Genomic DNA, 72,089 nt, shown 5'->3' with positions numbered 1-72,089 from the left:
CCCGAAATAAATTTTTCCCGAACGAAAGAAGATCAGGGGGCTTGTGGGCCAAGCCAGTAGAGCTATAGGGAGCCCACAAGCCTTGTAGCCGCCACCAGAGGTGGGCGGCGGCTAGCAGGCTTGTGGCCTCTCTGGCGTCTCCCTCACCTAGCTCCTTCTCCTATGTATTCCCTAAAATACAGAAAAAATCAGGGAATCCACGAAAATACTTTTCCGCCGCCGCAAGCTTCCCTTTCTGTGAGATCTCATCTGGAGACCCTTCCCGGTGCCCTACCGGAGGGGATTTTGGAGTTGGAGGGCTTCTACATCAATATCATCGCCCCTCCAATGACTCGTGAGTAGTTCACTTCAGACCTACGGGTCCGTAGTTAGTAGCTAGATGGCTTCTACTCTCTCTCGGATCTTCAATACAAAGTTCTCAATGATCTTCATGGAGATCTATCCGATGTAATCCTCTTTGGCGGTGTGTTTGTCGAGATCCGATGAATTGTGGATTTGTGATCAGATTATCTATGATATATATTTGAGTCTTTGCTGATTTCTTATATGCATGATTTGATATCCTTGTAAGTCTCTCCGAGTCTTGGGTTTTGTTTGGCCACCTAGATCTATGATTCTTGCAATGGGAGAAGTGCTTGGTTTTGGGTTCTTACCGTGTGGTGACCTTTCCCAGTGACAGTAGGGGCAGCGAGGCACACATCGTGTAGTTGCCATCAAGGGTAACAAGGTGGCTTTGTAGTAGATATGAGACTGTCCATCTACATCATGTCATCTTGCTTAAGGCGGTACTCTGTTCTTTTCGACTTAATACACTAGATGCAAGTTGGATAGTGGTTGACGTGTGGAGTAATAGTAGTAGATGCACAAAGTATCGGTCTACTTGTTTTGGACGTGATGCCTATAGATATAATCATTGCCATAGATGACGTCACGACTTTGCGCGGTTCTATCAATTGCTCGGCAGTAATTTGTTCATCCACCCTACTTGCTTTCATGAGAGAAGCAGCTAGCGAACACTACGGCCCCCGGGTCTATTCACACCTATCGTTTCCACTTTTGCTTTTACTTTGCTTTGTTACTTTGTTGCTTTAAGTTCTCACTTGGCCAACAATCTATAAGGGATTGATAACCCCTTCATAGCATTGGGAGCAAGCTTTTTGTGTTTGTGCAGGCACTTGAGATACTCCTTCACTGGATCGATACCTTGGTTCTCAAACTGAGAGAAGTACTTACCACCACTGCGCTACATCACCCTTTCCGCTTCGAGGGAACACCAACTCAAGGCTCCAAGGCCACAGGGGAAATCCTTTGCATATTTGCCTAGGAAGTCCCTTAAGGCGTAGCCGTAACAGATGGATTCCTGGTGCCATTGCTGAGGAGTATCAAGACAAGAACAGTCTCCCGTCAGCACGTTTATGGCGCCGTTGGAAGGTCTTTTGTTGCAGTAGCAAAAGTATTTCTAGCGCCGTTGCCGGGGAAGGAGAGATCTATCCAAGTAAGTTTCACAAACTCATCTCTTCCATTTACTTTTTTTCTAGTTGCCTCTCGTTTTCCTCACCCCCACTTCAGATTTGCCGTTTCCATTTGCCTTTCTCCTTTGCCTTTTTCTTTTTGCCTTTTTTCCTTTTTGCCGTTTTCCTTCGCCGGTTTTCTTTCTTGCTTGTGTGCTTGTTTGTTTGTTGAAGTCATCATGGCTGAAAACACCAAACTTTGTGACTTCTCGAGTACCAATAATAATGATTTTATTAGTACTCTGATTGCTCCCACCACTAGTGCGGAATCGTATGAAATCAACGCAGCTTTGCTGAATCTTGTTATGAAAGAGCAATTCTCTGGCCTTCCTAGTGAAGATGTTGCATCCCATCTCAATACCTTCATTGAGCTTTGTGATATGCAAAAGAAAAGAGATGTGGATAATGACGTGATTAAGTTGAAACTTTTTTCCTTTCTCGTTGCGAGATCGCGCAAAAACTTGGTTTTCTTCTTCGCCTAAAAATAGTATCGATTCTTGGGATAAGTGCAAAGATGCTTACATATCCAAGTATTTTCCGCCGGCTAAGATTATCTCCTTACGTAACGATATCATGAATTTCAAGCAACTTGATCATGAACACGTTGCACAATCTTGGGAGAGGATGAAGCTTATGATTAGAAATTGTCCCGCTCATGGCTTAAGTTTTGGATGATTATACAAATCTTTAACGCTGGCTTGAATTTCGCTTCTCGCGATATCTTGGACTCCGCCTCAGGTGGAACGTGCATGGAAATCACGTTAGGAGACGCTACAAAACTCCTAGACAATATCATGACCAACTACTCTCAGTGGCACACTGAAAGGTCGCCTGCTAGGAAAAAGGTACATGCTATAGAAGAAATTAACTCGCTTAGTGCTAAGATGGACGAGTTGATGAATTTGGTTGCTAGTAGAAACGCTACTGTAGATCCTAATCACATGCCACTATCTTCCTTGATTGAGTGTAGCAACGCTAGTTTGGACGTGAATTTTGTTGGTAGGAACAATTTTGGCAACAACAATGCTTTTGAGGAAACTATGTTCCTAGGCCTTTTCCTAGTAACTCCTCTAACAATTATGGAAATTCCTACAACAACACTTATGGAAATCACAATAAATTACCCTCTGATTTAGGGAGTAATATCAAAGAGTTCATCAACTCTCAAAAGATTTTCAATGCGTCCATAGAGGAAAAACTACTCAAAATAGACGATTTGGCTAAGAGCGTTGATAGGATGTCTTGTGATATTTATGCTTTGAAAGTTAGATGTGCTCCTCCCAAGGTCAACTTGGATGAAACTTTGAAAGCTATGCGTGTCTCCATGAATGAGAGCAAAGAAAGAACCGTCCAAATTCGCGCTAGGCATGAATGGTTTAAAAGGGTGCGTTCTAGTGATGCAAATCAGGAAGATCTTAAAGTGCTTGGTGTGACTCCTCTTGAATCTTTGTTTTCGTGTGTCAAACCTATTGATGAAGGGGCTAGATATGAATCCACTTTGGTTGAAAAACGCCCCAATGATTCGGAGTCCACCCATCTTGATGATAAAGGTGTGGAGAGTGGAGTAGAAGAAATCAAATTTTTGGGTAGTAATGAAACTCCCACTTTGGATTTCAAGGAATTCAATTATGATAATTGCTCCTTGTTTGAATGCATTTATTTGATGCAATCCATTGCAAACTCTTCACATGCTTATAGCCAAAGCAAAGCCTTTACCGCACATATCGTATATGTTATGATGAAATCTCTTTAAGAGGAGCTCGAACTAGAAGTCTCTATACCTAGAAAACTTCATGATGAGTGGGAACCTACTATCAAAATCAAGATAAAAAACTATGAGTGCAATGCTTTGTGTGATTTGGGTGCTAGTTTTTCCGGTATTCCAAAGTCTTTATGTGATATTATTGGTTTTCATGAGATTGAAGAGTGTTCTCTTAATTTGCATCTTGCGGATTCTACTGTCAAGAAACCCATGGGAAGGACATATGATGTTCTTATTGTTTCAAGTAAGAACTATGTACCTGTGGATTTCATTGTACTTGACATAGATTGCAATCCTTCATGTCCCATTATTCTTGGTAGACCTTTCCTAAGGACTATTGGTGCTATCATCGATATGAAGGAAGGGAATATTAGATTTCAATTTCCTTCAAAGAAGGGCATGGAGCACTTTCCTAGAAATAAAATAAGATTGCCTTATGAATCTATGATGAGGGCTACTTATGGTTTGAGCACCAAAGATGACTATACGTGATTCCATCACCTTTTGCCTAGCTAAGGGCGTTAAACAAAAGCGCTTGTTGAGAGGCAAACCAACGAATCTATCCTTTTTCTTTCTGTTTTGTGTTTTCCACACTTTCATAATTCTGTTATGATTGTGTTTTTTGTGTTTCTTTTTGCGTTTGTGCCAAGCAAAACCATTATGATTAGTCTTGGGGATGATCGTTTGGTCATGCTGGAAAAGACAGAAACTTTCTGCTCACAAAAAAGAATTTTCATTTTCTTTCTATAAGAGCTTTTGAGTTGATTCTTTTTACTCCTGATTTCTACGCAAATTCTTCAGACTGTCGAAATTTTTCAGAATTTTTGATGTACTAGAAGTATACGAAGTATACAGATTTCTACGGACTGGTCTGCTGTTAACAGATTCTGTTTTTGTTGTGTTGGTTGCTTATTTTGATGAAACTATGGATAGTATCGGGGTATATTAGCCATGGAAGATTGAAGATACAGTAACCCAACATCAACATAAGTAGAATTTAAGTTTTCTACAGTACCTAAGGTAGTGGTGGTTTGCTTTCTTATACTAATGTTATCACGAGTTTCTGTTTATGTTTCGTGTTGTGAAGTTTTCAAGTTTTGGGTGAAGTTCTTATGGACAAAGAGATAAAGAGTGGCAAGAGCTCAAGCTTGGGGATGCCCAAGGCACCCCAAGATATTCAAGGATGCCATAAAATCCTAAGCTTGGGGATGCCCCGGGAAGGCATCCCCTCTCTCATCTTGAATCCATCGGTAACGTGACTTGGGGCTATATTTTTATTCACCACATGTTATGTGTTTTTGCTTGGAGTGTCTTGTATCGTAGGAGTCTTTTATTTTTGCTGTGTCACAATCATCCTTGCTGCACACCTAGAGAGAGAGATATGCAGTCACCATGATTTTGTCGAGCTTCACTTATATCCTTTGGTAGACAATTCAGCTCACATGTGCTTCACTTATATCTTTTGAGCTAGATACTTTTGCTCTATGTGCTTCACTTATATCTTTTAGAGCACAGCGGTGCGTGGCTTGGTAGTTGATCTATTATTTGAAAGTAGTCTAAAAAGGGGTAGTTATCCAAAGGGATACGAAAACTTCCACCTTCATGTGCATTGAATAGTTAGAGAAGTTTGGTTCATCTCAATTAGTTTTGAGTTGTGGTTTTGGTAATATTGAAGTTATGCTAGTATGGTGTTGTGGATCTAGAAATACTTGTGTTGAAGTTAGTGATTCCCGTAGCATGCACGTATGGTGAACTGCTATGTGATGAAGCCTAAGCATGATTAGTCTTTTGATTGTCATCCTTTGTGTGGCGGTCGGGATCGCGCGATGGTTTATACCTACCAACCCTTCCCCAAGGAGTATGCGTTGAATGCTTTGTTTCGTTTACTAATAAAATTTTTGCAACAAGTATATGAGTTATTCATGACTAATGTTGAGTCCATGGTTTAGATGCACTTTCACCTTCCACCATCACTATCTTCTTAGTGCCTTGCAACTTTCGCCGGTGCACAAAACCCACCATTAGCCTCTCTCAAAACAGCCACCATACCTACCTACTATGGCTTTTTCAAAGTCATTCCGAGATATATTGCCATACAACTACCACCATGACATGTGCCACCACTTCTACATTGCCATTGCATGATCGTAAGATAGCTAGCATGATGTTTCCATTAATGTCTATGCCATCCTAGATCATTGTTACGGTACACTACTGAAGGCATTCCATATAGAGTGATCGTTGCTCTAAGTTTTGAGTTGAAAGTGTGATGATCATCATTGATGGAGCATTGTCCCATGTGAGGGAATAAAAGAGGCCAAAGATGCCCACCAAAAAAAGAGAGGCCAAAGAGCCCACACAAAAAAATGATGAGAGAAAAAGAGAGAAGGGACAATGCTACCACCTTTCCACACTTGTGCATATTAAGCACCATGATCTTCATGATTGAGAGCCTCTCGTTTTGTTACCACCATATAGCTAGTGGGAAATTTTCATTATATAACTTGGCTTGTATATTCCAATGACAGGCTTCCTCAAAATTGCCTTAGGTCTTCGTGAGCAAGCAAGTTGGATGCACACCCACTAGTTTTCTTTAAGAGCTTTCACATACTCTTAGCTCTAGTGCATCATTTGTATGGCAATCCCTACTCATTCACATTGATATCTATTGATGAGCATGTCCACAGCTCATTGATATGCCTAGTTAATGTGATCATCTTCTCCTTATTTTTCTTGCAACCTCCACCACACTCCACACCACTTATAGTGCTAAAACCATGGATCACGCTCATGTATTGTGTGAGAGTTGAAAAGGTTTGAGAAAGTAACGGTGTGAAACAATTACTTGGCCAATACCGGAGTTGTGCATGATTTAAATTCGTTGTGCAATGATGATAGAGCATAGCCAGACTATACGCTTTTGTAGGTATAACTTTCTTTTGGCCTTGTTATTTTGAAAGTTCATGATTACCTTGCTAGTTTGCTTGAATTATTATTGTTTCCACGTCAATAGCAAACTATTGTTTTGAATCTAATGGATCTGAACATTCACGTCACATAAGAGGAGTTACAAAGGACATCTATGCTAGGTAGCATGAAATCATCAAAAATTCATTCTTTATCACTTCCCTACTCGAGGACGAGCAGGAGTTAAGCTTGGGGATGCTTGATACGTCTCAAACATATCTATAATTTTTGATGGTTTCATGTTGTTATCTTGTCATCTTTGGATGTTTTATGTACCTTCTATATCTTTTTCGGACTAACTTATTAATTCAGTGCCAAGTGCTAGTTCCTGTTTTTTCTGTGTTTTTGGCTCTTTTCAGTTCTGATTTTGGAACGGAGTCCAAACAGAATAAAATCCCCAAAATAAAATTTTCCCGAACGGAAGAATATCAGGGGGCTTGTGGGCCAAGCCAGGAGAGCTGCAGGGAGCCCACAAGCCTTGATTCCGCCACCAGGGGGCAGCTAGCAGGCTTGTGACCTCCCTGGCGCCCCCCTGACCTAGCTCCTTCGCCTATATATTCCCTAAAATACAGAAAAAAAATCAGGGAATCCACGAAAACACTTTTTCGCCGCCGCAAGCTTCCGTTTCCGCGAGATCTCATCTGGAGACCATTCCCGGTGCGTTGCCAGAGGGGACTATGGAGTTGGAGGGATTCTACATCAACATCATCGCCTCTCCAATGACTCGTGAGTAGTTCACTTCAGACCTACGGGTCCGTAGTTAGTAGCTAGATGGGTTCTTCTCTCTCTTGGATCTTCAATACAAAGTTCTCCATGATCTTCATGGAGATCTATCCAATGGAATCCTCTTTGGCGGTGTGTTTGTCGAGATCCGATGAATTGTGGATTTGTGATCAGATTATCTATGATATATATATTTGAGTCCTTGGTAATTTCTTATATGCATGATTTGTTATCCTTATAAGTCTCTCCGAGTCTTGGGTTTTGTTTGGCCAACTAGATCTATGATTCCTGCAATGGGAAAAGTGCTTGGTTTTGGGTTCTTACCGTGTGGTGACCGTTCTTAGTGACAGTAGGGGCATCAAGGCACACATCGTGTAGTTGCCATCAAGGGTAACAAGGTGGGCTTTGTCGTAGATATGAGATTGTCCATGTACATCATGTCATCTTGCTTAAGGCGTTACTCTGTTCTTTTGGACTTAATACACTAGATGCTTGCTGGATAGCGGTCGACGTGTGGAGTAATAGTAGTAGATGCAGAAAGTATCGGTCTACTTGTTTTAGACGTGATGCCTATAGATATAATCATTGCCATTGATAACGTCACGACTTTGCGTGGTTCTATCAATTGCTCGACAGTAATTTGTTCACCCACCGTCTACTTGCTTTCATGAGAGAATCCACTAGTGAACACTACAGCCCTCGGGTCTATTCATACCTATCGTTTCCACTTTTGCTTTTACTTTGCTTTGTTACTTTGTTGCTTTAAGTTCTCACTTGGCGAACAATCTATAAGGGATTGACAACCCCTTCATAGAGTTGGGCGCAAGCTTTTTGTGTTTGTGCACGCACTTGAGATACTCCTTCACTGGATCAATACCTTGGTTCTCAAACTGAGGGAAATACTTACCACCACTACGCTACATCACCCTTTCTACTTCGAGGGAACACCAACGCAAGGCTCCAAGGCCACGGGGGAAATCCTTTGCATATTTTCCTAGGAAGTCCCTTAAGGCGTAGCCGTAGCAGAAGGATTCCTGGTGCCTTTGCTGAGGAGTATCAAGACAAGAACAGTCTCCCGTCAGCACGTTTCTGGCGCCGTTGGAAGGTCTTTTGTTGCAGTAGCAATTAGCATCCACAACGGTGTGAACATTAGGATACATCGTCGTTTCTGTGTGCCTTGGTTATCTCTTACCCGAGCCCTTTATTTATGCACTTTACATTGTGATAGCCATATTGTTTCTTGTTATATATCTTGCTATCACTTAGTTGTTCATCTTGCTTAGCATAATTGATTGGCGCACATAGGTAAGCCTAGTTTTTTTATGTTTTGTGCTTAGCAAAATTAAACGTTAGTTTTATTCCGCATTTTTTCAACCCTAAACCATAATTCTTTTAATGCGCCTATTCACCCCACTCTAGGCGACATCCACGTCCTTTCAATCGTATTTTGGACAAGCACATTCCTCAGGCAGTGCAACACTTCCGAAAATGAAGGCTACTATTGGACGCGGCAAGAGACCAAGTCCTCATCCGTTGAAAGTGGTCTTTCATGTTCCCTCAAAATGTGAAGATGAAGTTGATGATGATGAACTTGTAAAAATCATGAGAAACAAGCAAGAGAGAGTGGCTCAGGCAAAGGGCTCTTGAATTCCTCTTCTCTTGGATCGAAGCACTCTCCTAGATTTCATCGATATGTGGTGCAATGACCCAAACACTCCAATTGATGACTTGAAGATGTAACCTGGCCCAAATCATGTACTCGCTGCCTTCATAGGTGAAGAAAAATGGAAGTATGAAAAGGCCAAAATGGCCAAGAAGGATCAGTACAAGAAGGAATGATTCTTGATGAACAACATTCTAAACCCGACTCGTGTCCAACTTGTGTGTGCTCAAGCTCAAATCAAAAACCTCAGCGATGAGTATGACCGCTATCATGCTGGTTGGTAGGGTGCCAAGGTGAAATTCGTCAACATGGCGAACACGGTCATTAAGGACCACGACATAAGGGTTGCAGCTCCATCGCAACCACAAATTCCTCAGGCCAGATCCTCTGCTCAACCTACCGAACAAATTGCTAGGGTAACTTCCACTATTGCATGCGAAGAACAATCCAGGCCAGCTAAAGAATTTGTTGCGCCTCAAGAAATGGAAACTTTTAGGGAAACTGCATCTGTCCTCCCTGAAGAAACTGCACCACTCTTTGTCCCTCGGGCACAATGTTCAAGGGTGAAGAAAGTCACACTTCCTTCTACATCAGAAGTGAGAAAAACAAAGGCTGTAGAGAAGGAAGCTGCACGGAAAAGAAAAGCATCACCATTTGCAGAATCCTTAGTTGCGAAGAAATTGAGGATTTTGTCATGTTCCTCACTAGAACCAATAGATTCAACTCCTATCTATATTGTTCCATCATATTTAATACTCCCATTTGGAGAATAATATGTCATCCCAAATGAGGAGAATGATGAAAATCACTCTGCTGCTTCCACAAAGCAGATTGATGAAGAATTTGTGGTGGAAGAAAATGCTTCAACCCCTTTGGTATCATCGCCCAGCCTTAGTTTACTGCTGAAGAGGCTAGAGTTGATGAATTGAAGAGGAAGTGGTTATTTCCAATACAACTCATGTAATCGATGATGAATATTGGGAATCTACACACCCAAATTCGCCAATGACCAACCTCTTACTCAAATTCCACAGTTGCCTACCCAAACTGAAGTAATTCTGACAGGGTTTGAAAACCATACCACTCCAATCAAGTCTATTCCTCAAGAAATACCAGCTACATCAGGTGAGGAAATCAATACCCAAATTGTAGATGAAGAACCTATTGCACAAATTCCTAAGTCCGAAGAAACTGCAATTGTGCTAAGAGAGATTGTGGGCCGTTACAAACCAAATCTTCAGCCCAAAACCTTTGTGCCCTTCAAAGGCACAAAGGGGCCCAAATTAAATAAGGAAAATTTCTTTGAGGAACATCATTTCTGTTGGAAATATGGCCTAGAGGCAATAATATAGTAGTTATTATTATATTTCCAGTTCATGATAATTGTCTATTATTCATGCTATAATTGTATTAACCAAAAACTGTAACACATGTGTGAATATATAGATCACAATGTGTCCCTAGTGAGCCTCTAGTTGGCTAGCTCGTTGATCAATAGATGATCATGGTTTATTGATCATGGACATTGGATGTCATTGATAACGGGATCACATCAACGGGGAATGATGTGATGGACAAGACCCAATCCTAAGCATAGCACTAGAATGTGTTGTTCGTCTGCTAAAGCTTTTATAAATGTCAAGTATCATTTTCTTAGACCGTGAGATTGTGCAACTCCCGGATACCGTAGTAGTTCTTTGGGTGTATCAAACGTCACAACGTAACTGGGTGATTATAAAGGTGCACCGGGTATCTCCGAAAGTGTCTGTTGAGTTGTACGAATCGAGACCGCGATTTGTCACTCTGTGTGACGGAGAGGTATCTCTGGGCCCACTCGATAATCCATCATCATATTGAGCTCAGTATGACTAAGGGCTTTGCGACGGGATGATGTGTTACGGAACGAGTAAAGAGACTTGGCAGTAACGAGATTGAACAAGGTATAGGGATGCTGACGATCGAATCTCGGGCAAGTATCATACCGATAGATAAAGGGAATGGCATACGGGATTGATTGAATCCTTGACATCGTGGTTCATCCGATGAGATCATCATGGAACATGTGGGAACCAACATGGATACCCAGACCCTGCTATTGGTTATTGGCCGAAGAGATGTCACGGTCATGTCTCCATATCTCCCGAACCAGTAGGGTCTACACACTTAAGGTTCGATGACACCGGGGTTCTAGGGAAATTGTGTACGTGGTTACCAAAGATTGTCCGGAGTCACGAATGAGATCCCAGACATCACGAGGAGCTCCAGAATGGTCTGGAGGTAAAGATTTATATATAGGAAGTAAGATTTTGGTCACGGGAAGTGTTTTGGGCATCATCGGTAACGTACCGGGACCACCGGAAGGGTTCCGGGGGTCCACAGGGAGGGGCCACCAGCCCCAAGAGGCTTCATGGGTCGAAAGGTGGAAGGAGACCAGCCCAATGTGTGCTGGTGCGCCCTCTGCTCCCAACCCAAGGCGCAAGGAGAGGTGAAGGGCGCAAACCCTAGGCGCAGGAGGGGCCCAAGGCCCACGTAGGGCGCCGCCCTCCTCTCCCTGCGCTGGCCGCCGCCCTCCCTGGCCATCTAGGGCTGCCGCCACCCCTAGGGAGGGAACCCTAGGGGTGCACACCCTCTCTCCCTTCCTCCTATAAATACGCAAGGTAGTGGGGCTGATTGGAGACACGAAAACTCTCTCTCTCAGCGCAGCTCTACCCATCTATCTCCTCGTCCTTCGCATAGCTTAGCGAAGCTTTGCCAGAGTGTCGGTGCACTAAAGACTGGGGTCATTGGTGCCCCTGACTTGTGCACGAGCGCAAAGAAGCTCCTGACGGGAGGGCGTGGCAGAGTTCAAACAAAGACGCACCCCAAGGTATCCAAGGCCGCGACAAGCCTTCCTTGCCGGGAAGGCACCCAAGGCCAGGTCCATTTGATGGACGTGATGAACACACCAGGCACAAGACCCCGGCGAGATTCCCTCGTTGGGAATACAGCTGAAGCCCTCGACAAGCTTCCTTGCCGGGACGAAGACCCAAGGCCCCGGCAAGGAAGCTCTTGTGATCGCAGGGCGGGGAAAGACAACGTCAAGAGCGCCCAACGTCAAGCTGACCCCTTTGCCTATAAAAGGTAGGCCATTAGCTCATTCACAAGGGGTTAGACTCTTTGGAGATTGGCCAAGAAGACGATCACAACGTGGGTAAAAAGGGCTTGTCGGTTGTTGACCGTTAGATCTGCTCTTGTCGTTTTCTGTCCCCGCCCTACGATCACAAGGGTATCACGTCGATCCCCATAGGTGTAAACCTAGCATTGCCGCCACGGAGAACCATGTAGCTCCACCGCCACCACGCCGTCGTGCTGCCGGAGCTCTCTCCCTCATCCTCTCCTTCCTCCTTGTTGTTTCAAGGTGTTGGAAACGTCACCGGGCTGCACGAGTGCTGAACGCGGAGGTGCCGTAGTTCGGCACATAGATCAGAATCCACCGCGATTTGAATCGCTCCAAGTACGACTCCATCAACCGCGTTCTTACTAACGCTTCCGCTTAGCGATCTTCAAAGGTATTAAGATCTTCTACAACCTCTCTCGTTGCTGGTTTCTCCATAGATAGATCCTTGTATGGTGTAGGAAAATTTTGAATTTACTACGATTCCCAACAGTGGTATCAGAGCCAGGTTCTACGTGTAGATTCTATCCACGAGTAGAACACAAAAGTTGTGGGTGCTGATTTGTCAACTTGCTTGTCGTTACTAGTCTTATCCTTTTTCGGCGGTATTGTGGGATGAAGCGGCCCGGACCGACCTTACATGTACGCTTACGTGAGACTGGTTCCACCGGCAGACATGCACTTGGTGCATAAGGTGGCTAGCGGGTGTCTGTCTCTCCCACTTTAGTCGAATTGGATTCGATGAAAAGGGTCCTTATGAAGGGTAAATAACATTGGCATATCAACATTGTGGCTATCACGTAGGTGAGAAACGTTCTTGCTAGAAACCCAAACCATCCACGTAAAACTTGCAACAACATTTAGAGGACGTCTAACTTGTTTTTGCAGGGTATGCTATGTGATGTGATACGGCCAAAAGGATGTGATGTTTACATATGTGATGTATGAGATCGATCATGTTCTTGTAATAGGATTCACGATTTTCATGTCGATGAGTATGACAACCGGCAGGAGCCATAGGAGTTGTCTTAATTTATTGTATGAGATGCAACACCATGTTGATTACTTTACTTTATCGCTAACGGTTAGCTATAGTAGTAGAATTAATAGTTGGCGTGACAACTTCATGGAGACACAATGATGTAGATCGTGGTGTGATGCGAGTGACGATGATGATCATGGTGCACCAAAGATGGTGATCAAAGGAGCAAGATGATATAGGCCATATCATGTCACTATATGATTGCATGTGATGTTTATCTTGTTTTACGTCTTATTGCTTAGAACGGCGGTAGAAAATATAAGATGCCCCCTCAAAAAAATTCGAGATAAGTATTCCCCTAATTGTGCACCGTTGCGAAGGTTCGTTGTCTCGAAGCACCACGTGATGATCGGGTGTGACAGATTCTAATGTTCGCATATAATGGGTGTAAGCCAGTTTACACACGCAAAATACTTAGGTTGACTCGACGAGCCTAGCTTGCATAGACATGGCCTCGAATACGGGAGACCGAAAGGTCGAACATGAGTCGTATGGTTGATGCGATCAGCATGGAGATGCTCACCATTGATGACTAGTCCATCTCACGTGATGATCGGACACGGGCTAGTCGACGTGGATCATGTAACACTTGGATGACTAGAGGGATGTCGATCGAAGTGGGAGTTCATTAGTAATTTGATTAGATGACCTTAATTATCATGAACATAGTCTAAAATTGTCTTTACAAATATTGTAGATCCAATGTCCAACGCAAATATCCCATTCAACTTCAACGCGTTCCTAGAGAAAACCAAGCTGAAAGACGATGGGAGCAACTATGCGGACTGGGCTCGTAACTTAAAGCTCATCCTCATGGCTTCCAAGAAGGCATATGTCATTGATGCACCGCTAGGTGATCCTCCCATTTCCGCGGCAACCCAGGATGTTAGGAACGCCTGGCAGTCGCGAAGTGATGACTACTCTCTCGTTCAGTGCGGCATGCTTTACAGTTTGGAACCGGGGCTACAAAGGCGTTTTGAGCAACACAGAGCATATGAGATGTTCAAGGAGCTGAAACTTGTTTTTCAAGTTCATGCTCGGGTCAAGAGATATGAAGTCTCGGACAAGTTCTTTAGGTGTAAGATGGAGGAGAATAGTTCTGTCAGTGAGCACATACTCAGAATTTCTGGGTTGCACAACCGCTTGACTCAACTGGGAGTTGAACGTCTGGATGATGCGGTCATTGAAAGAATCCTTCAGTCGCTTCCACCTAGCTACAAAGGCTTTGTGATGAATTACAACATGCAATGGATGGAAAATACTATTGTTGAGTTGTATTCAATGCTAAATCTACATAGATAGAAATCAAGAAAGAGCATCAAGTGTTGATGGTCAATAAGACCACCAGTTTCAAGAAGGGCAAGGGTAAGAAAAGCTTCAAGAAAGACGACAAAGTTGTTGCCGTGCCCGGTAAGCCAGTTGCCGGGAAGAAGTCAAAGAAAGGACCTAAGCCTGAGACTGAGTGCTACTACTGCAAGGGAACCGGTCACTCGAAGCGGAATTGCCCCAAGTACTTAGCGGACAAGAAGGCCCGCAACGTCAAAGGTATATGTAATATACTTGTTATTGATGTGTACCTTACCAGCGCTCATAGTAGCTCCTGGGTATTTGATACCGGTGATGTTGCTCAGATTTGCAACTCTAAGCAGGAACAACGAAACAAGCGTAGGCTGGCAAAGGACGAGATGACTATTCGCGTCGGGAATGATTCCAAGGTTGATGTGATCGCCGTCGGCATGCTACCTCTACATCTACCTTCGGCATTAGTTATAAACCTTAATAATTGTTATTTAGTACCACCTTTGAGCATGAACATTGTATCGGGATCTCGCTTGATGAAAGATGGCTACTCATTTAAATATGAGAATAATGGTTGTTCTATTTATATGAGTGGAATGTTTTATGGTCATGCACCGCTGGTTAATGGTTTATTCCTGATGAATCTCGATCGTGATGTTACACATAATCATAGTGTGAGTACCAAAATATGTAAAGTTGATGATGATAGTCCCACATACCTATGGCACTTCCGCCTTGGTCATAACGGCGTAAAGCGCATAAAGAAACTCCATACATATGGACTTTTGGGGTCACTTGATTTTGAATCATTTGACACATGCGAACCGTGCCTCATGGGCAAGATGACTAAGACTCCATTCTCGAGAACAATGGACCGAGCAAATAACTTGTTGGAAATAATACATACCGATGTATGCAGTCCAATGAGCGTTGATGCTCGCAGTGGCTATCGTTATGTTCTCACTCTCACTGATGATTTAAGTAGATATGGGTATGTCTACTTAATGAAACACAAGTCTGAAACGTTTGAAAAGTTCAAGGAATTTCAGAGTGATGTGGAGAATCAACGCGACAAGAAAATAAAGGTTCTACAATCTGATCGTGGAGGAGAATATTTGAGTCCTGAGTTTGGTACACACCTACGGAAATGTGGAATTGTTTCACAACTCACACCGCCTGGCACACCGCAGTGTAACAGTGTGTCTGAACGTCGTAATCGCACTTTATTGGATATGGTGTGATCTATGATGTCTCTTACCGATTTACCGCTATCACTTTGGGGATATGCATTGGAAACTGTCGCATTGACTTTAAATAGAGCACCATCTAAATCCGTTGAGACAACACCGTATGAATTATGGTTTGGCAAGAAAGATAAGCTGTCGTTTCTTAAAGTTTGGGGCTGTAATGCTTATGTGAAGAAACTTCAACCAGAGAAGTTAGTACCCAAAGCGGAAAAATGCGTCTTCATAGGATACCCTAAGGGAACTATTGGGTACACCTTCTATCTTAGATCCGAAGGCAAGATATTTGTTGCTAAGAACGGATCCTTTCTAGAGAAAGAGTTTCTCTCGAAAGAAGTAAGTGGGAGGAAAATAGAACTTGATGAGGTAGTTGTACCTCCTCTCGAACCGGAGAGTAGCACATCGCAAGAAAATGTTTTTGAGGCGCCTGCACCAGCTAGAGATGAAGTTAATGATGATGATCATGACACTTCGGATCAAGTTGCTATTGAACCTCGAAGGTCGACAACGGTACGCTCCGCACGAGAGTGGTATGGCAACCGTGTCATTGAAATCATGTTGTTGGACAACAGTGAACCTTCAAACTATGAAGAAGCGATGGCGGGCCCGGATTCTAACAAATGGCTCGAGGCCATGAAATCGAGATAGGATCCATGTATGAGAACAAAGTATGGACTTGGGTAGACTTGCCCGATGATCGCCGAGCCATAGAAAATAAATGGATCTTCAAGAAGAAGACTGAGGCGGATGGTAATGTGACCATCTATAAGGGTCGACTTGTCGCTAAGGGTTATCGACAAGTTCAAGGGATTGACCACGATGAGACCTTCTTACCCGTAGCGATGCTGAAGTCGGTCCGAATCGTGTTAGCAATTGCCGCATTTTATGATTATGAAATCTCGCAAATGGATGTCAAAACAACATTCCTGAATGGCTAAGTAGAATTGTATATGATACAACGGGAAGGTTTTGTCGATCCTAGTAGTGCTAACAAGGTATGGAAGCTCCAGCGCTCCATCTATGGGTTGGTGCAAGCATATCGGAGTTGGAACATTCGCTTTGATGAGGTGATCAAAGCGTTTGGGTTTGTACAGATTTATGCAGAAGCCTGTATTTACAAGAAACTGAGTAGGAGCTCTATAGCATTTCTTATATTATATGTGGATGCCATATTGTTGAAGGGAAATGATCTAGAACTATTGGAAAGCATCAAGGCCTATTTGAATAAGAGTTTTTCAATGAAGGACCTTGGAGAGGCTGCTTACATATTAGGCATCAAGATCTATAGAGATAGACCGAGAGGCCTCATAGGTCTTTCACAAAGCACATACCTTGGCAAGATATTGAAGAAGTTCAATATGGAGAAGGCTAAGAAGGGGTTCTTGCCTCTATTGTAAGGTGTGAGGTTGAGTGCAACTCAACGACTGACCACGGTGGAAGATAGACAAAAGATGATTACCGTCCCCTATGCTACAACCATAGGCTCTATCATCTATGCCATGCTGTGTACTAGACCTGATGTGAACCATGCCATAAGTTTGGTAGGGAGGTACCAGAGTGATCCACGAGTGGATCATTGGATAGCGGTCAAGAATATCCAAAAGTACGTGAAAAGGACTAAAGATATGTTTCCCGTTTATGGAGGTGCCGAAGAGCTCGTCGTAAAGGGTTACGTGGGTGCTAGCTTCGACACAGATTCGGATGACTCCAAGTCACAAACCGGATACATGTACATTTTGAATAAAGGGGTAGTTAGCTCATGCACTTGCAAGCAAAGCGTCGTGGCGGCATCTACATGTGAAGCGGAGTACATAGCTGCTTCGGAAGTAGCACATGAAGGAGTCTGGAAGAAGCAGTTCATCACCGACCTAGGAGAGATTCCAAGTGCGTCGGGCCCGATAACTCTGTTCTGTGACAACACTGGAGCTATTGCTATTGCAAAGTAGCCCAGGTTTCACAAGAGGACCAAGAACCTTCAGCTCCATTCGTGGATATATCCAGGATGGAGATGTAGATATTTGTAAAGTACATATGGATCTGAATGTCGTAGACCTATTGACTAAACCTCTTCCACGGGGAAAGCATAATCAGCACCAGAACTCTCTGGGTGTTCGATTCATCACAATGTAACTAAATTATTGACTCTAGTGCAACTCGCAGACTGTTGGAAATATGCCCTAGAGGCAATAATAAAGCAGTTATTATTATATTTTCAGTTCATGATAATTGTCTATTATTCATGCCATAATTGTATTAACCAGAAATCATAATACATGTGTGAATATATAGATCACAATGGGTCCCTAGTGAGCCTCTCGTTGGCTAGCTCGTTGATCAATAGATGATCATGGTTTCTTGATCATGGACATTGGATGTCATTGATGACGGGAGCACATATTTGGGGAATGAAGTGATGGACAAGACCCAATCCTAAGCATAGCAGTAGATCGTGTTGTTCATCTGCTAAAGCCTTTCTAAATGTCAAGTATCATTTCCTTAAACCGTGATATTGTGCAACTCCCAGATACCGTACAAGTGCTTTGGGTGTACCAAATGTCACAACATAACTGGGTGATTATAAAGGTGCACTACGGGTATCTCCGAAAGTGTCTGTTGAGTTGTACGAATCGAGGCCGGGATTTGTCACTCCGTGTGACGGAGAGGTATCTCTGGGCCTACTCGGTAATCCATCATCATATTGAGCTTAGTGTGACTAAGGGGATAGCCACGGGATGATGTGTTACAGAACGAGTAAAGAGACTTGGCGATAACGAGATTGAACAAGGTATAGGGATAACGACCATCGAATCTCGGACAAGTATCATACCGATAGACAAAGGGAATTGCATACGGGATTGATTGAATACTTGACATCATCGTTCATCCGATGAGATCATCGTGAAACATGTGGGAACCAACATGGATATCCAGATCCCGCTATTGGTTATTGGCCGAAGAGATGTCACGGTCAGGTCTACATGTCTCCGGAACTCGTAGGGTCTAGACACTTAAGGTTCAATGATGCCAGGATTATAGGGAAATAGTGTACGTGGTTACCGAATATTTTTCGGAGTCCCGGATGAGATCCCAGACATCACGAGGAGCTCCGGAATGGTCCGGAGGTAAGGATTTATATATAGGAAGTGAGATTTTGGTCACTGGAAGTGTTTCGGGCATCACCGATAATGTACCGGGACCACCGGAAGGGTTCCGGGGGTCCACTAGGAGAGGTCACCAGCCCCAAGAGGCTTCACGGGCCAAAAGGTGGAAGGGTACCAGCCCAAAGTGGGCTGGTGCGCGCTCCCCTCTCAGCCCAAGGCGCAAGGACATGTGGAGGGGGCAAACCCTAGGCGCGGGAGGGGCCCAAGGCCCACCTAGGGTGCCGCCCTCCTCTCCCTGCCCTGGCCGCCGCCCTCCCTAGCCATCTAGGGCTGCCACCACCCCTAGGGAGGGAACCCTAGGGGTGCCCACCCTCTCTCCCTTCCTCCTATAAATTCCCAAGGTATTGGGGCTGATTGGAGACACGAAAACTCTCTCTGGCGCAGCCCTACCTCTCTCTCTCCTCATCCTCCGCATAGCTCCAGCACCACCACACCGTCGTGTTGCCGGAGCTCTCTCCCTCAACCTATCCTTCCTCCTAGCTGGTTCAAGGTGTTGGAGACGTCACCGGCTGCACGTGTGTTGAACGCGGAGGTGCCGTAGGTCGACACATAGATTGGAATCCACTGCGATCTGAATCGTTGCGAGTATGACTTCATCAACAGCGTTCATAGTAACGCTTTCGCTTAGCGATCTTCAAAGGTATGAAGATGCACTACAACCTCTCTGATTTCTGGTTCCTCCAGAGATACATCCTTGTATGGCGTAGGAAAATTTTGAATTTACTACGATCCCCAACTATTTCTTCAGTGGTGAAAATCCTATGACTCAGCACGAATAAGGCAAAAAAGTTGTGGACTTGAAATCTGATCAATTTCTATGTCGTTGTTGTTTTTGACAAGAAGAAAGTATTCCAGCACCGTCAAATTCCTCGTGTGGATATGGAGTCCATCTGATGCTTCAATCGAGTGCTAAATGTTCTTCGTGATGCTCAGCTCCTACCTTTATGCGCTGACATATTTGATTGGAATGAAGAGCTCATTCTTCTATTCTATGCAATCTTGCACATCTTTGGTGATGTCGCTCATGTTAATACATTGATACTAGACTGGATGACTAAAGACACACACTACATTGATCTAGCATCTGAATTGCTTCATACTGTCTTGGTGTGCATTCCACCTCAAGGTGCAAGATGCATCTATGAGGAAATGAACTTGCAAATCATCTGATGCAAGTGCTGGTGAAGCCTTTGGCACCAGGCCAAGCTCCAAGAGGTACTTTCCTTGTGAAGGGTTTGGTGTTTGTGCCTAGGACAATATTTCACATATTGACCAAAACCATCGGTCTAGTCAAGGGTCACTACACTGAAGAAGAAGATGTTGTTTGCATAATGAAGAATCTATTGTTCAACATCATTCATGGAATTCCCATAAATTTTCATGCTTTCTTCATGAGGACTTTGGCCAATATTGCTTTATCACCATTTGAGTTGAAGCGTTAGGCTCCCTAGATCAAGAAATTCATCCGAGCAAGGTCCGCAATTCCCTATCAGGCTGATTTCCAGAATCACTTCAGCTTTCCGCCTCCGACATAAATCATCAAAATACATTGTCCTTGCTGGATGGAAAAGGAAAAGTTGTTATTGATGAAAGCATGCATTCTGTGGATGGTCAATTTTGTCAAGCTGCTTCATATTCCACAAATGAGGATATTGTCTTCCAAGACTTTGCAGCAAAGGCCACGGCTCAAAATCCTCAAGATTCTTTTAAGTGTTTGTCGGGACCCCGAGCCTAGGCCATAGGAATATAGCATGTAACAAATCACATCACTTTGCAGTCTCATGCAAGGTTATCCCCACGGCTACCAACTTACCTTGGCCGGGACCGTTTGCCTCTTTTGACTCGCGCATGTGAATATGTCTCTAGTTTTCCAATGTCAAAGAACCCGAGTCAACATAACCTGTTATAAACCCAAGTGGCACATGCATACATAGACAAACATACATAACCCAACAATGTAGGTGTCGGTCAACAATGAGTGTAAATGAGTCTTAGCGAGCTATGTGGACTCCATTACACCGTGTGACATTTCCCCGAAGGGGCAGATACAATAGCAAAGAAGGATACATGCCAGTCAACCAATGTCTCCGAAGCAGTAGAAAGATACCAAGGCTCAGTGAAAACACAAAGGGGCATTTCCATGTAAAGAGTACTACTAAAGTCACACAACTAAGTGTCGAATCCCATACGTATTGCAGCACATCACACGTACGCATGAGATGCACGATATGCATAGATATAACAATGGCATCACAACATAACCATAAAACATCACAACATTTATTTAGATGGATCAGAAGAGCCTTGCATAATATGTTCATACGGGTAGGGGTCTCATGACCCAACACACAAGTCATACAAGCAAGTTTTACCAACCGAGCAAAAGCATAAGGCTGTATGAGTACATAACGTGAAAGCATAAAAGAGGCGCACAACCTGACTATGTACAACCCTCCCAAGGGTTCAGGATCGTAGCTCGGACACCATCTACTCTACCTCATCAATGTGTAGGTAGAACCTACCTGATGGTTCCTGGGTGTCGTTTGCAACACTTATTAAGTAAACATGAGTACAAAAGTACTCAACAAGACTTTAAATCAGATACAACTACTCATGCACATGTATCAACAAGGGGATTTGTGGGGTTTCATGCAGCAAGCCAGCTTTCACTCTTGGCTAACCTGTACTACGACTATGAGTACTTTGGAACAGGTTTGAGAAGTCATACACGAGTCCACTATCTCCACAACAATACCCAACCATGGATCCATTCTTGTCTTCCTACGAGAATGCCATCCATGGTACTCACACTAGTCTTGATAATTTTATGAGTAACAATTGAAGTTATGTATGAACAACATAACTTTCCTAGTATTCCATATCCATGGATGCGTCTATTCAAATAGATCATAACCCTACAGGGGTGTACTTCTTCACACATGTTCTCGCCACTTATCACCATGTGCACCTCATGCACTGCGGCAACCTTCAAGCGGAGGCCCAGCGAGGGAGTCGGCCACGACCATTAACAACTCAAGCACCTAGTCCAGGTTTATTGCTTATTTGAGACTGTCCTACAGGAAGTCCGGCCAAAGTTTCCACTACGGTCTCAAACGATGTGCGGAGGGTTCCCATGCCACTACGTACTACGTCATAGCTCACCCCTAAGGTCGGTGCTATGCACGCCCCCAGCATAAGCTACAAACACTAGAAACTACTTGCGGGTCCTGGACAAAGTACAAGGGGATTAAAAATCCGAGCGGGGTCATATTTCATGGCCCAACATGTGGTAGTAGCTAGTCTTGGATCACATACACAGAACTTAGTTCCTAAGAGCGGTTCCAATGAGACAACCCGCCATGTACTCCTACACAACCTCTTATTAATTCCTTTACCAAATCAGCTTCATCATTTAACTTTTTTCACCAGAACACATTCATCCACTCTAGTTCATCACCCAGATGAATGAGGCCTAACATAACTCTAAGCATAGCAAGCATAGCAAGGTAAGGCACATCATTGCTCAAGCATCTACCAGGTATGCAAGGTTGCTTGGTTTAGCTACTTACTGTGACAATGACATGTCATGCAAATGAATGGGTTCAACTACCTAAACAAGTAGCATTTGAAAAGTCGTATCCTAATGCAATAAATGAGAGAAGGTGCTTTCCTTGATGATCAACAGTGGGAAGCTCTCCTTTGTTCTAACACTCGTAAGTATCGTGTGGAGGAGAGCCTACCGCAATGCAACAAAATAACAATCAATACACGCCAAGTGCAACAATATGATGCATGATCATGACATGTGAATAATATGTTGAATGAGCTAATGCAGCTATCAACAAATTGGTTGAAGGTGGTTTGAATCAAATATTCAAATTCCTCTTCAAATAAGGTATTTTCAACTACCCTTTATTTGATTTGACCAGATGTGTAGGTATAACTTGTTCTATCATACTCCCTCCGTCCGGAAATACTTGTCCTGGAAGTAGATGTATCTAGACTAATTTTAGTTATAGATACATCCATTTTGTACATTTCCAGGACAAGTATTTCCGGACGGAGGGAGTACATGATAATAGCACCAATGGATTCCTTGAATTTTTCTGATAATGTTTCATATATAATTTATTTCCATCTGAGCTACATATTAATTTTTATGATTTTTCAAAGTTTTAAACAATTTCTAGCATTATATTAAATCAGAAATGCTTTCATTGCATCAGCCTTGCGTCAGCATGACCATAGGAGGTCAGCTAGCCGTTGCCAGGTCAAACTGACTAGTGGGGTCCATTGGTCACTGACTTAGGGCTGGCTACGGTAGTGGTAGCTGGGACCCTGCTGTCATTGACATAGAGTCAAATCCCACGTTGGCCCTGGCTTTGACCCAAGCCTAGGCCCACTCTCAGTGTCTATTAGACATTTTGATTAGTGGGTTAGTCTCTAATGATCGTCCATGTCAACCCCCATCGGAGTGTCACCGGCGGTGACCAAAACGACTCTGACGCATCGCCGGAATCACGCTGCAGGCTACTGCCCGACACGCGGAGGCCATCAGGGTGATGCCCGCACTGGGCCGCATCCAACTACGTAGTGAGGTGGGTGCGGGGGCACCAATATCATCGCCGACGTCGAGCCTTGCGGCTGCCGGAGCTCGGGTGACGATCAAATCGACGCCACAGCCAGCGAGGGGAGAAACTAGAGGCACCCACGTGCTCATGGAGTCCTCTTGAGCATGCCTACGTGCTCAGGTTTGAGCTTAGGCAGCCGTGGCTATGGCAGTACCATCGCGAGCAGCGAGGAGCTCTCGGTCTCGATGGAATCAAGAATTATGAAGTGTAATCAGTTGTGGAAAAAGGGGGAATGGGTCCAGGGGCTCACTATGAGGTTGAAAACATCGAAATACTGCTCGGGGAGGCCCTGTAGGCGACGAATCGACGACAATTTGCTTCGGTGGCCGGAGGTTGAAGATGGGATCGGGGCGGCGTTCTGTGGCGTCTTGTCTCAAGCTGCTTGGTGGGAAGGACGAGGGTGATGAGGCGAAGCTCTTGAGGTAGTCAGGGGCGAGGGAGAGTGGTGGAGCTAGTGTAGCGACAGTGAGCCCGTGCTGCGGACATGTTGGCAGAGGGGAGAGGAGAGCGAGGTGGCGAATGGAGAGGTGGACTCGATACAGAGGACAGTTGGGACTTTATCCTGCTCGCCAACGCGATTAGAAGGCAGCCACGTGCGTGGCACCGAGCCACCTCACCGTGTCCCTCTTCTCCTCCACCTTCTGGCACAGGTTGAGGATGACTAGCAGCTGGGCGAGATGGGCCGGCAACAGTGGGCGCCAGGTAAGCCCTCTTTCCTTTTTTTTTGTTCTGTTTTTCTATTTCTGACCTTTGTTTTATTTTTGTTTGGAAACAAATACTTAATTCAAAAACCCTGAAAATAGTTATGGAATGCTGTTGGAATAGTTCTAATCTCCACGAAAATTTTCAGCATTTTTGAGATAACTAAATATTTGTAGTCATTCATTTTGAATATTTCAATGGCTTCTCTCGGTTATGTAAAATGCCCGAAATGTTCTAAAATTATAATTCACCTCATATATGTTGTTGCCAACATTTATGTGACGTGGTGAACATTTTTGAAGGCCATTGTGGATTCATTAAAAATCACCACTACATGGAATTGTTTTAATCAATGAAGTGCTAGAGTTTTGTTAGTCACCATTTCAATTTAACAAAAATTAAACATGATGCAACACACATGCTAGCACAATGCAAGTGAAAAACCAAGGATGTGATAACGCACCCCCACTCAAATGAATCTCGTCCTCAGATTTAGAAGTCGTTGGGACTAGCGCGGGGTACTCTGGTCGGAGACGGTCCTCCCTTTCCCAGGATGCTTCTTTTTCAGAATGATTTGACCATTGAACTTTGAGAAACTTGATGTTTTGATGTTGAGTGGTACGCTCAACTTGATCAAGAATAAGAAACAGGGTATTATTGATATGAAAGGTTATCTTGGAGATCAAGCGTTTAGTTGTCCACTTCATGTATAGGATCTCAGAAGCAACGCGTGAGTTGCGAGACGTGGAAAACATCATGAACCTTCAAAAGGTGCGGAGGAATTTCCAAATTGTAGGCAACCTCTCCTCATTTGGCAAGAATTTGAAAGGGACCAATGTAACAAGGAATCTTGATACCGAATCGATGGGTACCCTTGTGGGGACCCCGAATTACGTGTCGAGATCGCTGAATGCACGTGTACAGTGATCCCAGAGATCAATGCTCACTAAACATACAGAACTGAATAACAAGAGTCTTACGTCCGAAATTAACGTCTGATACAATAAAGGACCATCACGGTCAAGTATTACATACATAGGGCCAAGAAGGCCAATCACACCAACAGAACTACTAGCTGAATACTTGTTAATAAACGGGAACCCATGCCATCAGCCTTAATCAACATGCATTCTAACTGGGAAGCGTCCTAGTTCGCGTGTCCGTCTCCGAGGACGAATTATCCTCCATACTCTGGTTCCTCCATGTGTGGTCAATAAAATAACTAGTGGCAAGCCAATCAGTACATTGAATGTACTCACAAAAACCCCATGATATGGATAATGTAGTTTATACGATAATAAAGTACTATGCATCCTTTGCGGAAAACAAGTTTTGATTGTAAATAAGCATGATCAATTGCTTGTATGGACATGCATCTTAACTAGATGGTATTCACAAGAACATGTCATACATATCAACATATCTGCAAAGGGTTGAGCACCACAGATTCACCCTACATGCCAAGTCACTAGACTTGTCATATCATCTGACTCAGATAATAACTTTATACACACACACATGGTTTATGCGGAAATGACTGGATGAACTCTAAGCAGGATTACCCAACTGTCCTTGACCGTGGACACGGCTATTCGGATAGTTTTACACTCTATAGAAGTTGTACGTTGTACCCACAAGATCCGGGAAACTTCCGTGTCATCCATGACTCACGTCATATAACATGCGCGAGGTAAGTACCCAATCATTTCCTTTCCCTTGATGACACTAGTCAAAGAGTCCACTCGATTGGTACCCATTCCACATGATGTACGTCTTACGAGCACCAACTCTAGACCGTATCATCAATGCGGGGACCAACGGTGTGCCCGGAACACGTAAAAACGACATAGTCGACCTACCTGGTACGGCCCCGTCACGAGAGTGACCATATCACTACCGCCAATAGTAATGCAGGCTCTTTATTAGCACCGACCAAAGTAAATCACAAAGCGCCATCCCATAAAGTGGTATCATGGTCGCACATGTAAGGTTGGGACGGTCCACACATCATAAATCTAATCCATTTCCGAAACCACTCACACAAAACCTGTCCGTACACCACTTCTTTCTCAAGTGGTCATATAGCTCAACACCATCACCCTCGGGCATTAGTGACACCTGATGGGGTTTTCGAAAAACCTTCGATATCACCTCAGTGTTACCATCACCATGCATATGCTCATCCTATGCGTAGCACTACTACTACTTGTCAACATTTTATCTTCGTGACCCTCATAGGTTGTAGGGTCATGCTCAAATTCAAGAGCTCCAAAGGAGCCATCATGAACACCCTACCTAGGGGTTACTAACTATTTCCAGATCATATGCATCGGAATAAAGTATCCAACATGGCATGCATCAAAAATGTTTTCTCAAACATGGTCAACGGGCTGCTTGCCTTGATCAGCTAGGTATCCGGGGACTTCAAGGTCTTCAGGTCCAAGTCCTTCATGAAACATGTTATCTATTATCATAATAATAATAATAATAATAATAAGCACACTCAAAAATAGAGCACAAATTCATATTAAAAATGTTAACCTATTATGAGAAATTCTATTTTTAAAGTCTCATTAACACGAGCTAAAAATACCAAAACTAGGTATTTAATTAATGTTGTGCATAAAAGTCTTCACAAAAATTACGCAACAACACTAATAAATTCTACATATTTTTAGAGAAATTATGGTTAAAAAATATTTGAATTGAATTAAATATTTTATCGTGTAGAAATAATCTAAGACTCCAGAATTAAAAATAAAGAAAAGGGGTTCAGCCCCTGGCCCTGCTCGGGAAGCAGCTGGGCGGTCCAACTGGCCAACCGGCCAGCTAGCCAACCAAACAGCCCAGGCGCGCGTGTCGTCAGGTTTAAACCTGACGTGCGGCCCCCTGCGGTCAGCGATAGAGAGGGGGGGGGGAGAGACTGGCCACCAACAGGTGGTACCCTCCTCTCGGGGTTGTCTTCGACCTCCAGACAAAGAGGAGGAGAGGCACGCCGGTGACGGCTCCGACGTCCTCGTGGCCAAGTGAGCACAAAAATGGGCTTGTGGCGTCTCCGCCTACCTGGTAAGGGTTGAGGGACCGACGGGAAGGACCTGTGTCAATGGCGATGACGAGACCTTGTCGGAGGAGTTCGGGTTGTGGTGGAGAAGGGTGTTCCGAGCGGAGAGAAGCCCGCAGAAGTGGTGGAGGAGGTTCCTGAGCGTGCTTTGGTCACGGGGGAAGTGAGCGGAACTCGAGAGCGAGCCTGTAGCCTGAGAGCTACAGAGCTCTGACGCGGCGGTGCCTTGGTCGATCTCGAGCACCGGGGATCTCCTTGCTCAAGTGGGGGTGCTAGGGGCTCGACTGAAGGTTGGGAGGAGAGGAATGAGGTGCTATAACGACCGGGGGAGCCTATTTATAGGCTGGCGACGGGGCACCAAGCAGGGGAGCGCCGATCTTTTTCGCCACGGCTGCAGGAGAGGGAGAGAGGTCTCAGGGCCGAAACCACGATTTGCATATGTGGTTTAGGACTCTGCGGACGCAACGAGAGGAGCGGGGCAGCTTTGGAGGTTTGCTGCGGGGCCGCGCCGTCCTGACCGAATCGGGCGTGCGCGGGCACGCATCACCAGAGTTAGTGGAGAGGGAAAGAAAGGGGCGGTGAGACTTGCCTGAGTCGGGTCGTTGTCGGGGGCGAGCTGAGACATTGAGGGGAGGTGAGAACCAGCCAGGGCTGGCCTCCGTAGTCTCGGGTGTGCCCTGTAGCGCGTCCAGAGCGCCGTTTTGGCATGACACGGCATGTTGGCACGCTCTTGCACGCTTTGGCCTTGTCTGGCGTTTTTGTGGGGGGGGGGGTGGGTTAGATGCCCCTCGGTTGCTAGGATCCGAGAAGATCAATGCTGGTCAAAGGGAGGTGCTTAAAGAGGCTTTGCCAGCATTGAAACATGAGCTAAATTGGATTTTTTAGCTTACTCACTTTGAACAAATGAAGGGCCACTCGTCTGTAGTTGAGGATTGGTGCTGGCAGTCCGTGCTAGGAGTTTGGCGAGAAGGGAGTGGGTGTACACAGCGCAAGATGTTGTTTGACCAATCTGGCTGAAGGTGTTTGATCTATGTTTGGGGTAGCTAATCTTTACCAATGAGGCTAAAAGTTAACACGATTGAGTTTTAGGGAAGATTAGGATTCTCTACCAAATTTGAGCTGCATTGGACAAGTTTGGCTATGCAAACTTGAAAACACCCCCAAATGGACAATTCTAGCTTACTAAGAGGAAATGTCAGCAAATTAATCCCCACAGATCCAATTCTTAGGTGGGTCTCCTAATTTGGGGTATTGAGCACTCGTGCAAAGTTTTAGGCCATTTGGACAAACTTTGTAATGTAGAGTTGCTTCATCTCGAATCTGGACAAGAAGGGTTATAGGATTATTTGGTGAACCAAATCACCTTGGAATGAGGTGAAACTTGGCATGATCACCAAATATAGCTTGGGGAACATGCTAGAATTTTGTGGGAGTTTATTGAGAATATTCCCTTTAAAAATATTTCAAAAGATCAAAATAGACATAATAGGTTTTCAAAGGTTTGCTCAAATATTTTGAACATAAATAGGGGTTGAAAATCTTATATACGGAAAATATATGTCCTTGAAGTATCTCCAAATTTTCTCAGATTTTCCTAAGGTAGAGAAATAATTTTCCACTCAGAAATATCATCTCTGGCCTTAGAAAAGGACATGTAAATAAAAAAGGAAAATATTTTATAAAATAATGATCGTATGATTTTGGAGAGTTACAATAGTGCTAGAATCAGAATACAATCTTTGGGCGAAGGCACCCCCTTGAAATCAGGGACTTATAGTGCGAACCCCAAAGCAAGGTTTTGAGTTAACAAAAATGAGAAAAAGCACTTTTTATGGAAATATTATGTTATAAAAATTATTTTTAGATCCATACACACAAGCATACATAAAATCAATGGAAATCATGGCACTCACAACATTTGCTTAAATTTTTTTAGCTAAATTCAAATTTGAAAAGACTACAGTTGAGGCAAAGTGAAAATAGGGTGTGACAGACCTATCCCCCATACAACAATCTCGTCCCCGAGATTCCTAAGCTAGGTGCTAAAAAGGTATTGAAATTTGGATCTGAGATAGTCTTCATGCTCCCATGTTGCTTCTCCTTCGGTGTGGTTGCTCCACTGGACCTTGAAGTACTTGATGATGTGGCTTCTGGTACAATGCTTGGCTTCGTCGAGGATTCCGATTGGTCCCTCGCGATAGGTGAGGTCAGGCTGAAGGTCAATGGCTTGATGGTCGATGTCCTTATAAAGATCTGGACGTTTTGACACTTGAAGGCACTTCTGAAGTTGTGAAACATGGAAGACGTTGTGCACACTCGAAAGTTCCAAGGTAGCTCCAATTGGTAAGAAACTTCTCCACACCTTGTCGTGATCTTGAAAGGTCCAATGTATCTTGGAGCAAGTTTCACCTTGACATGGAAATGCTTAGTCCCCTTGAGAGGTGTGACGCGGAGGTACACATGGTTTGTGGGGTTGAGCTCCACTTCCCTGTTGTGGGAATCCGCATAGATCTTTTGCCGCGACTTGGCAGCCTTTAGGTGCTCCCTAACAAGCTCCACCTTTTCTTCAGCTTCATAGAGGATTCGATGCCCGAAAATCAACCCTTCACTAGTTTCGGACTAGTTGAGTGGAGTGCGGCACTTACGTCCGTGTAGCACGTCAAATGGGGCCATTTCGATACTAGACTAATTGCTCTTGTTGTATGAGAACTCAGCGAAAGGCAGACAGTTTTCCCATTTGGTTCCATGTGCCAAGACACAAGCGCGGAGCATATCCTCCAGTATCTGATTCACTTGCTCCATCTATCCACCCGTATGTGGGTGGAAGGCAGTATTGAAGGAGAGCTTAGTTCCCAAAGCTTCTTGGAACTTCATCCAGAATCTTGACGTGAACTGCGTGCCTTGGTCAAACACAATCTCCTTGGGAACACCATGGAGGCTCACAATATGCTCAATGTAGAGACTTGGTAGCTTGTCGCCATCATAAGCGGTGCTCACAGGAAGGAAGTGTGAGACCATGGTTAGGTGATCGGCAATGACCCATAGGGAGTCATGGCCTCTGTTGGATCCGGGTAGACGAGTAATGAAGTCCATACCGACTTTATCCCACTTCTATTCGGGGACCTGGCAAGGTTGTAGCAGCCCAACAGGTCGCTGGTGCTCAGCTTTGACCCGCTGGCTTACGTCGCACTTGGCGACATGTGAAGCTATTTCCCGCTTCATGCCATGCCACCAAAATATTTCTCTGAGGTCTTGATACCTCTTGGTCCCGGCAGGGTGGATTGAGTAGGGAGTGTCGTGGGCCTCTTGAAGATTATGTTCTTGAGGTAGCCTTGTTGGGTACGCATAAACGTTTCCCAAACCACACAACTCCTTGTTCATTCACTGAGAACCCTAGGGCCTTGCCTTCCTTGATCTTCTTCTTGATGCCTTCGATGCTCTCGTATCCCTTATGGGCTCTTTAATATCGTCTCCAAGAGTGGGTTTGACTTCGAGGTTAACGAGGCATCCTTGTTCGACCAGCTCTAACCAGAAGCTCTCCAACTCTTCATACATGGCGGGTAGCCTTCTCTTGATCGTAGCATTCAAGGTGCAAGCCTTTCGGCTCGAGGAATCGGCCACCACGTTGGCCTTACCGGGGTGGTATTAATTGTTGAGGTAGTAGTCTTTAATCAGTTCCAACCACCTTCACTGCATCATATTCAAATCCTTTTGGGTAAAAATATACTTCAGACTCTTGTGGTCGGTGTATATTTTGCACCGCTTCCCAAGGAGGTAATGCCTCCATGTCTTCAAGGCATGAACTATAGCTCCAAACTCGAGATCATGAGTTGCGTAGTTTTCTTCATGTGGGCGCTGTTGCCGTGACAGATAAGCCACGATTGTGCCATCTTGCATCTAAACGCCACCGAGCCCGATTCTTGAGGCATAAAAGTATATTACAAACTCCTTGTTGATATCTGGAGTGGCTAGTACTGGGGCGGTGGTCAAACTCTTATTCAGTTCCTGGAAGCTTTCTTCACACTCCGGCGTCCATTCGAACTTTTTGCCCTTCTTTAAGAGCTGAGTCATTGGTCGGGCGATGCGGGAGAACCCTTCCACGAACTTGCGGTAGTATCCCGCGAGTCCTAGGATGCTTCTAACTTCCTTCACATCGATTGGCGACTCCCAGTTGGTTACCATAGTAATCTTAGTGGGATCGACTGCCAATCCATCTGCCGCCATGGTATGGCACAATAATCAAACTTCGTGCAGCTAGAATTTGCATTTGCTAAACTTGTCATAAAGATGGTGCTCTCGAAGTTTTTCCAACACCAGCCTCAAGTGTTTCTCATGCTCTTCTTCGGATTTGGAGAAGATTAATATGACATCGATGAAGACGACAACAAACTTATCCAGGTATTCCATGAAGACTTTGTTCATGAGGTACATGAAGTATGCCAAGGCATTGGTCAACCCAAACAACATGACCGTGCACTCGTACAGACCGTACCTAGTCACGAATGCCGTCTTAGGTATGTCCTTGAGCCAAATCTTCAGTTGGTAGTACCCAGATCTGAGATCAATCTTGGAGAATACCTTGGCACCATTTAACTTGTCGAATAGGTCTTCAATCTTGGGAGTGGATACTTGTTCTTTATCGTGACTTCAATAAGGGAACGGTAATCGACGCAGAACCTGATAGTCCCATCCTTCTTGGATACGAATAGTACAGGTGATCCCCAAGGTTAGGCACTTGGACGAATGAATCCGCTTCCTGAGCTGCTCAGCCAACTGCTTCGTCAACTCTGCCAGCTCCTCAGATCCTATCCTATAGGGCTTATCATATATAGACCTTGACCTGGGCATGAGCGCAATGAGGAACTCGATGTCTCAGTCAGGAGGCATCCCAGGCAGCTCATCAGGAAAGACGTCCGAGTATTCACATACCACTCGTACTCGATCGAACTCTTTTTCCTAAAGGCAATTAACCTCTGGGACTTGAGTGGAGGTAGCCTCAGGGACGTATTTGACTTTGACCCCTTGGTCATTTGTTATGGTAATATCCCTCTTGGCGTAGTCCAGTATACTTTGGTGTCTGGCCAACCAATCCATACCAAGGATCACGTCCAAGCCTTGCGACTGGAGGACGATGAGATCTCCTACGAAGTCTATCCCATTAATGTTGATCCCAACTCCTCTACATCCTAGGTTGGTCCTTAGCACTTCTCCCGGGGTCCATACTGCCATTTGCCCATTAAGGAGGGTAGGATTCAAACCACTCTTTGTAGAAAACTTTTGGGTGACAAAAGAATGTGAAGCACCACAATCAAACAATACTGTTTCTCGGGTGGAGTTGACGAGGAATGTGCCCAGATTGCAGTCCGGGTCTTCCTGGGCTTCCACAGGGGAGATGTGATTCACGCGTCCCCTGTTATGGTACTACTGGTTGTAGGGAGACTGATTCCTGTTTGGTGCTCCATGACCTTGTCCTTGATTTGGCGCATTTGGCCGCCGTGCATCAGGCTTCTTGTTGGGGCATTGCTTGGAGTAGTGTGCAGGATGACCAAATCCAAAGAAGGTGACCTGCCCTGGGATGTTGGGCATGCCCCCACTGTTTTTAAGCGAATTGATTGCCGGCTTGGGGTTGGCTTGCTGCTGAGGCTGATAGTCTGGGCGAAGTGTAGGAGTCTTGTACTGCTACAGCTGATAGTCAGGCCTTGCCGGGGTGGATGGCCACAGACGAGCCTTCTAGTTGCTGGAACCATCATTGCCCATCAGCTTACACTCACCAGTACCATCCATAGCACGACACTTGTCTTCCAACATGAGAGCCTTGTTTACGAGATCACAAATGGTCTGGCACTCACACACAACAAGCTGATATTGTAGCAACTGTTGAAGTCCTTCCATGAAGCGTTACACCTTAGCGGCTTTAGTGCTCACATCTTCTGGCGCATACCTCGATAAGAGGTTGAACTTATGTACGTATACATTGACTGTGCCGCTGCCTTGCTTCAAAGCACGGAACTACCTCTTCTTGATAGTCATCATTCCCGGGGGAATGTGAGTAGCGCGGAACCCATTTTTGAAGACAACCTAAGTGATAGCCTGCGCGTCATGCATAATCTGGAACCCGTCCCACAAAGCCTTGGTTGTACGTCCGAGATAGTGAGAAGCATAAACGACCTTCTCATGATCATGGGTGCGCTTAACCAGGGCGAGGAGGTCATCAATGGTGCGGATCCAGTTATCGACATCCAGAGGCTCAGTTGTCTCAGTGAATATTCGGGGCCTAGTCCTCATGAACTCAGACAGAGTGGAGCGATCATTGCCATTTCCGCTTTGTGGCGGGTTGTTTACTACGGCCTGAGCTATTTGCTGGATGGCAGCGTGGTTGGCTTGGTGTTCCTTTCGGAGAGCCTAGAGGAACCGAGCCACAATCATGTTCTCGGAGGAGGCGGTGGAGGGGGAATGTCGCCTTGCTGCTTCTCCAGGTGATCTCCGGCTTCGGAAGACCCACGAGATCCTGGCTGCTGGCTAGACTCGCCAGTGCTGGCGTTGCCGAAGGTACTCGTGCGATTAGCATTCACCATCCTATTTGGACGAGTCAGGTCAATACTCTGAAGTGGTCGAGAGGAAAGCATAAAGGGATGACGTGCCTATATAAGGGGGATTTGGTATGGTGCAAGTGTGTCAAACAAGAAGGGTCGAAGAACCCTATGCAAATACATTAACTAAGATAGGCGATGCAGTCTCTTACATGTTGCCTAAGGCAAAAGTGTGGCTTGCATCGAGACACAAACAGAAAGCACACACACTACAAGCTTGAGCTCTGGCACCTCTGCAAATCAATGCTTCCCTCTGTGAAGGGCATGTCTATTAATTTTCCTGTTGAGTCATCCTCCTCTTACAAAAGCACCAATTTGAGAGCACCTCTACCATTTTTATGCTTTGCTTTTAACTGTGTTGATTATGACTATGACTGGATCTTCTTTGCCAAGAATTACAATGTTTAGTCAGCCCTTGGTCTTCGAAGGTGCTCTGCATTTATGTTTTGCGGTCTCAGAAAGAGCTATCGAGATACCATCTGTTCGTACTGCTTCATGATTGTTTTGATTGAAGTGTTGACGTTTGAGACTTATTATTATTTGCTCGCTAGTTGATTATGGCATTGATATGAGTTTACCGTGACACCTAGATGTCATTTGCTTATGTGGTTTACTTGTGATCTTGCTGAAATTCTGGATATGAGTTAGACATAGTTGCAACAACAAGATCGAACAGAGTTCGTCAAAGTTATTCTTTTGTCTCTTTCAGTTTGTCAACTGAATTGCTTGAGGACAAGCAAGGCTTTAATCTTGCGGGAGTTGATTGGTCTCCATCGTATCTACTTTTCCGAACTCTTTTGCCCTTGTTTTGGACTCTAATTTGCATGATTTGAATGGAACTAACCCGGACTGACGTTGTTTTCAGCAGAATTGCCATGGTGTTGTTTTTGCGCAGAAATAAAAGTTCTCGGAATGACCTGAAAATTTACGGAGAATTTTTCTGGAATATATGAAAAATACTAGCACAAGAATCAACTAGAGGGACGAAGCCAGGAGCCCACAAGCCCACCAGGCCCAGCCACGCCCCCTGGCGAGGGCTGGCAGGCTTGTGAGCTCCTCAGGGTTGCGCTGCCCCCAATTCCATCTCTATATAACCTCTTTCGTCCAGAAAAAAAATCGAGGAGAAGAGTTCATCGCGTTTTACGATACGGAGGCGCTGCCACCTCCTGTTCTTTGTGTGGAGGGCAGATGTGGAGTCCGTTTTGGTCTCCGGAGAGGGTAGATCGTCGCCATCGTCATCATCAACCTTCCTTCATCTCCAATTCCATGATGCTCTTCACTGTCCGTGAGTAATCTCATCGTAGGCTTGCTGGACGGTGATGAGTTGGACGAGATCTATCATGTAATCGAGTTAGGTTTGACGGGCATTGATCCCTAGTATCCACTATGTTCTGAGATTGATGTTGCTACTACTTTGCCATGCTTAATGCTTGTCACTAGGGCCCGAGTGCCATGATTTCAGATCTGAACCTACTATGTTGTCCCCAATATATGTGTGTTTTAGATCCTATCTTGCAAGTTGTAGTCACCTACTATGTGTTATGACCTGGCAAACCCGGAGGGACAATAGCCGGAACCACTCCCGGAGATGACCATAGTATGAGGAGTTCATGTATTCACCATGTGTTAATGTGTTGGTCCGGTTCTTTATCAAAAGGAGAACCTTAATATCCCATAGTTTCCATTAGGACCCCGCTGCCACAGGAGGGATGGACAATAAATGTCATGCAAGTTCTTTTCCCTAAGCACGTATGACTACATATGGAATACATGCCTACATTAGATTGACGAACGGGAGCTAGTTACTTATCTCTCTGTGTTATAGCTGTTACATGATGAATCACATCCGGCATAATTATCCATCACCGATCCAACGCCTACGAGTTTTTCCTTCTGGTCCTTGCTATGTTACTTTGCCGCTACTGTTGTCACTGCTGCTACTGTTACTCTGTTGCTACCGCTGTTACTTTGCTGTTACTGGTTACTGTTGTTACTGCTGCTATCAAACTACCTTGCTACTGATACTTTGTTGCAGACACTGAATCTTTTAGGTGTGGTTGAATTGACAACTCAACTTCTAATACTTGAGAATATTATTTTGCTTTCCCTTGAGTCAAATCAATAAATTTGGGTTGAATACTCTACCCTCGAAAACTGTTACGATCCCCTATACTTGTGGGTTATCAGGCCACACTGGAGTGTTTAGCGCTTGTTGGGCTAGGCCAAAAAGCAGTGCACACATATGTGGCCAATTTTCTCTATGATTGTTATGATGTCTTTGCACTGCTTTCCCACAAAACGCGTTGAATGCGGGTCGTGGGAGTGGTGGAGATAAACGGTGTTTGAGGGAGCATCTCATGAAGGTGCGGTTGCGTTCAGTGGGGACAGGTAGCCTTTGTGAATTCCATCTTTACAAAAACGGGAATTTGCGGGTTCGATGCTCCTCCCCAGTCATTGCTTCTTTTGCCGCTTCCCCTATTTTTCTCCTCAAGCGACGCAAAGCCCCCGAGCTTGTCTACCGTCTTGGTCTTCGTCCACCTCCGAGCCTGTAATGGTGTGCAAGTGGGCGTTGTCGAACGCCGCCACCGGCCTGGTGAAGTAGGCCAAGAGGTCAGCCTCCTCTGAAGGAGAGTCATTGGCAGAGGCACGTCGGAAGAATGTCGCCTTCTTATGCTCGGTGCTACGGGGGAACAACCTCATCGAGTAGTACAATATGATGTGGGGGAAGGAGACCAAGGCGCATTTGGTGCCGCACGTGATCCCAAGTGACGGGCAACCCAGTGTAGGGAAGTACCCATTCTTCATGGCGTACTTCTATTGCAGGTTGGTTCCCTCCTTTTCTGCTTTCTTCATGGACCTGATGCTCAATTAAAACTTTCCGCTTCTAGATTTCACACCGAATGTGGTGACCACCTTGTTGGTCTTCGTGCATTTAGGAGTAGTCCCCAATGTCTCCCTCTTCCGGCACTTCTTGTACCGACACATAGAGGGGGATGCTCACTCTGGTAGCATTACTTGGATTCCTCGCACCAGCCACAAGGAGGTGTATCCCCTCGTAAATCTTCATCAAAAATGGGAGGAATGGTGGGTGGAGTGGTGCTATATCATTGATAAGCATACTCGGTCTTCTGTAACACCCGGAAGTCCAAGCACATCTGCTCGGACATGTGGAGCGACCTTGCGAAGGACGACAAGAAATTGGAGATAGTCATCGCGTGCATTGCCTTGCTGACGGCTCTCGGGTTCAACATAGAGATGGTGGGTGATGATTTCCTTGCAAGGCGCATCACCCTCTCCAGGAGTGGGGACACTTCATCTGGGAGTATGGTAGCCCTACCGATGTGAAGCGGCTATGCGGAGGGCTCGACGGCAATCTGACAACGATGTGGCTCTCCATCGTGAAGCAACAGCTCTTCCTCCCGTGGGGAAGTTCAAGCTTCATGCAACCATCATCCCGCTCTGCAACAATTCCTCCAGGGACTCAATGTTGGCGATGATGCCGGCATGCAATGCCCATGGGGTCGATCCCAGTTGGGAGTCGACGGCACTAGAACGAGTGCAGGAGTGGATTGATAATCTGACGGGGGTGTGCATTAGGGAGGAGGGATACGTGGTCCACCATACCACGAAGAGTAGATCGAGTTCGTCGCAAGGACAGTTGTGAAGGCGGTACGTGCCGCATGCAACAACAATACTGGTGCCGCCGGGCCCGGGGTGATAACCCACAAGTATAGGGGATCACTTGTAGCCCTTCTCGATAATTAAGTGTCGAATCGAACGAGCAACTAAAGGTAGAACAAATATTCTCCCATGTTCTATTGACCACCAATACAACTCTACGCACACTTAACATTTCCTTTACCTAAAACAAGAATAAAACTAGAAGTACTTTGAAGGAATAAAACTAGAAATAAACTACAAGATCATAAATATAGTAGTGTAGTAGCAAGCTTTTTTGTAACACAAGAGAAGGATTTGTCCCTAGGCAATTGGCTACGTTACTAGACCGATAACAAGTTTTTGTGTGGGAGAGGCCAGTACTTGGAATCCTATGCACTTATGTTTGGAACTATTAGGAAGCATCCACAACCATTAATGTTCATTAAGGCAAAACCCCACCATAGCATTAAGATATATATTGGCCCCCCTTCAATCATGTATGCATCAACTTTTATGTTAGGAATAAGTATTGTGTCACTCCTACCCTCCAATGCATAGTCTTAGCAACATACAACTAACCCTATGGTGTGATCCACACGCGCGCTCATATGATGGGCACCAAAGGACAACAACATATCCAATAGAAAATTAAACAAATCATAGCAATTTTACCAATTAGCCCATAGGACAAAACAGATCTACTCAAACATCGTAGGATAGCCACATATCATTGGGAAATAGTATGTAGTGTTGACAACCATGTCTAAGTAGAGATTTACAGCGGGAAAAGCGGTGTTACACCTCTAAATAGAGGGGGAGAGAGTTGGTGTTGACGGCGGCAAGATTTTTGATGTAGATCATCGTCACGCTCCTTGCCCCGGCAGCACTCCGGCGCGACTGAGAGAGAGGGGGGAGAGCCCCCTCCTTCTTATTCTTCCTTGGCCTCCACCTATATGGGAGGAGAGTTCCCCCTCTGGTCCATATCCTACATGGTGGCGGAGGAGCAGGAGTCCCTCCAAGATTGGATCTCCCTCTGTGTTCTCTTTTGTTTGACATTCCTGTTTTCTGGCCCTTCATTGTTTCTTAAACTCCCGGAGATCCATAACTCCGATCGGGTTGAAATTTTTACATGATGTTTTCTTATAAATTATCTTGCTCGCGCGCGAAGAAGATCCACAATCGACTTACAGGGTGGACACTAAGCACCTTCGTGCGCCAGGGGTGTGGGTCACACCCTCGTATCTAGTGGAGGTCATGGGCCTCCATTGACGTTAATTCCAATTCCCAAAAATCACATATATGCCAAAATAATTCTTTGTAAATTTTTACCGTGTTTGGACTTTGTTTGATATGGATATTCTGCGAAGCAAAAACATGCAACAAATAGGAACTGACACTAGTCACCATATAAATATAAAATGTTGTCAAAAGTATATGAACGTTGTAGAACATTGGCATGAAACAACTAAAAATTATAGATACGACGGAGACGTATCAGCATATCCAAGCTTAATTCCTTATTGTTCTTGAGTAGGTAAATTATAAAAAGATAATTTTTGATGTGGAATGCTAGCTAACATTGTCTTGAACAAATGTCTAATCATGGCATCAATATTAAGATGCAAGTGATTCAAGGCAATAGTCTATCATTTGACAGAAAGACATCCATACTCAGGTTTACTAGCAAACAATCATGTCCTTCCAAAATAAAAATGCTTGAAGAATGCTATCCCTATAAAATCATATAGCATGTCATGCTTGGTCTTCCTAGTATAAGGTATAAATCATGAACACCCCGGTTTCAAATAAAGCAATTGGATCATACATTTTTACTCACTCAATACATGGGCGTGAACCATGGATATAGCATAAATGTTAATATAATATGGTGGTAGTTTCAAAGGGGTAAAAATGAAGAAGAAAGTCTTGCATCAACTAGGGGTATCAACAGGTTATGGAGATGCCCATCAATAGATATCAATGTGAGGAGTAGGGATTGCCATGCAACTGGTGCACTAAGAGTTATAAGTGTATGAAAGTTAAATATGAAAATTAAGTGGGTGTGCATAAAACTCTATATTGAAAAATTCCCACTAGTATATGAAAGTGACAATATAGGTGACTCTCCATATGAAAAACATGCTTCTACTTTTAAGAACAAGTGTGGAATTAGCATGCCCCTTATCTCTTTTCTCTATTTTTCTTTCTTTTTTCTTTTTTTCTTTTTTATTTTTTTCTATGTATTGTTTTCTTTTTGTCTGGAGTTTCATCCCGACTTGTGGGTGAATCATAGTCTCCATCATCCTTTCCTCACTGGAATAATAATCTAATAATGAATAGTTATGATCATCACACTTGTATTTACTTACAACTCAATATTACAACTCGATACATAGAACAAAGTCTGACTCTATATGAAATCCTCTGGGAGTGTACGAGGATGTGGAATGATCTAGCATAGCATGGGCATCAAAAAATGGATAAGCCATGGAAATATCATGCTATCTATCTTACGACCATGCAAAGAAATATGACAATGAATGCTCAAGTCATCAAAATGGAGGCGGTGGAAGTTGCATGGTAATATATCTCGGAATGTCTATGGAAATGCCATAATAGGTAGGTATGGTGGCTGTTTTGAGGAATATATAATAAGGCTTATGTGCAACAGAGTGTATCATGTCACGGGGTTTGGATGCACCAATGAAAGTTGCTCTGATCCTCGAGGTCAGAATGGGTAATGCACAATACCGAAGAGGCTAGCAAATATGTGGAGGTGAGAGTACGTATATCCATAGATTCACATTAGTCATAAAGAACCCACTTACTTATTGGAAGATTTTTTTATATCACTCGTAGAAAAGTACTACCTGCATGCCCCAAGGGAGTAGGTTGGGAGGAGTTAACCATCATGAGACTCCGACTATGACAACACAAAGGATTTCAATCAAGGATAAATTATGCTCCAACTTCATCGCATAACCAGAGACTATACGTGCATGCTTTGAGAACCACAAACCTTAACATCAAAATTCTTACTAACCATAATCATCTACTAGTGCATCCACATATTACTATCTTAATGTCACAAATTGCAGGGAATCAAACATATCATACTCAGTGATCTACAAGTTTTATGTAGGATTTTATGACTAACCATGTAAATGACCATTTCCTTTTGACTCTCTAAATAGGTATAAGTGAACCATGAGTGTTTAATTCTTTCTATAAAATATCATGCTCTAATAAATATAAGTGAAGCAGAAGAGCATCCTACAAATAACGGTTTTCAATATGTAGAGAAACACGAAATCCAAACTTCAAATGATATAAGTGAAGCACATGAAGCATTCCATAAAGCCATACTCAAAAGATATAAGTGAGGTGAAATGATCATTCTATGAATTCACCATGGAATATCACATACCAGCATGGTGCATAAAATAATAGTGAAAACTAAACACAAAATACGCTCAAAGATGTACGCATATCACGTGAGCGAAACAAAGACGAAAACATACTGATAATTTTTGAAGAAATATGGGATGTCTTCCGGGGCATCCCGAAGCTTGGACGCTTGAGTATCCTTGGATATTTACTTGGGGTGCCTTGGGCATCCCCAATCATGAACTCTTGGCTCTCCTCCTTCTCCTCATATCGAGACCTCCTCGATCTTCGAACACTTCATCCACACAAAACTTAACAGAAAACTCGTCAGATCTGTTAGTGTAATAATGCAAATCACTGCCTTAAGTAGTATTGCAAACCTATTCATTTTTATCTTTTGCATTAAAGCTACTGTAATATAACTTCTCCATGGCTTATACCGCCAAAACAATCGATAGTTTTGTCAAAATGACCAAAACAATGCATCAAATAGAGAATGTGTCAAGAATAGGACAGTCTGTATTAATCTGAACATTTACCATACTTCTGTAACTGTAAAAATTCTTAACAATTAGGACAAAATGAAAAAATTCATAGCCTTACTGTGTAAAAATTCATAAACTTTCGACGTTCGAGGAAAAATGTAAATTTACACCCTACAGCCAAAGTTTTTGTTTTTGCACCACACATACAAACAAGCAATCTAATCATCCTAAAGGTAAATTTTAGCACATTATTTTTATTATACAATGAATTTTACAAGGGATAATTATTTTTGTTGAAAAGTCTCTGTAATAAAGATTCACAAAGTTTCCATGGGCATGAACAAAGTTCAAGGATGTCCCCCACTTCAATGGTGTTTGCCTTTCTCAATCTCACTTTCCTTTTTTGAAATGTTTTAGGTTCCCCTCTATATGTTTTAAAATTTAGAAAAGCACACAAGAAAAATAATGAATCTTTAAAACTTTCGGGTTGTCTCCCTCGCAGCTCTTTCTTTAAAGCCATTAGCCTAGGCATAAAGTGATCAAGTAATTGATCCACCCAGATCCCAACGTACATCAAAGACAATTTTAATTAGCAATGATTTGTAATTTAGTAGTGAGAACAAAGCAACATATATCATGCAATGATGAAGTCTAACTCTCTTCCTATGCATCAGCATGTCATAAAGGAATAATTCAAGCACATCAGGTAAAGGGCAATACACACAATAAGCAGTTTCTTGCAATTTTATCGTGTTGTAAACATAAAGAGGTGGAGATGTAGTTCCTCTCTCATAATATTTGCAGGTAGGAGAAGCAAGCACATCGATAATATATCAATCAAAATCATCATGTCTAATGGTAAAAGGCAACCCATCAATATAATCTTTAATAAGAGCAAACTTCTCCGAAATAGTGCAGTTGGGAGAATTCAAAAAGATAATAGAACTATCATATGTGGGTGCAATAGCAACAACTTCATTCTTAATATAAGGAACTATATCAATTTCATCTTGACAAGCATAATTCATATTGACATCTTGGCCACAAGCATAGCAAGCATCAATTTCATCAAAAACGGACATTTCAAAATAATCAACGGGATCATAGCGGGTAACATAGCATTCATCCTTCGGTAAGCATTAAGGGAAATTAAACAATGTATGAGTTGAAGAGTTACTCTCATTCGAAGGTGTGCATAGGTAGCTAATCCGCTCTTTCTCCTTTTGTTCTTCACTCTCCTCATCATCTTTTTCATCCAATGAGCTCATAGTTTTATCAATTTCTTCTTCCATAGGTTCCTACAAAATATTATTCTCTTCTTGGACAACACATGAGTGCTCAATATATAGTTTAACATAAGCATTAGAAGCATAGTTTTCATAGCAATATTTAAGTACGGAAAAAATTTCAGATTTGTGAAGTGTAGCATCATACTTTTCAATCAAAGAAGCAATTTCATAAGAACCCCTAAAAGCAACACATTCTTCAATTTGTTAAACATCGTAATAACTATAAACACCTTTAGCATAAGAAGATAAGATTCCATTATCACTAAACTCACATTGGTAGGGAAGGTGTTTCTTAGGGTCTTTAGGACAACAAGTAAAATCATATATTTCACATAAATTCCAATCATAGCAATGCAAAGTATTAATACGTTGCCATAAAAGTTCCCCCTTTTGAGATATGCGGTGTCTCACATAATATGCATGCTCATCTAATGATTTTCCCTCAACTAAACTAGTTGGGGTTTCAATAGAAGCACATAGGGATCAAAGATGATCCAAGTGAAAAAGCATCAAGAGTATGATAGATTTTGGGTGGTTCTTCAACCATTGGTTCGGTAGGTAGAACTAGATTTTTTAGTATGTTGCGTTTCCTAACCATAAATAAAGATAGAAAACAAGAACAAAATAAAAACTACGGCGTGATAAAGAAAACAAGCACACACGAGAATATTCAACCCACTCTATTTCTCCTCGACAACGGTTCCAGAAAACGGTTTTGGGAACCCACAACTATAAGGGATCATTGGTATCCATTTGCAATAAATAAGAGTGTCGAACCCAATGAGGAGCTAAAGGTAGAATGCATATTGTCTCAAGTTCTATCGACCATCGATACAACTCTACGCAGACTTAACTTTTGTTTCACCTAAATCAAGAATAAAACTAGAAGTACTTTGCGAGAATAAAACTAGAAATAAATTGCAAGATAATAAACATAGTAGTGTAGTAGCAAGCTTTTTCGTAACACAAGAGGAAGATTTGTCCCTAAGAAATTGACTACGTTACTAGACCGATAGCAAGTTTTTATGTGGGAGAGGCACTACTAGCATGTCACCCCTTACTTGAAATTGGATGCACTTATGATTGGAACTATTAGCAATCGTCTGCATATACTAACGTTCATTAAGGCAAAACCAAACCATAGCATAAATATATATATTGGCCCCCCTTCAATCCCGTATGCATCAATTTGGATGTTTTAGAAGAAGTATTCTGTCACTCTTGCCCTCCAATGCATATTCTTCTCAACATACAACTAACCCTATGGTGTGATCCACATGCACGGTCATATAATGGGTACCAAAGGGCAGCAACATATCCACAAGCAAATTAAACCAGTCATAGCAATTGCACCAATTAGCCCATAGGACAAAACGAATCTGCTCAAACTTCATAGGATAGACACATTTCATTGGGAAATTGCATGTAGTGTTGAGCAGCATATTTAAGTAGAGAGTTATAGAGGTAAAATATGTGTTACACCGCTACATAGAGGGGGGAGAGTTGGTGTTGACGGTGGCAAGATTTTTGATGTATATCGCCGTCATGCTCCTTGCCCTGTTGGCACTCCGGTGCGACTAGGATAGAGGGGGGACAACCCCCTCCTTGTTCTTAATCCTTGGCCTCCCCCTATATGGGAGGAGAGTTACCCCTCTGGTCCATGGCCTCATTGGAGGCAGAGGGGCAGGAGCCCCTCCGAGTTTGGATCGCCCTCAATGTTCTCTTCTGCTTCGTGTTCCTATTTTCTAGCCCTTAACCATTTTCGAAACTCCCGAAGATTGGTAGCTCTTATCGGGCTGAAATTTTTTTACACGATTCTTTCTATAAATTATATTTCTTGCACCTGAAGTAGATGCGCAACCGATTTACAGGATGGCCACTAACCACCACCATGCGCTAGGGGGTATGGGTCGCGCCCTGGTATCTAGTGGAGGTAGTGGGCCTCCGTTGATGTTGATTCGAACTCCCAAAAATCACATATATTATAAAATAATTCTCCATAAATTTTTATTGCATTTGGACTTTGTTTGATATGGATATTCTACAAAACGAAAGCATGCAACAAATAGGAAATAGCACTAGGCACTGGATAAGTAAGTTTGTCCCAATATTAATATAAAATGTTGCCAAAAGTATATGAATCTTGTAGAACATTGGCACAAAAAAATCAAAAATTATAGATACGATGGAGGCATATCATGGGGGTGATGAAGAGGGGAATGCCCATGAAGATGAGGCAGATGAAGAAGTATCGGTGCTTGACTTGCAGGAGGGACTTGCCGGGGCCAGTGCAGAACATGGACTCGAGGATTTTTGAGTCCATGTAGTCCCAAGGAAAGGACTCGTGTTTTCTGCAAGGCCGCCATTGGGGAGCTCGTTAGGCCTCCCCCCACTAGAGGTTGAGGAAGAGGAGGAAGATCCATGGGCCGATGTCGCTCGCCCACGGCGGACGAGGCGGACCACCACGAAACAAGGGGAGAGCGCCCCTACACAGGCGTCGAGGCCTTCGAGCTCTGCTTCACTAGCAGCACGACCCAGGACCCTTACAGCCCCCCCCCCGCTCCTGCTACTTGTGAAGGGGGGTGTGGGATTTCTGTGTGCTCAGCTTACTTGAGGAGGAAGACGAGTAGGTGTTCATCTTGGGACTATATTTTGATTCTTGTGATATTCTTGTTGATCTTTGGCATTGTTCATTTTGGAGGGAAGAAACCTTGGTGCAGCGCTTGGCCAAAAGGAGAACCCAGCACCCACCAAGTAGGGCATGACAAGTTCCGTGTCAGAGCGGGAGGTTATCAACCTTAGTCCCTTGACTAGCCCCCAGCGCGGAGCCCCGCCTCTGCACCCGACGGCAAACATAGGTGTGGACATCAGTGGTGCCACCTTCATTACCATGCAACAGGGGGCGGAGCACCTGGAGGCAGCTCAGCGCGCTCGAATGCGGAGAAGTGCTCTCCGGTAAGGGCTTCCACCGATAAGTTTGTCCTTATCGAGGACGCACCTGCAAACAGAGCTGCCGGTGGCCATGCGACAATGACGAATGTTGCAGGAGGAGAGGCCGCCCCTCATCGATAAGAGCCCATGGGTAAGGCCCTGGAGTCTTGATCTTTTTTTTCTTTTTTCCTTTTGTCTTCTTGAACTTGTTCTGTGTTCAATTTCCTTGGTGTTGCAGACCTGTCTCCGCTTGTGGACGCGAATGTTGGCATAGGCATGGAGGAGATCTCCAAGGAGGCCACCGTGAAGGCCAGCTGGATTGCAGCAGAGGAAGACTCCGGTCGCAGGGCCACTAAATAGGCTGGCAAGAGGCGTGTCGAAGGATAGTCTATGGAGGTAGTGGCAGATTCCAAGAGCCCTTCAACACCAGAAGCACTAGGAACAAGCGAGCTTGCAATGACGGGGACGGCCAGAAGGGCTACCAATAGCTCGTCATCATCATAGGTGCAACCTCCGAGCCGGTACCTCAAGGTCGACGACTTGCAATTCATCAGTTTCCCTGGTGACGCGATCCTTAAGGCGTTCACCATGGGAGAAAACATCAACGACACCGTCACCACCACTTGAGTGGAGGAGAGAACCGACCCCTTTGGTGGGAATGACGAGGCCAAAGAGCATGCCATCTTGTCCTCCATAAGCAAGGGTTTCACGTAGCTGCACGTGCACTATGTCGATCTCTCGGATAGGATGGACCGCCGGGAGGCTATCCTTGCTACGACGGAAAACAGCTTCCAGGAACGCCTTGCCGATTCGCAGGCTTGGCTCGTCGAGAAGCGCAAAGAGCTCATCGAGGAGCGGAAAGACTTTGCCAAAGATGAAGTTGCGTTTATGAACCAGAAGGACGAGGCACAGAAGGCCTGGAGGGAGGCCGACGAATCCATCACCAAAACTGAAGCTGAGTTGATCATGTGCAAGGTCCAGCTAGATTCCCATGAGGAAGAGCTTGTCAATCAGGAGGAATCCCTTGCTGCCAGGCTCAAGGAAAGTCCAGAGAACTAGATCCAAGGGCTAGAGGTGGAGGACAAGGACGCCCTTGAGAAGCAAGCAGTCGAGCATGCTGAGAAGCTCAAAGAGGCCATTACGGTCGCTAAGGCCGCCCAATCCACCAAGGTCGTGCTCGAGGGCAATTTACATGAACTGGAGTCAGACCTCTCCTCGTCCCTCTAGGAGGTCATGAAGTTGAAAGTCAACATCCAGAAGGCGGCTGCCACCTTGGTGGATCTCTAGGTCGACCTCTCCTCTAAGATCAAGGCATTGGGTACTGACATGGAAGCCAATGCTGATATGCGGGTGAAGGTGAGCACCTACGAGGACAGTCTTGAGGTGGATAAGGCAAAGGAGCGTGAGCTTCTTGAGGAACTTCGGGAAGAGAAGGCGCTTCTTGTCTATGCAGCCCGCGCCTCCAACAAGATGCATACGAACACCAACCTCTCGATGAAGCAAATCGTCAACACCGTCGACAAGCTTTCGACCGAGCTCGTGGAGATGGGTTTGGACGATTGTGTCTTTTCCAACGACTTCAGGGAGACGACAAGCGTCGGGCTATCCATCTTCTTAGGCAAGCTTGTTGGTGCATTGGCGAAGCACAAGTTCAGACGAGCCAACAAATTCCTTCATGCCTGTCGGGAGCTGTGCCGTGGGGTCCTCCGCAAGGTCTTGGTAAAGCTTGCTTATTATAACCCAAGACTGGATCTGAGCAATACCTTCTCCAAGATGCCGAAGGGTTTCGACACTAGCACCCTGGACACCCTCATCGCTCCTGTCTCGGACAGGGCCGGTAATGTCACCCTGAATTGGTGATCTATTTATCATTGTTGTGGTGCATGTATAAAAAACATTAGTTTTTAATTAGTAACGCAACTTTGTTTTGGACGTACCATATTTGTTTGCTGAAATGACGAAGCTAGCTTCCCTCATGCTTGATCTGCATTTGCATGTTTTTCTTTGATCCATACGCTTGTTGAGGAGTGCTTGTCGGTTCCCTTATCCTGTCCGTGAGCGCTTGAGGAACTAGTCCTTAGAAGTTCGCTAGGGATATCAACACCGGTAGGGCCACCTCGCCGTCCTTGCCGTGACGACATATGTTTTTAGTGGACTTGAAACAACAAAGAGCACAAGCAATTCCGACAAGGGCCCTTCGCATGCAGGTCTTTTCATACAAATGGAATCATCAAAGGGGGAATGCTCGTAGTGTAATGAAGAAAGTTTCGGAGCTTTTCACCACTTAGCTTTTCTCCTTGTTGTGTTCCTTGGTGCAAGGCTGCCTTCCTCGAACGTGTCCAAAGGTATCCATATTGTCACTCTGCCCGTGGAAAGTCTTGTACATGGGGGGCCTTTCTTCCTTCCAAAAAAAATAAGAAGAGAAAACCGAGGAGGCTGGAACCTTCTTAATTCAAAGGTATCGTTGGCAAGGATTTGTAGAACACTAAGCTTTATTGACCATGTACAAGGTTCCCACCCGGCCTTTTCTACAAAGTATTGCTAGCCCTGTTGGTCTCACTTGTACCAAAGGGTCTACCGAGTGAACTAGCAGCCTCACCTTGCGGGTAGAAGTTGTATTGTGACACTCGGTGTTTCACAAGTGTTGCACGTGAATGTTGTCCCCGACCGCTTGGCGGACTATGCCGTCCTAGTGGCTTGGACTACTCGGCAAGGGCGTGGCGGTCCCATGTTTCTTGCTTGCTATGGAAGAGGTCTCTGGTAAGTCATCGACGGGCGTGCGAGACCCGGTAGTGCGGTTTCTGGAATCCTCGCGAGAGCCTTTGCCTGATTTCTTGTTCTTCTTCCCCTCGAGAGCTTTCCGGCAGGAGCAAGTGCCTCGTTGGCAGATGATGTCACTGCCTCCCAGAAGAGCTTGCCGATGCAGAGAATTGCATCTTTGTTGTCGGCATGTATAGTGATGACGCTCATTGGCACTGGCATCTTTAGCTTGTTATAGGTGTGGTGAGATGCCGCCATGAAATTCGCCAACACCGTCCTGGACAGGGTTCCAGTATATGGTAGTGGCATCTTGGAAACGTCAAAAACAACTATCTCAATCGTGAAGTTGAGCTCGCTGCCAAACATCACCGGCAGAGTAATCTTCCCCTTGGGCTGAGATCCTCTAGGCTTAACACCGTGGAAGGACCCTGTCGGTTTGAGATCACAGTCGGGAATCTAGAGCTGCTTGATTACGTCGGGTGAAATTAAGTTCAAGTTGGTCGCACTATAAACCAACATCTTCATGATCTTGTGGTTGCGATTTTTTTGTGATACCAACAACAAGACACACCCGAAGGCAGTGATGTGGTGAGGGTGATCCTCAATGTCAAAGATGGTGGGAGTGTTGGACCACTTGAGGGGCTTTCTTTCCCCACCCACTAGTTCTACCGTCTTGACCTCACGGACTAATTGCTTGAGCTGCAGGTGCAAGGAGTTCAAAGATGCGCCTCCATCAAAACACATGGCGCGTATTACCTTCTGGAACGATTTTCATCCCTCTTCATCTACGTCCTCATCACCATCCTTGTCATCGGACTTCTTGTCATAGCCCCTAGCAGGCTTATATTTTTGCTGCTTACCCGCGGCTTCCAGCATGGACACTGCGGTTCTTCTTGTCTTAAGCAATCGCACTGTTTTGTCCCTTCTCGTTTTCACGCCTTCCCTACTCTTGCTTATTCTTTTCAGTGAGTCGGCCTACTTGGTGGCACTCAGTGATGCCGTGGCCCTTGGTGAGGTGGATATTGCACTATGGCCTGTCGGTTTTGTCCCCTACCGCGGCTTTGTCCTCCTTGGAGCATGCGGCACATTCCTTGCTTGTCCCTCATATTTATCCTTCTTGTCGGTAGTATACTTACGGGAACCTTCCACAACCATGATTGTTTTGCCCTTGCACTATGTATTGTGTCTTCGACCTTTTCCCTTGTAGGCGGGAGCGTCTTTGTTGTCGGAGCTGACCTCCGTGCCAGCGACCTCCCCAGGGGTGTCCTTCCTTCCTCAACACATGCACATCGGTTAGCCAGAGCATAGAGCTCGGCAACACCTCGCACCTTCTTGATGCTAATCTATTCATGCATATGTCAGTTGCACAAGTTTATTTGAAACGCGACAAGCACCACTGCCGGATGCATGTCAGGGATGTTGTGTTGCACATGGCTGAATCTTTGGATATACTTGTGAAGGGATTCATCATCCCTCCGGGAAGTACATGCAGGTCACTAGGCTGCCCCTAGGAGTTTGTGACACCCATGGTATGCGCCAACGAATTGATTGTAAAAATCCGACCAAGAAGAAATGGATCTCTCTGGGAAGTTCATCAGCCAACTTCTCACGTTGGGCTTGAGCGTTAGTGGGAAATAATTGGCAAACACCTTCTCATATCGTCCCCCGGCAGCCTGCACCACGATCGTGTAGATGCCAAGCAACTCTAATGGGTTATTCGTGTCGTCATATTTGACTGGCAACTCATGACTGAAGGGATGGATGGAGGGCCAGCGGACTTGGCGCTGCTCGTGGGTGAACGTGGGGCAACCTACCTTGTATGGAAGGCCGCCGGGAACCCCATGTTGGGAACGTTGCATGGGAAACAAAAACATTCCTACACACACGAAGACCTATCATGGTGATGTCCATCTACGTGAGGAGAACTGGATCTACGTACCCTTGTAGATCGCACAACAGGAAGCGTTAATAAACACGGTTGATGTAATGGAAAGTCATCACGTCCCTCGATCCGCCCCACGAACCGTCCCATGAACCATCGCGCGATCTGTCCCACGATCCGTTCCGATCTAGTGCCGAACGGACGACACCTCCGTGTTCAGCACGCGTACAGCTCGATAATGATCTCGGCCTTCTTGATCTAGCAAGCAAGACGGAGAAGTAGATGAGTTCTCCGGCGGCGTGACAGCGCTCCAGTGGTGGTGATAATCTACTCCTGTAGGGCTCCGCCCGAGCTCCGCAGAAATATGATCTACAGGAAGAACTATGGTGTCTAGATCTGAGTTGCACGTGACAAAAGTTGTCTCAAATCAGCCCTAAAACACCACTATATATAGGAGGAAGAGGGGAGGAGGCTTGCCTTGACGGCCAAGCCCTCAACGGGTGTGCCGGCCAAGGGGGAGTTGGACTCCCACCCCAATTCGGTTTGGGGGAAGGAATCCACTCCTTCCTTCCCACCTCCTCCTTTTCCTTTTCTTTTTATTTTCTTTTTGGTATTTCTATAAGTGGCGCCATGGGCCTCAAGGGATGAATCCACCAACCCACTAGGGACTTGAGGCGCCACCCTATGCCCTTGGGTTCACTCCCGGGTGGGTGGGTCCCTCCCGATGAACTCCTGGAACCCATTTGTCACTCCCGGTACACTGCCGGAATTGCACGAAACTTTCCTGTAACCAAATGAAACCATCCTATATACCAATCTTCGTTTCCCGACCATTCAAGAAACCCTCATGATGTCCTTGATCTCATCCAGGACTCCGTACAACATTCGGTAACCACACATATAACTCAACTATACTAAAACATCATCGAACCTTAAGTGTGCAGACCGTGCGCGTTCGAGAACTATGTAGACATGCCCCGAGGTACTCCTCGTTCAATATCCAATAGCGGGACCTGGATGCCCATATTGGATCCTACATATTCTTTGAAGATCTTATCAGTTGAACCTCAGTGTCAAGGATTCATATAATCCCGTATGTCATTCCCTTTGTCCTTCGGTATGTTACTTGCCCGAGATTCGATCGTCGGTATCTGCTTACCTATTTCAATATCATTACCGGCAAGTCTCTTTACTCGTTCTGTAATACACGATCCCGTGACTTACAGTTAGTCACATTGTTTGCAAGGCTTGTGTGTGATGTTGTATTACCGAGTGGGCCCCGAGATACCTCCCCGTCACACGGAGTGACAAATCCCTGTCTTGATCCTTCGGAGATACCTGTAGAGCACCTTTATAGTCACCCAGTTATGTTGTGACGTTTGATGCACACAAGGTATTCCTCCGGTGCCAGTGACTTATATGATCGCATGGTCATAGGAACAAATACTTCACACGCAGAAAATAATAGCAATAAAACGACAGGATCAATATGCTACGTTCATAGTTTGGGACTAGACCATCACATGATTCTCCTAATGATGTGATCCAGTTATCAAGTGAAAACACTTGCACATAGTCAAAAAACCTTGACTATCATTGATCAACTGGCTAGCCAACTAGAGGCTTGCTAGGGACATTGTTTTGTCTATGTATCCACACATGTATCTATGTTTTTATTCAATACACTTATAGCATGGATAATAAACGATTATCTTTAAACGGGAAATATAATAATAACTATTTATCATTTCCTCTAGGGCATATTTCCAACTGTCTCCCACTTGCACTAGAGTCAATAATCTAGTCCTCACATCGCCATGCGATTTACATTGTAATAAATTGAACGCCCATACAGTTCTGGTGTTGATCATGTTTTGCCCGTGGAAGAGGTTTAGTTAGCGGGTGTTCTACATTCAATTCCATGTGCACTTTGCAAATATTCACGTCCTCTCCTTCGACGTAGTCGCGGATGAGGTTGAAGCATCGTTTGATGTGTCTGGTCTTCTGGTGAAACCTTGGTTCCTTTGCTAAGGCAATGGCACCAGTGTTGTCAGACAACAGAGTTAATGGATCTGGTGCGTTCGGCTCAACTCCAAGATATGTGATGAAATGCTTCATCCAGACACCCTCCTTTGCTGCCTCCGAGGCAGCCATGTACTCTGCTTCACATGTAGAATCTGCTACGATGCTCTGCTTGGAACTGCACCAGCTTACTGCACCCACATTAAGAATAAATACGTATCCGGTTTGTGACTTAGAGTCGTCCGGATCGGTGTCAAAACTTGAGTCAACGTAACCTTTTACGACGAGCTCTTTGTCACCTCCATAAACGAGAAACATTTCCTTACTCCTTTTCAGGTACTTCAGAATATTCTTGATCACCGTCGAGTGATCCACTCCTGGATTACTCTGAAACCTGTTTTCCATACTTATGGCCAAGCTGACGTCTGTTCTAGTGCACATCATTGCATACATGATAGAACCTATGGTTGAAGCGTAGGGGACGGAACTCATTTGTTCTCTATCTTTCGCAGTTGCTGGGCACTGAGTCTTACTGAATTTTATACCTTGTATTACTGGCAAGAACCTTTTCTTGGACTGATCCATTTTGAACTTCTTCAAAACCTTATCAAGGTATGTGCTTTGTGAAAGTCCTATGATGCATCTTGATCTATCCCTATAGATCTTAATACCTAGAATGTAAGCATCTTCTCCTAGGTCCTTCATAGAGAAACTTTTATTCAAGTAATCCTTTATGCTCTCCAAAAGCTCCACGTTGTTTCCAATCAGCAATATGTCATCCACATATAATATTAGAAATGCCACAGAGCTCCCACTCAGTTTCTTGTAAATACAAGATTCTCCAATCACTTGTACAAACCCAAATTCTTTGATCACCTCATCAAAGCGCTTATTCCAACTTCGAGATGCTTGCACCAGTCCATAAATGGATCGCTGGAGCTTGCATACTTTGTTAGCATTCTTTGGATCGACAAAACCTTCGGGTTGCATCATATACAACTCTTCCTTAAGAAAACCGTTAAGGAACGCCGTTTCAACATCCATCTGCCAGATTTCATAATCGTGAAAGGCAGCTATTGCTAACATGATTCGGACGGACTTAAGCATCGCTACCGGTGAGAAAGTCTCATCGTAGTCAACTACTTGAGCTTATGAAAAACCCTTTGCCACAAGTCGAGCTTTATAAACGGTCACATTACCGTCTTCGTCCGTCTTCTTCTTAAAGATCCATTTGTTCTGAATAGCCTTGCGGCCTTCAGGTAGTACTTCCAAAGTCGACACTTTGTTCTCGTACATGGATCCTATCTCGGACTTCATGGCCTCCAGCCATTTGTTGGAATCCGGGCCCATAATTGCTTCTTCATAATTCACAGGTTCATTGTTATCCAACAACATAATTGATAAGACAGGATTAACGTACCACTCAGGAGTAGTACGTGATCTTGTCGACCTGCGAGGTCCGATAGGAACTTGATCCGAAGTTTCATGATCATCATCATCAACTTGTTCGTCAACCGGCGCCGCAGCAACAGGGGTTTCCCCTTGCCCTGCGCCACCATCTAGAGGGATTGGAGGTTCGACAACCTCATCAAGTTCTATCTTCCTACCAGTAAATATTTCGAGAGAAACTCCTTCTCAAGAAAAGCTCCGTTTTTAGCATCAAACACTTTGCCCTCGGATTTGAGATAGAAGGTATACCCAACAGTCTCTTTTGGGTAACCTATGAAGACGCACTTTTCCGCTTTGGGTTCCAGCTTTTCAGGCTGAAGCTTTTTAACATAAGCATCACATCCCCAAACTTTAAGAAATGACGATGTTAGTTTTTTGCCATACCACAGTTCGTATGGTGTCGTCTCAACGGATTTTGATGGTGCCCTATTTAAAATGAATGTATCTCTCTCTAATGCATAACCCCAATACGATAACGGCAAATCAGTAAGAGACATCATAGTTCGCACCATCTCTAATAAAGTACGATTATAACGTTCGGACACACCATTACGCTGTGGTGTTCAAGGCGGTGTCAACTGTGAAACAATTCCACATTGTCTTAAGTGAGCACCAAACTCAAAACTCAGCTATTCACCCCCACGATCAGACCGTAGGAACTTGATCTTCTTGTTACAATAATTTTCAACTTCACTCTGAAATTGCTTGAACTTCTCTAACGTTTCAGACTTGTGCTTCATCAAATAGACATAACCATATCTACTCAAATCGTCAGTGAAGGTGAAAAAATAACGATATCCGCCGCGCGCCTCCACTGTTACACCCTGTGTTTAGCTTTCCTGACTAATTAACTTATTTCAAAAATTAGGACCAATTAAAATTTTTGTGAATGCTTGTGATGCTTGAAGTAACTATTGGTTGCCTGCTTGCTTGTATGCATGTGATTGCTCCCCAAAAATTCTTGCTATTCTCCAACTCACCTCCTTAGCCCATGTTCTCCTGCCTAATGATCATGGCATGTGTTTAGGACCAAACTCTATTTTTACCAAATAATATTTTTCACCAAAAGCAATTCTTTGAATTAAACTTTCAAACCCCTCAGATTAGATTTGTACTACAAGTCCTCAAATTAGGGAAATTATTTTGCACCAATTATTTTACTTAAAACCTATTATCAAAATGTCTTCCAAAAACCACAATATTATTATTTTAAAAATTATTTTATTATTTTATTTAAATGCCTTTATGTGAGGCCAGAAATGGTCTCTTATGAAGGAAAGTTATTTTTATTGCTTTCAAAATATTTAAGAAACTTTAGGGAAACTCACTGGATACATTTATTCCATATTTATGAGTTTCAACACATGGTCATATTCAAAATATTGGTCAAATCCCTCCAAAACCATTCCTTCCTATTTCAAGCTTTTGAAATATTTCTATAAGAAATATTCTGAATAAATTCTAGTAAGCTTCCAGCATGTCACCTATTATATGATTGTTGATCTTGCCAAGTTTCAACTCAATCCAATTTGATTTGACTCCCCTAATAATTCTAAAACCCTATTTGTCCATATTCAAATTTGAGAAATCTACACTGGGAACTGTCTCCAATTGTGCTCAAATATGGTGGACATGTTCTAATACTCCAATAAGGCATCCACACCAAGTGTACAAGAAGGAGAATAGAAGAACTTGTCCTAAGACCCTCAAAACCCTCTTTGTTGATTTTTGACTTTGGGAAACTTTACATTGCAAAGTTTCTCCAATTGACCTCAAACTGTTTTTGCATGCCTTAATGCTCAAATAATGCCCCTACACCAAATATTGGATCTGTGGGAAATGATTTGAATAGGGTTGTAAGCAGAAATCCATTTCTTCCCATTTCATGGGTTTTCCAAGGCTACATTGGAAAACTTCTCCACCAAATCCCAAATTTGGTGTGCTAGCTTATTATCATATATTATTTGATCCTGTTAAATTTCATAGCCAGTGGAATCCATCTGGTAGCCTAACCACAGATCAAACACCTTGTGTGCACTCACTAAATTGGCTTCTTTGACCCCTTCCACTTCTACCCTTGGGCCCAACTTTCTACCACAGCTATCGCTAGTTACATTTTACCTCCAGTAACATCGCCATGGACACTGGTCAATTATTGGAGAAGGACCCTATGTAACTACCTCTCATTTTCACCCTTGGTAGCACTGTTTATCTCCCTTCCCATACTTCTGCTTAACCCAAGGCTCCAAATTCTTTCCAGAGCATCTCTAGTATGCCAATTCTTCATTTTAAACCATGAGATGGCATGCTCATGTGGAGAAAATGAGCAGCACATCCTCAAGTTGATTTATGGCTGAAAGGTAGCTTTGTACAACAAGTGCTAGCTACACTTCTTTGCTTGAGCTGAAATTTTGCAGATGTGTAATCCCTCCATACCAGATGCTCCAGGACATTGTTTCACCTCCCATCCCTCCCTGTAAAAACCACTTGTATCAGCCCCTAGTTTCCTGCTGAAATTTTTACCTCAGTCAACAGCCGATCAAATCAACTCCACTTGAAGCCAAACTCCTCACTCACCTTCCAGATAGCATGCCCCACCTCCCAGACATGTTTGACTGGTCATTTGAACCCTGTAGGCACATGTGACCGTGGTGACCACCACTCTGGCCTGAAGTATGGGTGCTCTGCCCTTTGTTTCTTTCTTCTAGACCCCATCCGAGCGTTTCTTAGTGTCTCAGAGCACCAAGGCATCTCGTTTGACTGGTCCAAGATCCTCCCGACACTGGCTAACCTCCAAGGCGCCCCTGGAACGCGTGTGTTCTTGTTTGTCAGAGAGCTCCGGGAGCTCTCGAGCTCACCTTCGGTTTCCCCTCTCCATTTGAAGCTTCCCCGAGCCATTGTTGCCTTTGCAGCTCTCCCTCTTTCCCTCAAACCCCTCTCGAACTCCCCTTCTTCCTCCCTAGCCTTCTCTTCCACTCCTTTCTCTTCGGCAAGCATGGCCGCCGCCATGAACTGGGTGTCGCATGCCTCCCTGGCCCCTTTCTCCTCCTAGAGCCTCTCCTGAGCACCCCAGCTCGTCCGCAAGGGCCCTCCCATCGCTGTCCCTCCTCCCAGTGGCTGGTGCGCCATTCTTTCCGGTTGCCGGCACCTTCTCCTCTCGGAGAGATCCCGTGCGCCTCATAGCACTCCGGCGAAGAACGACCAGCAACGCGGGCTGGTCTCGTCACCCCGAAGGCGCTGGTGGCCGCAGCGACGCTAGGGGACGACCGAAGCCGTCGGAGCCACGCCGGGCACTGCCCTGTTCCGCCTCCCCACTCTCCCAGCTCGAGCGCGAGGTGGGAGGCGAACCTGGCGGTTGGGCCTCGCCCCGTCAGCGGCAGCCAGGTCGGGCCCAGCCTTGTGAGTGGACATGCCCCAGCCGGGCTGCGCCTCTCCATGGTAGAGGCGTAAAGCTGGGTTTAGGCCTTCGACGTGGCCGGTCTGCCGCATGGTGGAGCAGCTGGGCCGGCCCTTTGTCTATCTAACGCGTCGGGCGCGTTATAAGCCTCTGAAGGTTCTCCTTTGCTTTTTATTATATCAGATATTTCAAAAATCAATTTCTTATCCATTCTAACTCCAAAATTGATGATTCAAAATTCTGCAGGTTTCTATAACCCCGTTCTATCCAGATTTGAGCATTTCACCTCTTTTTCCAAAATACTTTCCTGTGATATTAATATCTAAATGTACATTTAGATATTTTAAACCACCTTTGCAAATTCCTAGAGGATCCAAACCAACTCCAAATGGAGTGATTCAAATTTCTAGAGCCCTCTTAAATCATTCCCTATTTTTAGAATCTTGGTCAACATTTTTGTGTGACTAACTTCTGTTGCAATAAAAAAAGTAGCTTCCTATTGCTATTTATTCCATATTAGAAAACCCCTAGAATATTCTTCTCAACTCCAAATCCAGTGAGACAACTTCCTACGTATTTCTAAAATCATGATCTGTTTATTGACTGCCCCCACTCATTTTTAAGAGAATGATTTCTGTAGGCTTCTTCAATAATCACCTATTCCTCCTTTCCTCCATTCAAACACCCCTGATGATCCAAAACCCCTTGGCAAAGATTCAGGTATTTTTCTTATGACCAGAGGGGTCCAAGAAAAATATAACTTCTATTTTTGTGGCACTTTTATTTTTTGCTTGCTGTGTGGCTTACTGTAACTGTTTCTCACGATAGTTGACGGGTAGACGGGGTATTCGGAGTTGGAGCGGAAGACCTCGAAGACCCCGAGGACTTACGTGAGCAAGGCAAGCAGCCCTTTGACCATGACTGAGCATATGTTACTTTGCATGTTAAAATAGCAAGTATTCCCGTTGCATATGATCATAAGTGCCGGTAATCATTTGATATGATTTTACCGAAGGCTCACTCGGAGCACATGCATTGAGCTTGACCCTACCCCTTGAGGGTCCTGCTAATACCATGTTGACAAGTAAAGATAGAAGTAGTATTATCATGACCATGTTGTTGACATAAAGCAAGAGTTTACTAAAACCCCATCGGGTGCCACTAATGCCCGAGGGTGATGACGAGTTAGGTGGTCACTTTCGGTGAAGTGATGCACCCAGTATTTGTGTGAGTATGGTTTCGGAAATGGGATTAGATTTATGATGTGTCGACTGTCCCAACCTTACCAGTACGACCATGTTACCCCTCGTGGGACGGGGCTATGTTAATTAATCTGGTCGGTGCTAGCAAAGAGCCACATTACTAGTGGCGGGAGTGATGTGTGGTCACTCTCGTGATAGAGTCGTGCCAGGTAGGACGACTATGCCATTTTTATGAGTTCCAGTCACACCGTTGGTCCCCGCATGGTTGGTATTGTCCAGAGTTGGTTGTCGTAATACGTACAACATGTGGGATGGGTACTAATCGAGTGGACCTCTTTGTCTAGTATCGTCAGGGGAAAGGCATTGATCGGGTACTTACCTCGGGTATGTGATATACCGCGAGTCGTGGATGACACAGAAGTTTCCGGATCTCGTGGGTCCAGCGTACTACCTCTGCAGAGTGTAAACTATTCGAATAGCCATATCCACGGTCAAGTACAGTTGGGTAATCCTGCTTAAACTACGTCCAGTTATTTCCGCATAAACCAAGTGTGAGTGTGTGTGGTGTTGAACAAGGTGTTGTTGTGACAGTAATGATATGACCAAGTTTGATGACTTTGCATATAGGGTGAACCCGGATGGTTCAGCCCTCGACATATATATTGATATCTGTAACCCGTTCTTCAAAAATAATCTTTAACTTGATGCATAATCATGATCATTCCACCAAGATGAGTTACACTAAAGATGAATGATATTGTTATCCTTCACTTTCATTGTTCATATCATGGGTTGATGCGAGTACATTCGAAGTACTCATTGGCTTGCCACTGGTTATTTCATTGACCAGGTACGAAAGAGGAGGATCTGGTGAAGATTACCTCGGTGACGTCATGCGAGCTAGGACGCTTCCCAGTCAGAATGCATGTATGTTAAGATTGATGGCATGGGTTCACGCTTTCAACCAATAATTCCGCTATTGGTCCAGTTTGGAGCTTTGGCCTTTAAGGCCCTACATATGTAAGACTCGACCGAGGTGATCATTTATTGTATCAAACAATATGTATGGATGTAAGACTCTTTTAATCGGTATCTGTGTTCGGTGAGCATTGATCTCTTGGATTACTGAGCACGGCGGTCTCGACTCGTAAGTCGGGTCGCCACACAGCTGGTATCAGAGCCATCCTGACTGTTGGAAGCCCTTAGTTAGCACGGACGTTAGTTAGGATAAAACTGCTTTCCAGATCCTTCAAAAATACATACAAAACCTATATATTTTCTCGACTCTCCTAAATCTTCAAAGAAATTGAAGGTTATGCTCTAGCCTTCCACTCTTATTTTCTTGACACTCCTCGTCTACTTTTTCAATACTTGCAAATGGTCGCTAGTACCTTATGCCCTTTGACCATGGGATATATTGAAATCCTCGTGGGCGGCCCGGAAGGAAGTAACCTTTCCAGGCAAACACATGTGCTGAAGGACAAAGATGACAACACTACGACCAAACGACAGCAACAGAAGTACCTCCATGAGGAACAAGGAGATCGAGATTTAGAAGGTGGTGACACCCTGGGCACTGTTCCAGAGTGATGCCACTTTGACCTACGATAATCTGGGCATAATATATGCAAACCATGATATGCATCACTAATAGAGCAACCCTGTCAAATAAAAGGATTGTGTCAACCACCACCGATGGATGAGAACCTCGCCGTTCGGTCCGCCTCACCTTAGTGAGCAGGAAGACGGTTCTCTTCATCCCCCGCTCTAGGTGTCGATATCGCAATTAGTATGATTGACATATCAGAACTCTATCATGTCTTGCAAATATCGGTGCATGAAGATGTCCAGTTGAGACTCTCGAAGCCTCGGAAGATAAGAAGACACTCACAAGATCATGAAGACAACAGAAGACCCTGTCAATGACAGCAATGAAGAACTACCTTCATCAGCAACTCCCCAGACGAGAAGACAACAAGAGTTCTTTACAACTCAAGTGAATTGCTTCGGCAAGCGTCAACAAGAGGCGTGACAACACGATGAGAAGGTCCAGAAGACTTAGCGGACTCCTCTCCGAGGCACGAAGCAAGCACGACTGTCGAGTCCCAGAACCTAGGATAGGATGAGTCGTGAATTTCCTATGCGAAGTCGGGTCCATGAAATGGTCCGGATGGACCATGTTGTGTGTTGCTTATTTTTGTTGTTGTGCTTTGATATAAGCCGCACTTATGCTTAGGCAACAAGCATGCGGTTATATCACTCGTCTTATTTTGATGCTCAAAACAATTTTTGGCACTTGTTTGAGTTGACTTTCCAATACTTGTTTGATTGCACTAAGACCCTTAGACACTCCCCTCTTTGCTCTCTCTCTCTCTTACCCCTCTCGACAACTGAAGACGGCAAGACAAGATGCACCAAGGATCCACTTCAAACGATGACAGACATCGAAGACACTGACTGTGCTATGCTTAACCACACGTAACCGCAGTAGTGATGCTTTTCCCTCAAGATAGGAAGAACCTCACTAGACCAGACTAACCTCCACAAGCCTTTCCGGCTCAAATTTTCTGGTCAGGTGTCTAGTACACTGACTTGATAGAACACGTGTAGTTCCCGATAAACCCCGCCTAGCACTGGGTTCTTAATGGAACGAGTGATGGCAGTGAACCATAATCCTTCAATCTTAAGATAGCACGATAATCATGATGCCATAAGAAGGACTGATCTCAGATATAAGAGTATAGACTAAAGACTGAAGTGGTGATGATGATATGTGTCTTGAGGATATAGCTAGGCTATCTTGGTGGATCATAATACCCTTATGAAGGTAGGTGCATTCGATCGAACAAGTTGATATAATAGAGTAACCTACATATCCTTGGAGTAAGATTGGATTTAGTAGAACGATCATAATCGCGTTCAACAATATTCTTGGTGGTATACATGACTTTAGCAAGTAGTTGGCATGATTTGATGCCTTTACCATTACGACTTGAAGTATCAACTAGAATTCTTATCGGACTTGAGTCTTGGATTTAAATAGGTAATATTAATAGAGTATTGAGGATGACAGAAACCACATGGTTTAGAGTAAATTGGATTTATCCCGATAATCTCGATCATGATACCATGTTTCTCGGTGGATATAGAGTGCGTGTACTTGGAGTTGTTAGATTGGTTTACAACCAATGTGGTTTGGCCTTGGAGATTAAATGGCCCTGAATACTGAAGTTGGTGGACATACTATGACGTAATCCTTGCAGTAATATGTGAATTATGAGGACTCTAAGAGATTATGTAGAACCCCATCAATGTTGGATTTGTAGGAGGATAGGTCCAGTAATGATTGATCAGATTGATGGATCACTTGATCGGATTCATAGAAAGGAAACAAAATATTGGATTCGTATACTATGTGTTTCCTTAATATAGAATGCAGTACCCTGACCATTGTATGATCTAGCTGGACACTGGATTGGTAGCATTCCAGTGCCACCTTAGCATCTTATATACCTCCCCGATGTTCTTGCGAAGTCATGCACGTGCATTGGGGCTACACCATACTTGTAGCGTTTGGGGTTTAGTTCTTCCCTCAACCCGGAGTTGACTAGCATGAGCGGTGTGGAGTTGACCCATGTGGGATGGTATCTTTTATGAGATGAGTTGATGTCGTCCCAAGTTAGGGGTCGAACTACTGGCATCTAAGGAATGTGCTCAGAGATAAGATGATAACTGTTCACCCACACCATAAGTTCCTTGAGACCCTAAAGCTTCACCCAGCCATAAGGTGGTCGGATTACGACCATAGAGAACGACTCTAAGTCGTTTGAGTATGGCCAATACCCCGCCCATAGCAAGTTCCGTTCTCCTCACCGGACTCATGAGCACTGTGCTCATGTCATGTTTGGGGAAAGTGTGTTGTCATCCTCACCGATGACATACTTATTGACCCAGTAAGAGGACGAGTGCGTCAGTGCTGTTTAGATGGGCACAAAAACCACAGACTGCATCCCTCCGGCGACCAAAGACAGTCTCCACGAGCATGGTGAAGCATCCATAGGATCAAGGAGCCGTGGTGTCACGCCCAAGATGCGACCCTGTCCTCAGTTTCGCACGAGGTCCTCGTCAGGGATAGAAGCGCATCTCGTCGTGTCGCAAGAATGGATATTGTTACAAGTACATGTACTAAAAAGAAGGGTTATATATATAGAATTGGCTTACACTCGCCACAAGCTACATCAGAGTCACATCAGTACAATACATGAACATCATGAATAACAGCAGGGTCCGACTACGGACGAAAACAAACGAGAAAAGAAGAATGACGTCCATCCTTGCTATCCCAGGCTACCGGCCTCGAACCCATCCTAGATCGACGAAGAAGAAGAAGAAGAAGAAGCTACTCCAAATGAACAATCAACGCGCTCGCGTCAAGGATCCTTTACCTGTACCTGCAACTGGTGTTGAAGTAATCTGTGAGCCACAGGGGACTCAAGAATCTCATTTCCAAAGGTATCAAGACTAGCAATCTTAATGGGTGAGGTATAGTTAAGTGGTGAGGCTGCAGCAAGTTACTAAGCATAATATGAGGTGGCTAACTTATGAGTACAAGAAATAAGAGGGGGAAGATCTACGCTTGGTGGACGTGAACTATGGATGATCAAATGAATGATCCTGAACACCTACCTCTTATGGTTAAGTGGTCAGACATAACCCCACCATGTCCTCAATCGGAGAAGGAACTCACGAAAGAGACAGTCACGGTTATGCACATAGTTGGCATATTTTAATTAAGTTAACCTCAAGTTATCTAGAACCAGTGTTAAACAAAGTTTCCACGTTGCCACATAACCGCGGGCACGGCTTTCCGAAAAGATTTAACCCTGCAGGGGTGCTCCAACTAGTCCATCACAAATTACCACAAGCCGCATAGAAATCCTCGATCACGATACTCGCGATCTCGTCGGACTCCTTAGTGGAAAACCTCAACTCTGAGATTACCCAAAGCATCACCGGAATCCCGATGCACAAGATATCTCGTCAAAGGTAAAATTAATCCAGCAAGGCCACTCGACGTGTCGATGATCCTGATAGGAGCCGCATATCTCGTTCTCAGGACACGACGGATGAGCTAGACGTCGGGATTGCTAAACCCCTGGGTGACCAGGGGGGCACCGGACATCGCTCAGGTGGGACCAACACTCATGAGGAGCACTGGCCCGGGGGTTGATTAAATTCCTCGGGTTAATTATTCCGTATGCAGTTCATTAGTTATTAGGAAAGTGTAGTACCAAAGTTGGGCCTTGCCAGACCAGCTTTAATCTAAAACGATGTATCAAGGGGGTCCCCATAACAACTCCGAACGTGTTAGGAGCGCTCATTTATGGAACATAACACCGGTAGCCGAAACTAAGGAGGCAAAGGTGGAACAAAACACCAGGCAAGAAAGGCCGAGCCTTCCATATTTTACCAAGTATACAGGTGCATTAAAATAAATAGCAATTAATATGGTGATATAACAAGGAACCCATGTTATCATATGGAAGCAACTGCACCTGCAACTAGCAACGCTAACAACATGGTAAAGCAAGCAGTAACATAGCCAATCAGTGGTTTGCCAGGTTGTGAACAGGTGATGATTTCGTGGAATTGTTGAGAGGCTGATATTTTAACAGGTGGTAGGCAACAAGACATAAACGATAGAAGAGATAAAACTAGCATGGCAATGATAGTAATGGTATCTGGGAAATGGTCATCTTGCCTGGGATCCCGCTTGGAAGAAGAACAACTCCGTGAAGTCGGCGAACCAACGTAGTCGAACGGGTCCTCCCATTCCGACACGCTTGCGGAACTCTATCGAGACGGAGCAAACCAGAAACAAGCATCAACACAGATATTCACCATGGCAAATGCACGACATGAAGCACAACCTAATATGATGCATGAATAGTGCAAAATGCAAGGGATGGCATGGCAATTCACTTCAGGCAAACACTACAAATTAAGTGAAGCTCGATATGCAACGAGTTACATATCGACGGAACTCCACGTTTAATTATTTAGTTCACTCCCGTTTATTTACACAGCAATATTAAATTGTTGTTAAGATGGCAAGGGTGAAGCACGCGATTCTACATGTCATCCTAGTCGCTTAACACACGGAACAAAGAAAGGAGCTACGTTACAAGAGACATGCAACACATGAAATTATGCCATGAATGCGTCATGCATGCGAGTTCATAACATCACGGGCAAGAAGAGTAAGAAGCATGTGTCGCCACGGCGAGCGAAAGGGAACCATGGTGGCAAGATGGAAACGAAGCCACGACAACATTCCTATCCCAATAACTCAACGAGATATGGGTGCCAATGAATAGGGAGCGCGTGCGTGACATTCCAAATAATGATGGGGTGATCCCGGTTACCGGGTTCCCATGTCTCGAGGGCACAACGAAAGAGGGAAACCGTGCAACAGGCAAACATATATGACGCAAGCATACGGTTCATCTCATACATCTCATGCACACGGTTCACGACAACGTTCCAACGGTATACCTTCGAAGCGTGCGTTCAGGCGGATCAGTTCGTTGCGGTGTAGATAACAAGGTCGTCGTGGACATCGTGGAAGTAGTTGTACATGGGTCTTCGACGTCGGTAGATGTTCGGGGTCGTCGAGGACGTCGTGGTACTCGGCGAACTTGTCGGTTCCACGGTGGCGGGGATGGTGCACGCGGTCTTCGGTGACGTCCCAAAAGGCAGCAGGGCAAGGCAACAGGAGCAAGCATCAAGCAGCAACGGTGAGCACCAGCAGCAAACATCGACAGTAGCAGCATAGCAGCAAGCATCAGTGGGCAGCAGCAGGCAACACTAGCAACAGCAGCTAGCAGGCAATGCAAGCAGCAACATCTAGCAACGACAGCGGCGGCAGCAAGGAGCAAGCAGCATAGCAGCAAGCGCCAAACAGCGACAACAGCAATAGCTAGCAGCATCGGCGACAGAAACAGCATCAAGCTGCAGCGGCGGCAGCAGGCAACAACAACTAGCAGGCAAGCGGCAGTAGCAATAGGCACAACAACAGGCACATCAACAGCGAGTAGCATGCACTTGCGACAGCTAACGGCGATGAGCTCCATGGCGCGCAGGGCGGCGGCGCACCGGGAGGAGGCCACAGGGAGGCTCGGGCTCAGGGGCGGTGCCAGCGGCGACGGGAGGCCAAGGGCGACGGCGTGCTCGTCTTCGTCAGGGGAGGCGGCGGCGGGCTCCTTGCAGCTACAACAGCATTAACGTCGGGGTGAGAACTCGGCGAGAGGAGGCGAGGTCGAGGGGAGAGGGAGGCCGCGGCACGGGGCTGGCCTCCGGCGGCCTGCCGGCGAGGTAACAGGGCAGCGGGAGGAGCCGCGGGGCTCGGGCACCGGCGCGGGACGACGGATGGGCTCCGGAAGGGGAGCTCCTCCCTGGGCGATCGAGGCCAACGGCGGGGCTGGGCGGCGACCGGGAGGAGGGAGAATCGAGGGGGACATGAGGAAGAGGCGGCACTAGGCGAGCTGCACGCGCGAGCGAGGGGAACAGGGAGAGGGGAGACGGGGTAGGACGACGGCGCAGTCGGGAGGAGGGAGATGGGCTCAGGACTGACGGGAGGACGGCGCAACGAGGGGAATAGGGAGAGGCCCTGTCGCTAGGTTAGGGGATTTAGGCGGGCCTCGGGCCGGCTCGGGCAGGAGCTGGGCTTCTCTCTCTCCCTCACTTTACTTTTAATTTTATTTCTTTTACAGCAACTTGCAAAGAAATAAAACAAAGAATATAGTTGGAATTCCAACAGGAGAGGTATTTTCCCGAAGCCAGAAAAATAAGGAGGATTTAATAAAATTGGTTTGGGGATTTTTACAGAATATAAATTCGGACAAGTTTTGAATATATTTCAAAGTTTCCTAAATTTAAACCATAACCAAACCAACACCAAATGGACTAAGATTTTAGATGGATACCCTATACAATAGATATTATTTATGGGCTCAACCGAACCATTTATTTGAGCACTTAAATCTGCAACTCAAATAAATGAAAGCAAAGAGAAAAGGAAAGGATCAATGAGTGGCTAGGAGAAGAGGGAAAAACAAATGAACACAACAAGGGAAGCAATCACACTAGAGATGATGGAGATGATGCATGATGCGTGATGAATGCAACAAACAAAATAAAACACACTGCATCAACAAATTAAAAGGGGAATCTTCTGGAGCATCGGTGTCGGGCTGTCACAACTCTCCTACACTACAAGAGGATCTCGCCCCGAGATCCAAGAATGAAAGGGGAAGAGGATGAGAAAGCAAGAGGTAAAACTTAGTCGCTTCTTTGACAAACAAGTGAAACCAACGATCCTTGAAAGCCGCAAAGAGATGAGGAATGATATGAGAAACAAGCAAGAATTCAAGGAAAATTTTGGTAGCACTTCGGTAGGAAAATGGGACAAAAAAATTCGATAAGAAGGAAGAATTAGACAATATTCATAATAAACAACTAAAATAGAACAAGGGAACACCATGATCTTGACAGAACAAGCTGATAGACCCAAAAGAGCAACATCACAATGCCTCCAGAACAATAGAATAGAAACTAGCTCATACGGAAGAAGAGAATGAAGAAAAGAATGACAACTATCATCGCAAATGAACTTGGCAATCATCCTTGCAGAAGAATTGAATGGAGTTGTTGGAAAAACAACAACGAAAAGAACAAGATAGTAGCGGGCTTATGGACACCTTTTCAAACTAATGAAGTGACAACCAGCCACTAACAGAAACAAGGATTGATTGGGAGCAACAAGATATGAACACTTCTTTCACCAAGAGGATACATTGAGAACTTGGATAAATGATAAGGACCATGATAGCACCAATCCATAGGAAAAGCTTTAGATGAAATCCAAACCAAGATACTCAACCTAGAAATCATGAGTTGAAAAAAAAATCTCATGATCATAGAATTGGTGGATTTAATTATCTCACTCTTGAAAGGAAAACTCTTCGAGGATCCTACACTAACAAGAATGCTATACTACCACTTCAAAGGATAAAGGAGAACAAATGCACTGGAGATGCAAGAGAAAGAATACTTGAGGTACTCCAATAGGAATCTTGAAGAACACTTCGAGAAAGTCACATGCTTGAAGAACCACCATGACGAGCCTCCGTATCAAAAGGATGATGCAAGATATGAAGGATGAAAGAATAAGATTGAAGCCTTGCAAAGTCTTCGATGAAGCTTCACGAAGAGATACTTGAGAAAACATGGAACTTCAGAAAAGAAAAGATAAGAACACTTGAGAAAAAAGGAATTGATATCAAGAGCCAATTCGAACGAAGAATTCAGATTACTATGAACAAGAATAAGAATTATGTTATGATTATCCTTCATCAAGTTTGATTGCTGACAAGCAATGGAATTAGCATACAACTTATTCTTCTTGAAAGAATCTTGGAGAGACAGAGGGAAAAGCACCACTTGAAGCATAATTGAAGGAAGCACCGGCAAGAATTCACAATTGAATGGGAACACCACGAATTAATGGAGACACATGAGAATGAAGAGCTCATGAGTGAGCTGAGAGAAAACTTGAACAAAGCGCCGGAATAACCGAGAGTCGAACGAAGAGACAACAAATGAGAAGAATTAGAGAATGAAAGCTGAAAGCTGAGAATGAAGAAGTCTTATGAAATGATGGCCTTCGGAGGAACGAGAAATAAAAACAACTCAGAAATGCACCGGATAGCAGGAAAGGGATACTCATGCTTGGCAACTGTTAAGATGATGGCACAAAGCTGAAATGATGAATCTCCAAGAGAATGAACAAAGATTTGAGAGAAACACCCCTGCGGTCTTCCAAGCTGAAAAAGAGGAGGAGGACACCACCAAGAATAACTGAGACACTCCGGGATAAAGAAGAATGAAAGGTTGAGCCAAATATGAGAACTAATTCAAATAGATCTTGAAGAAGTAATATGACTGATGGAAGTCATTCTTACGTCATAGTTTGTCACATCCCAGTTTTTGGCTTTCCTCACTTACTAACTTATTCCAAAATTTAGGACCAATTAGATTTTTTTGTGAATGCTTGTGATGCTTGGAGTGACTATTGTTGCCTTGCTTGTTTGCATGATTGTGTTTGATACCTAATAGATCATGTCACTCACCTAATCATCTTCTCATCCCATGATCTCCTGCCTAATGATCATACCATGTGTTTAGGACAAATATCTATTTTCACCAAATATTATTTTCACCAAAAAGCTGTTCTTTGAATTAAACTTTCAAACCCGTGAGATGAGGTTTGTACTACAAGTCCTCAGATTAGGGAATTTCTTTTGCACCAATACTTTTAATTAAAACCTATTATCAAAATGTATTCCAAAAATCATCATATAATTATTTTAAAAGTTATTTTATTATTTTATTTAAAAGCCTTTCTATGAGGCCAGAAATGGTCTCCTATGAAGGAAACTTATTTTTATTTCTTTCAAAATATTTAAGAAAATTTAGGGAAACTAAGTGGAAATTTAAGAAAATTTAAGCTGTAGAGTGTAAACTATTCGAATAGCCGTGTCCACGGTCAAGGACAGTTGGGTAATCCTACTTAAACTACATTCAATTATTTCCGCATAAACCAAATGTGAGTGTGTGTGGTGTTGAAAAAGGTGTTGTTGTGACAGTAATGATATGACCAAGTTCGATGACTTGGCATATGGGGTGAACCCGGATGGTTCAGCCCTCGACAGATATATTGATATCTGTAACGTGTTCTTCAAAAGTAATTCTTTAACTTGATGCATAATCATGATCATTCCACCAAGATGAGTTATACTAAAGATGCATGATATTGTTATCCTTCACTTTCATTGTTCATATCATGGGCTTTTGCGAGTACATTCAAAGTACTCATTGGCTTGCTAGTGGTTATTTTATTGACCAGGTATGAAAGAGCAGGATATGGTGAAGATTAACTCGGTGACGTTCATGCGAGCTAGGACGCTTCCCAGTCAAAATGCCTATAGGTTAAGGCTGATGGCATGGGTTCACGCTTTCAACCAATAATTCCGCTATTGGTCCAGTTTCGAGCTTTGGACTTTAAGGCCCTATATATGTAAGGCTCGACCGAGGTGGTCATTTATTGTATCAAACAATATGTATGGATGTAAGACTCTTTTAATCGGTATTTGTGTTCGGTGAGCATTGATATCTGGGATCACTGAGCACGGCGGTCTCGACTCGTAAGTCGGGTCCCTGCATCCACACTCATCGGACCGCACACAACGGTATCTATGATTTCCAACAAGTCACTTCCACGCTTCATTGTTCTGGAGAACGGAGTCTTAGTCATCTTGCCCATGAGGCATGGTTCGCACGTGTCAAGTGAATCAAAGTCAAGTGACTCCAAAAGTCCATCGGAATGGAGTTTCTTCATGCGCTTTACACCAATATGACCTAAGTGGCAGTGCCATAAAAACATGGCGCTATCATTGTTAACTCTAGCTCTTTTGGTCTCAATGTTATGTATATGTGTATCATCGCTATCAAGATTCAACGTGAACAATCCTCTCACATTGGGTGCATGACCACAAAAGATATTACTCATAGAAATAGAAGAACCATTATTCTCTGACTTAAACGAGTAACCGTCTCGCAATAAACAAGATCCAGATATAATGTTCATGCTTAACGCATGCACTAAATAACAATTATTTAAGTTCATAATTAATCCTGATGGTAACTGAAGTGAAACTGTGCCGACGGCGATTGCATCATCCTTGGAACCATTTCCCATGCCCATCGTCACTTCATCCTTCACCAGCCTTCACTTATTACGCAGTTCCTGTTTCGAGTTGCAAATATGAGCAACAGAACCGGTATCGAATACCCAGGCACTACTACGAGAGTTGGTTAAGTAAACATCAATAACATGTATATTGAATATACATGATCTTTCCTTGGCCGCCTTCTTATCAGCCAAATACATGGGGCAGTTGTGCTTTTAGTGACCCATACGCTTGCAATAATAACACTCCGTTTGAGGCTTAGGTCCAGCTTTGAGTTTCTTCATCGGATTGGCAACAGGCTTGTCGCTCTTCTTGGAACTTGTCACATCCCTGACACCTTAATAAAGTTAGCTTTGTGCTCATGTTTTCTTTGCATTGCATCTAGGAAATTTTCAACAAGAACAAAGTGAAGGAAAACTCAAAAACCCTAGCCACTTCTCAAATTAAAGGAAAATTCAAACTAGTTAAAATCAATGAACCCAAAATGGCCTCAAGAAAAGTTCAATCTTTCTGATAATTCTTGGAAACAAATAAGCAATGAAGGAAACCATTTCTTTTATACTCTTGGCATTTTAAATAAATGCAAAAAGCTACTGGTTTCATGTTTTAAATTTGAAATCAGAAACTTTAAGCTTTCAAAAATGTTGAAAACTTTAGGAATGGTTGGATACATTCCAACTAATATTCTGGTGTGTTCAAAATGTTTTTACAAACTATTTTAGGAGCTGAAATAAATAGTTTTCAAAACAGAAAAGAAAAGAGAAAGAAAAGAGGAAAAACCTTACCTGTCGCCGGCCCAGCCCACTAGGGGCTCCCCGGTCATCTTCCTCCTCCTGCCAGTAGGCAGGGGAGAAGATGAGCACGGCGGCCAAGCCGGCCACCTCCTGCCTTCCTGCTCGCTGCTGGAGGCCTCCAGGAGCGCCAGCGCGACGCCTGAGCCTTCTTATCCTCCTCCCCGCGGCTCTATCCTCTCCCCTAGGCCTCTCGATCCCCTTTCCCCTCTCGGATCTCTCTCTCCCCGAAGCTCCGGTCGCCGTTGATCCGGCGTCTCCCGGTCCTCCCCGACCCTGCCGGCAGCCTCACAAGATCCACCGTGAGCTCCTCTTCCCGTTCCCCCTCTTCCCGAGGTTTTCCCCCTCCTTTAACCACGTTAGCCGCCGGAGCCCGAAGGTCCTCGTCGTCGGCCATGTCATTACCGTCGTTGTGGTACTCAGCTCGCAAGGCCGAGCTTAGGAATGAGCTCCTGGAACTCTGTAGATGGCGTAGGGCCCCTCTCCCAGCTCGCTAGTCCCCTGCATCGGCACTCTCGTCGATGCCCGAGCCGCAGCCGCCGCTGACCTCATCACCGCGTAGATTCCGGTGACCACCGGGTCCAGCTCCTCTCCCTTTAGATGCGGCGTTTCACTAGCTACCCGTAGCACTAAACTGCGCCCAAAACCGACGCCCGTAGCGCCGTTTAGCTCACTCCGGCGAGCCCTCCGCCGCGCCCGTGGTCGCCGCCGGCCATATTCCGGTGGGGGCAGACGTGGCCAGCTTAACCCAGTAGGTTTAAGCCTAATCTCTCGCTGACAGTGGGCCCAAGGCCAGGTCAAACTCAGTTAGGGGCTGGTCAGCGCGGGATTAGTCCCTCAGACGCTGACCAGTGGGTCCCCCCTGTCAGGTTTGACCTGATCAGGTCAGTTGACCTGCTGATGTCATGCTGATGCAGTAAAGGGGTTTTCTAGTATAAAAATAATTCCAGAAATGTTTAAAACTTCTAAAATTCATAGAAATTAATCTGTAACTCCAATGAAAATAATTTATATATGAAAAAGTATCAAAACAATTCAAGGAATCTGAATATGTCATTTTCAAACATGTTTGAAAATGTTACAGAACCCAAACATGTAGATTAATGAATACGTTAATTCTTTTAATTACTTTGTAGATGGAACTTGGGAAATATTTAAATTTCACTATAAATGACATGATCAAACACTGTCCAAACTACAAACCAGCAACCTAACATGGCATACCATGCATGTTAAAAGCAAGTGGATCTGAGCATCAGGTCGAATCAATTAAAATGGTATCCGAGAATACCTCGTTTGAAGTGATATTTGAATTTGATTCAAATCAACTTCAAACCTAATACATGTTAGCTATAATAGTATACCACCTTGCATCCTCATGCCATGCTCATGCATCATCTTGATTGCATATGTTTGATATTGATTGTTGTAATTCCCTTCGGTAGGCTCCGCTCCCCCGGATTCCACCGAATATCTGTCTTACGGATATTGTCACTCCTCTGAGCAACAAGGCA

Source organism: Hordeum vulgare, chromosome 3H, assembly GCF_904849725.1.
Source record: "Hordeum vulgare subsp. vulgare chromosome 3H, MorexV3_pseudomolecules_assembly, whole genome shotgun sequence".
Classification (NCBI taxonomy): Eukaryota; Viridiplantae; Streptophyta; class Magnoliopsida; order Poales; family Poaceae; genus Hordeum; species Hordeum vulgare.
This window is presented reverse-complemented; position numbering follows the sequence as displayed.